The following is a 72,089-nucleotide window of genomic DNA, read 5'->3' on the forward strand; positions in this document are numbered from 1 at the left end:
TTTGTGATAAAAGTCATATTTATCGAACAAAAATAAGATTTGTTGTGTAACTGGGAGTCTCGTGAGTGGAAACGTCTGAAGATTATCAAAGGTAACCGATTCATTTTATTGCTTTTTCTTACTTTCGTGACCAAGCTAACCAAGCTAATATAAGGCTAAGCTGTTGTAGCATTGAAAGCTACACTCACAAAAAGCTTGGATTTCTTTCGCTGTAAAATATATTTTCAAAATCTGACACGATAGGTGGATTAACAACAGACTATGCTGCGTTTTGGTATATTTGACTTGTGATGCATGATTCTAAATATTTTTAGTAATATTTATGCATTTGGTGCCCTGCAATTTAGCGGTTGTTTAGGAAAGTGATCCTGTACTCCGGATGCGTACGCAGAGAAGTTAAATTACGATACATAAATGGCTGGTTATTTTTTCCTAACACCGTGAGGTTTATGTACTTTGACGTAAAGCGGTCAAATTAGCTCTATATTCGTGTTTGACCTTTAATCCCAGAAAATGGCCATAACTCAAAAGCATTGAGGCCTCGATGCCATCTTGTTCGGGGTCAACTGCACATACACGCCAAACCTATGCTCACCAAGTTTTCGTCTTCGAAATCTTTTCCGTTCAGGAGAAAAGGCCACATCGTGATTGGTGATGTTTCGTACATTGCAATATGATTCCATTCACCCTCTGGTGGGATATATCGGGACAGCGAAAAAACGACCAACATTTTTAAATGTAATCAAACAGAAACCTAATGTCGAGAGACTTCATTAGATGACTTCCTGAAAGATCTGCCCCCGTGCCCGCACACCGCCCCGACGAATTTTACAAAGCGGACGTCTAGTAAGAGACCGTACATTTGCAATATGGTGTTTTCTCACTAACCATACGGCAAATGTCAAAATGTTCCCTTCATGTATGTAAATGTGTTTGTTTTTATTTTTAAATACATTTGCAAAATGTCTAAACCTATTTTTGCTTTGTCATTATGGGGTATTGTGATGTCATTATGGGGTATTGTGATGTCATTATGGGGTATTGTGTGTAGATTGTTGAGGAAAGAAAACAATTGAATCCATTTTAGAACAAGGCTGTAAATGAAAAAGTGGAAAAGTCAAAGGGGTCTGAATACTTTCTGAATGCTCTGTAACTCTCATGTTAACTTACTAGTTGAATGGGTGTCAGTGACGTATTCTGTCACACCTGATCTGTTTCACCTGTCTTTGTGATTGTCTCCACCCCCTCCAGGTGTCGCCCATCTCCCCATTACCCCCATGTACTTATTCCTGTGTCCTCTGTTTGTCTTGTTTGTTTCAAGTCAACCAGTGTTGTGTCTCAGCTCCTGTTTTTTCCCCAGTCTCTTTTTCCTTTCTTCCCGGTTTTGACCCTTGCCTGTCCTGACTCTGAGCCCGCCTGCCTGACCACTCTGGCTGCCCCTGTCCCTGACCCCGCCTGCCTGACCACTCTGGCTGCCCCTGTCCCTGACCCCGCCTGCCTGACAACTCTGGCTGCCCCTGTCCTACCCCACCTGCCGAACTGTACCTTTAACCCACCTCTGGTTTACTGAGCCCCTGCCTGCCTTGTCCTGTCTTTGCCTTCCCCTGTTACAATAAACACTGTTACTTGGACAGTCTGCATCTGGTCTTACCTTGGTTCTGATAGTATTCATCTGAAAGATAAACAACATGAGGTTATATCACTTTAAATAACATCTGGTACAAAAGTACAAAGTGATGATTGACATGTGCTCCTACCTCGTGATACTATTTCTGTCCATACTATCCTCTCATCATCACTGAATAACTCCATCTCAATGTCAATCCCTGTTATTTTCACAATCGCCTTGAAAAAGCTTGGTGTGGTGTCTCTTTGTATGAGATGAATCCTCTGGAGGGAGAGAGAGAGACTGCTTTAGCAATGTGAACATGTTTCCCATGCCAATAAAGCCATTTGAATTGAATTGAGAGAGAGAGAGAGAGAGAGAGAGAGAGAGAGAGAGAGAGAGAACAATAAATAGAACTGTGACTTAAATGTCAGATTCATGTTCTTAGTCAACTAAAACTGTACCGGTGGATTAATGGCAGTAGAACAGGGAATGTTCAGTCTGAAGGAACTATTCAGTTTGAAGGACCGCTCTGGTCTTGTGATGGGAAACCTTTTAGACCCTTGAAACTTTGATTCCTGTTGTTCCACAACCTGTGAAACGAGGCACGAAATACCCAGCCAGTCAATGTATAGTCTGATTCAAACATGATTCAGAAAACTCAAAAAGCGTTGAGGCCTCGATGTCATCTTGTTCGGGGCCAACTGCCCATTATGCAAACCTATGCTCACCAAGTTTCGTCTTGAAATCTTTTCCGTTAAGGAGAAAAGCAACACATTTATCTTCCTTAAAGAGTGTCAACATAACTAACCAGGGTGCAGTTTAAGGTCATCTCTATATAATGGTACCTCACCTGTATCTGGCAGGGGTTACTGGGAACAGGTATAGGCGTGGAATTAGTGTTTCCTTCATCACTGTCAGATAGAGCATCAGCTCACAGTGAACGTCTACGTTCCAAGACAGTAACCTCAGTATAACAGAGATAGCTGAGAACTTGGGATGGAGAATCTTAACATGGAATCTGGTGACCTCATGCACTTCCTCTAAAGACACTCCATGTTCCTCTACATGAAGAGTCTTCATCTCATTCCTCAGGAAGGGTTGGTCCCTGAACAACACAGTACAAAGGAGACAGAAAGACAAATATTGAATTATTCATTATTCTAAAAAACACAAAGAATATGCAGTACCAGATCACAGTAAACTCAAACTCCCAGAATATATTAACTCAGTGAAACTCAGTTACATGGAAATGTCTTTCTGAATACTATTTCTACATGGTTTTACCTAAACAGACAAAGTGTGGCAGATGAACTTCCTCCAGTTCACCTAACTCCATAGTGATGTCCAGCAATGGACCACCTTGTGTGTACTGCATGTCTTTCAGAAGTTGACTGTAGGGTTCCCAGTTCCTGAAGTGATACTTCAGAATGACATCTCTCTCACACAGCCAGCGGAGCCCAGACACTGTGCACTCATAACTCCCTTTGGGTGTCTTGTGTCTGAGAGCAACAACAAGATATGGTGGCAGAGAGGGTCAATGGTCAAATGGGGAGGTTGGATGAGAAGACTATTCCCAAAGGTAATGGGAAATACACTAGCAATTGGATTGAAATGTTAAAAAGTAGTTATTTTACCTGAACATTGTCACTCCCTGGACAGTGGAAGTCAAGGGTTCAATCTGAAGCCAGTGTGTGGAGTCCTGAACAAGGACAAGCATGTCAGTAATACATATGGGGCCTGTTTCCTGGACACAGATTGAGTCTAGTGCTTGGACTAAAAAAAGCATGCTCAAAGGAAGTTTCAATAGAAAGTTCTTTAAGGTCCAGGACTAGACTTAATCTGTGTCTGGGAAACTGGCCCATTACCAAAGTAACTCATCAAATATATTTATTCAATGTTACATGGAATGCTGGTGATATATCAATTAAAAACGGTCTAATGACAAAATATGACAACAGCTAAAGTCCTGCATGCCTACAAGCAGAACACAGGACTGTCTATATCCCAGTGTGAATGGTTGGTCAGTACACACCTGGCTTTGAGACTGTGTTTATATTTATATATTTACAGTGCCTTGCGAAAGTATTCGGCCCCCTTGAACTTTGCGACCTTTTGCCACATTTCAGGCTTCAAACATAAAGATATAAAACTGTATTTTTTTGTGAAGAATCAACAACAAGTGGGACACAATCATGAAGTGGAACGACATTTATTGGATATTTCAAACTTTTTAACAAATCAAAAACTGAAAAATTGGGCGTGCAAAATTATTCAGCCCCCTTAAGTTAATACTTTGTAGCGTCACCTTTTGCTGCGATTACAGCTGTAAGTCGCTTGGGGTATGTCTCTATCAGTTTTACACATCGAGAGACCTAAATATTTTCCCATTCCTCCTTGCAAAACAGCTCGAGCTCAGTGAGGTTGGATGGAGAGCATTTGTGAACAGCAGTTTTCAGTTCTTTCCACAGATTCTCGATTGGATTCAGGTCTGGACTTTGACTTGGCCATTCTAACACCTGGATATGTTTATTTTTGAACCTGTCACGAATATTACCGAAGGTGACTCCCTTCTTGTTCGGGTGGCGCTCGGCGGTCGTTGTCGCCGGTCTACTTGCTATCGCTGATCCGTTGTTCTGTGTTCGTTTAGTTCTGTCTAATTGGTATCACCTGTTTCTTGTTTGGTTGTTAGGATAGGGTTATATATAGTCTGTTCAGCCCGCTTCTGTTTCGTGCGGGCTTGTTCTCCTGTTTCTTTGTTTGAGTGTAATTTTGTTGGCATTTGGGTTTCACGCTGTCCGTTTATATTTCTGTTCATTTGTGTTTCCACTTTTGTTCATGTTATGTTTCCAGGACATTAAAGCGTGTTGTTTTTCCCACATCCTTTGCTCTCTGCGCCTGACTCCACACCTCTTCACTCATTTATATGTAACAGAAGCCCGCACCTACTATGGAGTCAGCAGGAGCAGCGACCACTCCTCTTCCCACTATGGAAGAGCGAGTTCAACATCACACGTCCATCCTCCATCGCCTAAGATCAGCGATGGATCAGATGATGGAGAGGATGGATCGTTGGGAGAGGAATGGTTTCCCTACTACTACCCCACCGACCCTCCTACCAGCAACTCTACCATCTCCCCCATCTGGATCCGGTTCCAGCGCTCTGCACATGACGCCTCCGAGGAATTACGATGGAGCAGCGACGGGGTGCCAGGGATTCCTGCTGCAATTAGACCTCTACCTGGCCACCGTTCGGCCGGCCCCCCTCGGAGGAGGAGAGAGTAGGGGTCCTCATCACCTGCCTGACCAGTAGAGCCCTGGAGTGGGCTAATGCGGTCTGGAACGGGCCCGACTCAGCGAAGGACAACTACCCGGAGTTCATCCGCCGTTTCAGGGCCGTGTTCGATCACCCTCCAGAAGGTCGAGCGGCGGGTGAGAGATTGTTCCATCTTAGACAGGGGACAAAGAGCGCGCAGGACTTCACGCTGGAGTTCCGGACCTTGGCTGCGGGAGCAGGGTGGAACGACAGGGCCCTGATAGACCATTACAGGTGTAGCCTGAGAGAGGACATCCGTAGGGAGCTGGCCTGTCGGGATACTACGCTTAGCCTGGATGGAATGATAGACCTGTCGATCCGGTTGGACCATCTGCTAGCTGCTCGTGGACGTTCTGAAAGGGTCCTGTCAGTTCTACCTCCTGATCATCCTGCCCCTATCCCGATGGAGCTAGGAGGGACTGCGTCAAGGGAGATCGGAGGAGGAAGCTCCTCCTGTACCAGTTGTGGCCGGAGAGGGCACACGTCTGGTCAGTGCTGGAGGAATTCATCTGGGAATCGTGAGGGCAGGCAGAACACTCATCGGTCACCCCAGGTGAGTAAGCACCACACTCTCCCAGAGTTTCCTGTTGGTCACATGTTCCTATTAATTTGTTTCCTTAATTATTCTCCTTCTCTCCAGCATAAGGCACTGGTAGATTCAGGCGCAGCTGGAAACTTTATAGATCGCGGACTCGCTCAGAGGTTGAGGATTCCGTTAGTAAAAGTAGACCCCCCTTTTCCCGTGCACTCTTTAGATAGTCGACCATTAGGGTCAGGGCTGGTAAAGAAAGCCACAATTTCGTTGGAGATGATTACGCAGGGGAATCACAAGGAGCGAATGAGTTTGTTCCTTATCGATTCACCTGCGTTTCCAGTTGTTCTGGGGATTCCCTGGCTAGCTATTCATAATCCTACGATTTCGTGGAAACAGGGAACTCTACAGGGTGGTCTGATGAGTGTTCAGGCAGGTGTGTAGGGGTTTCCATCGGTGCGACAACGGTGGAGAGTCCAGACCAGGTTTCCACCGTGCGCATTCCAGCTGAGTATGACGATTTGGCTATCGTTTTCAGTAAAAAGAAAGCGACCCAATTACCACCCCATAGGCAGGGGGATTGCGTGATAAATCTCCAGGCTAACGCTGCACTCCCCAGGAGTCATGTGTATCCTTTGTCCCAGGAGGAGAAGGTGGCTATGAAACTTATATCACCGAGGCTCTGGGACAGGGGTTTCAGCCCTCCATGTCACCTGTCTCTTCGAGTTTCTTTTTTGTGAAGAAAAAGATGGTGGTTTACGTCTGTGTATTGATTATAGAGGTCTAAATTCCATCACAGTGGGGTTTTAGTTACCCACTACCTCTCATTGCTACGGCAGTGGAATCATTTCACGGAGCGCAGTTCTTCACTAAACTGGATCTCAGGTAATTTGGTGCGTATTCGGGAGGGAGATGAGTGAAAACTGCATTTAGCACTACGTCGGGCCATTATGAGTACCTCATCATGCCATACGGTTTAAAGAATGCTCAGCTATATTTCAATCCTTTGTGGATGAAATTCTCGAGACCTGCACGGACGGGGTGTAGTGGTGTATATTGACGATATTTTGATCTACTCCGCTACACGCACTGCGCATGTATCTCTTGTGCGCAAGGTTGTTAGACGACTGCTGGAGCATGACCTGTATGTGAAGGCGGAGAAATGTGAGTTTTCCAAACAATCAGTTTCCTTCCTGGGTTATCGCATTTCCAGCTCTGGTTTGGTAATGGAGGGTGACCGCATAAAGGCTGTGCGTAATGGCCGACTCCGACCACGGTAAAGGAGGTGCAGCGGTTCTTGTGATTTGCCAATTACTACCGGAGGTTTATCCGGGTTTTGGTCAGGTAGCTGCCCTATTACCTCACTGCTGAAGGGGGCCGGCGCGTTTGCAGTGGTCAGCAGAGGCGAACGGAGCTTTTCATAAGTTGAAGGCGATGTTTACTGAGGCGCCGGTGTTGGCACATCCGGACCCTTCTTTGGCGTTTATAGTAGAGGTGGACGCATCCGAGGCTGGGGTTGGAGCGGTGCTCTCACAGCGTTCGGGTGTGCCTCCGAAACTCCGCCCCTGTGCCTTTTTTTCAAAGAAACTCGGGCCAGCGGAGCGGAATTATGATGTGGGGGATAGGGAGTTGTTGGCTATGGTTAAGGCCCTGAAGGTGTGGAGACACTGGCTTGAGGAGGCTAAGCACCCTTTCCTTATCTGGACTGACCATCGTAACCTGGTGTATATCCGATCAGCTAGGAGAATGAATCCTCGTCAGGCAAGGTGGGCCATGTTTTTCACCAGATTTCATTTCACTATCTCGTATAGACCAGGTTCCCTCAACACTAAGGCTGACGCGCTGTCAAGACTCTATGACACTGAGGACAGGTCCATCGATCCTACTCCCATCATTCCGGCAGCTAAGCTGGTGGCACCAGTAGTATGGGATGTGGACGCAGACATCGAGCGGGCGCTAAGGGGGGAACCTGCGTTGGAGCGAGCGGTCGCATCTGCACTCGGTCCGCAGGTAGTATTACATTTCATTACATTTCATTATAGTACAACGGTTTGATTTGTCTAATCTTAGCAATTTTTCTTCTTAGCTAGCTACATAGCCGTCTTTGTATCATAGATAATTGCGTAATTATCGTATTTCGTCGTCCTAACGCAGTCTACACCGCCCTGCAGCTAGCTAGCTAGCTAACGTCTACCGTTAGCTAGTCCACCGTCTACCGATTAGCAGCACAACTTACACTCAACTGAACGACTTGATTAGTGTAGTGTTAGCTAGCTACATAGTTGTCTTTGCTGTCTTCGTATCCAAGATAATTGTGTAGTTTAGAGCGTGTAGTTTTAGAGTGACTATCTTAATTTACCGAGGTTAGCTAGCCAGCTATTCGTCATCCTTAACGTAACAGAACTTCCGCACTCAACAATCCGGTCGCATTTCGCTTCGCTCCACAGGTAGTATCACATTTTTCATTTCATTACAGTACAACGGCTTGATTTGTTTGATCGTAGCTAGCTACATAGCTAGCTACATAGCCGTCTTTGTATCAAAGATAATTGTGTAGTCTGGAGCGATTTCCTAGGTTAGCTAGCCAGCTATTGTCGTTCTTTTAACGCAACGTAACGTAAATCAACACTGCTAGCTAGCCAGCTAGCCCCGAATAGCAGCACAGTAGCACAGTAGAAACCATTACACTCAACGGAACGACTTGATTAGTGTAGTGTCAACAACGCAGACACTGCCAGCTAGCCTACATAGTCAACAACGCAGCCTCTGCCAGCTAGCCTACTTCAGCAGTACTGTATCATTTTAATCATTTTAGTCAATAAGATTCTTGCTACGTAAGCTTAACTTTCTGAACACTCGAGACGTGTAGTCCACTTGTCATTCCAATCTCCTTTGCATTAGCGTAGCCTCTTGTGTAGCCTGTCAACTATGTGTCTGTCTATCCCTGTTCTCTCCTCTCTGCACAGACCATACAAACGCTCCACACCGCGTGGCCGCGGCCACCCTAATCTGGTGGTCCCAGCGCGCACGACCCACGTGGAGTTCCAGGTCTCCGGTAGCCTCTGGAACTGCCGATCTGCGGCCAACAAGGCAGAGTTCATCTCAGCCTATGCCTCCCTCCAGTCCCTCGACTTCTTGGCACTGACGGAAACATGGATCACCACAGACAACACTGCTACTCCTACTGCTCTCTCTTCGTCTGCCCACGTGTTCTCGCACACCCCGAGAGCTTCTGGTCAGCGGGGTGGTGGCACCGGGATCCTCATCTCTCCCAAGTGGTCATTCTCTCTTTCTCCCCTTACCCATCTGTCTATCGCCTCCTTTGAATTCCATGCTGTCACAGTTACCAGCCCTTTCAAGCTTAACATCCTTATCATTTATCGCCCTCCAGGTTCCTCGGAGAGTTCATCAATGAGCTTGATGCCTTGATAAGCTCCTTTCCTGAGGACGGCTCACCTCTCACAGTTCTGGGCGACTTTAACCTCCCCACGTCTACCTTTGACTCATTCCTCTCTGCCTCCTTCTTTCCACTCCTCTCCTCTTTGACCTCACCCTCTCACCTTCCCCCTACTCACAAGGCAGGAAATACGCTCGACCTCATCTTTACTAGATGCTGTTCTTCCACTAACCTCATTGCAACTCCCCTCCAAGTCTCCGACCACTACCTTGTATCCTTCTCCCTCTCGCTCTCATCCAACACTTCCCACACTGCCCCTACTGGATGGTATCGCGCCGTCCCAACCTTCGCTCTCTCTCCCCCGCTACTCTCTCCTCTTCCATCCTATCATCTCTTCCCTCTGCTCAAACCTTCTCCAACCTATCTCCTGATTCTGCCTCCTCAACCCTCCTCTCCTCCCTTTCTGCATCCTTTGACTCTCTATGTCCCCTATCCTCCAGGCCGGCTCGGTCCTCCTCCCGCTCCGTGGCTCAACGACTCATTGCGAGCTCACAGAACAGGGCTCCGGGCAGCCGAAGGGAAATGGAGGAAAACTCACCTCCCTGCGGACCTGACATCCTTTCACTCCCTCCTCTCTACATTTTCCTCTTCTCTCTCTGCTGCTAAAGCCTCTTTCTACCACTCTAAATTCCAAGCATCTACCTCTAACCCTAGGAAGCTCTTTGCAACCTTCTCCTCCTCCTGAATCCCTCCTCCCCCTCCCCCTCTGCAGATGACTTCGTCAACCATTTTGAAAAGAAGGTCGACGACATCCGATCCTCGTTTGCTAAGTCAAACGACACCGCTGGTTCTGCTCTACACTGCCCTACCCTGTGCTCTGACCTCTTTCTCCCCCTCTCTCCAGATGAAATCTCGCGTCTTGTGACGGCCGGCCGCCCAACAACCTGCCCGCTGACCCTATCCCTCCTCTCTTCTCCAGACCATTTCCGGAGACCTTCTCCCTTACCTCACCTCGCTCATCAACTCATCCCTGACCGCTGGCTACGCCCCTTCCGTCTTCAAGAGAGCGAGAGTTGCACCCCTTCTGAAAAAACCTACACTCGATCCCTCCGATGTCAACAACTACAGACCAGTATCCCTTCTTTCTTTTCTCTCCAAAACTCTTGAACGTGCTGTCCTTGGCCAGCTCTCCCGCTATCTCTCTCAGAATGACCTTCTTGATCCAAATCAGTCAGGTTTCAAGACTAGTCATTCAACTGAGACTGCTCTTCTCTGTATCACGGAGGCGCTCCGCACTGCTAAAGCTAACTCTCTCTCCTCTGCTCTCATCCTTCTAGACCTATCGGCTGCCTTCGATACTGTGAACCATCAGATCCTCCTCTCCACCCTCTCCGAGTTGGGCATCTCCGGCGCGGCCCACGCTTGGATTGCGTCCTACCTGACAGGTCGCTCCTGCCAGGTGGCGTGGCGAGAATCCGTCTCCACACCACGTGCTCACCACTGGTGTCCCCAGGGCTCTGTTCTAGGCCCTCTCCTATTCTCGCTATACACCAAGTCACTTGGCTCTGTCATAACCTCACATGGTCTCTCCTATCATTGCTATGCAGACTTGACACACAATTAATCTTCTCCTTTCCCTTCTGATGATCAGGTGGCGAATCGCATCTCTGCATGTCTGGCAGACATATCAGTGTGATGACGGATCACCACCTCAAGCTGAACCTCGGCAAGACGGAGCTGCTCTTCCTCCCGGGAAGGACTGCCCTTCCATGATCTCGCCATCACGGTTGACAACTCCATTGTGTCCTCCCAGAGCGCTAAGAACCTTGGCGTGATCCTGACAACACCCTGTCGTTCTCAACTAACATCAAGGCTGCGTTCCTGTAGGTTCTTGCTCTACAACATCCGCAGAGTACGACCCTGCCTCACACAGGAAAGCGGCGCAGGTCCTAATCCAGGCACTCGTCATCTCCCGTCTGGATTACTGCAACTCGCTGTTGGCTGGGCTCCCTGCCTGTGCCATTAAACCCCTACAACTCATCCAGAACGCCGCAGCCCGTCTGGTGTTCAACCTTCCCAAGTTCTCTCACGTCACCCCGCTCCTCCGCTCTCTCCACTGGCTTCCAGTTGAAGCTCGCATCCGCTACAAGACCATGGTGCTTGCCTGCGGAGCTGTGAGGGGAACGGCACCTCAGTACCTCCAGGCTCTGATCAGGCCCTACACCCAAACAAGGGCACTGCGTTCATCCACCTCTGGCCTGCTCGCCTCCCTACCACTGAGGAAGTACAGTTCCCGCTCAGCCCAGTCAAAACTGTTCGCTGCTCTGGCCCCCCAATGGTGGAACAAACTCCCTCACGATGCCAGGACAGCGGAGTCAATCACCACCTTCCGGAGACACCTGAAACCCCACCTCTTTAAGGAATACCTAGGATAGGATAAAGTAATCCCTCTCACCCCCCTTAAAAGATTTAGATGCACTACTGTTCCACTGGATGTCATAAGGTGAACGCACCAATTTGTAAGTCGCTCTGGATAAGAGCGTCTGCTAAATGACTTAAATGTAATGTAAATGTAATCTGCTACAATCCTGGTCGTTGTGGATCGGTTCTCTAAGTCCTGCCGTCTTATCCCATTGCCCGGTCTCCCTACGGCCCTACAGACTGCGGAAGCTCTTTTCACCCATGTCTTCCGGCACTACGGGGTGCCCGAGGATATAGTTTCTGATCGGGGCCCCCAATTTATCTCCCGTGTTTGGAGGGCATTTATGGAACGTCTGGGGGTCTCGGTCAGCCTGACCTCAGGGTATCACCCGGAGAGTAATGGTCAGGTGGAGAGAGTTAACCAGGAGGTGGGTAGGTTTCTGCGGTCGTATTGCCATGACCGGCCAGGGGAGTGGGCGAGATATATTCCCTGGGCAGAAATAGCCCAGAACTCACTAAGCCACTCCTCTACCAACATGTCACCATTTGAGTGCTTGTTGGGGTACCAGCCAGTCCTGGCAGCGTGGCATCAGAGCCAGACTGAGGCTCCCTGCGGTGGAGGAGTGGGTACAGCGCTCTAAGGAGACCTGGAGGGTGGTCCAAGAGTCATTACGCCAAGCAAGTATAAGGCAGAAGAAGAGCGCTGACCGTCACCGCAGTGAGGCCCCCCGTGTTTGCACCTGGGGACAGGGTCTGGCTCTCGACCCGAAACCTGCCTCTCCGCTTGCCCTGCCGGAAGCTGGGTCCGCAGTGTATAGGGCCATTTAAAGTCCTGAGGAGAATAAATGAGGTTTGTTATCGATTATTACTTCCTTCGTATTATCGTATTAACCCCTCATTTCATGTGTCTCTTCTCAGGCCGGTGGTAGCTGGTCCTATGCAGGAAGATGAGGTTCCGGAAGTTCCTCCACCCTCTGGACATCGAGGGGTCCCCGGCGTACAAGATACGAGCTATTCTGGACTCGAGACGCCGGGTGAGAGGCTTGCAGTACCTCGTTGACTGGGAGGGGTACGGTCCGGAGGAGAGGTGCTGGGTCCCGGTGAGGGATATTCTAGACCCATCTATGTTGAGTGAATTCCATCGCCTCCGTCCGGATGCCAGCGCCTCGGCCCCGGGTCGTCCCGAGGCCGGCGTCGGCGCGCTGCGGGAGCTGCGCGTCAGAGGGGGTACTGTCACGAATATTACCGAAGGTGACTCCCTTCTTGTTCGGGTGGCGCTCGGCGGTCGTTGTCGCCGGTCTACTAGCTATCGCTGATCCGTTGTTCTGTGTTCGTTTAGTTCTGTCTAATTGGTATCACCTGTTTCTTGTTTGGTTGTTAGGATAGGGTTATATATAGTCTGTTCAGCCCGCTTCTCTGTTTCGTGCGGGCTTGTTCTCCTGTTTCTTTGTTTGAGTGTAATTTTGTTGGCATTTGGGTTTCACGCTGTCCGTTTATATTTCTGTTCATTTATGTTTCCACTTTTGTTCATGTTATGTTTCCAGGACATTAAAGTGTGTTGTTTTTCCCACATCCTTTGCTCTCTGCGCCCGACTCCACACCTCTTCACTCATTTACACGTAACAGAACCGTTCCATTGTAGATTTTGCTTTATGTTTTGGATCATGACAAATCTCCGTCCCAGTCTCAGGTCTTTGCAGACTCCATCAGGTTTTTTCTTCCAGAATGGTCCTGTATTTGGCTCCATCCATCTTCCCATCAATTTTAACCATCTTCCCTGTCCCTGCTGAAGAAAAGCAGGCCCAAAACCATGATGCTGCCACCACCATGTTTGACAGTGGGGGGATGGTGTGTTCAGGTTGATGAGCTGTGTTGCTTTTACGCCAAACATAACGTTTTGCATTGTTGCCAAAAAGTTCAATTTTGGTTTCATCTGACCAGAGCACCTTCTTCCACATGTTTGGTGTGTCTCCCAGGTGGCTTGTGGCAAACTTTAAACGACACTTTTATGGATATCTTTAACAAATGCTTTCTTCTTGCCACTCTTCCATAAAGGCCAGATTTGTGCAATATACGACTGATTGTTGTCCTATGGACAGAGTCTCCCACCTCAGCTGTAGATCTCTGCAGTTCATCCAGAGTGATCATGGGCCTCTTGGCTGCATCTCTGATCAGTCTTCTCCTTTATATGAGCTGAAAGTTTAGAGGGACGGCCAGGTATTGGTAGATTTGCAGTGGTCTGATACTCCTTCCATTTCAATATTATCGCTTGCACAGTGCTCCTTGGGATGTTTAAAGCTTGGGAAATCTTTTTTGTATCCAAATTCCGCTTTAAACTTCTTCACAACAGTATCTCGACCTGCCTGGTGTGTTCCTTTGTTCTTCGTGATGCTCTCTGCGCATTTAACGGACCTCTGAGACTATCACAGTGCAGGTGCATTTATACGGAGACTTGATTACACACAGGTGGATTGTATTTATCATCATTAGTCATTTAGGTCAACATTGGATCATTCAGAGATCCTCACTGAACTTCTGAGAGTTTGCTGCACTGAAAGTAAAGGGGCTGAATAATTTTGCACGCCCAATTTTTCAGTTTTTGATTTGTTAAAAAAGTTTGAAATATCCAATAAATGTCGTTCCACTTCATGATTGTGTCCCACTTGTTTGTTGATTCTTCACAAAAAATTTATACAGTTTTATTATCTTTATGTTTGGTTGGTCAAGCCTGAAACTGTGTTTATATTACTAAAGCAAACACAGGTGTCTATATCCCAGCAATGGTTGGTCACTACTGGCTTTGAGACTGTGTTTAAGGGGACTGCCGAATACTTTCAGTACACACCTGGCTTTGAAGGCACTGTATATCCCATAATGGTTGGTCATATATTTATGTTGTCTATATCCCAGCATAATGGTTGGTCACTAACACCTGGCTTTGAGAACACAGGACTGTCTATATCCCAATGGTTGGTCAGTACAATAATTCGGCTTTGAACTGTGTTTATATTACTAAAGGAACACAGGACTGTCACCCACATGAATGGTTAGTCACACACCTGGCTTTGAGACTGTGTTTATATTACTAAACAGAAACAGGACTGTCCTATATCCCAGTATGAATGGTTGGTCAGTACACACCTGGCTTTGAGACTGTCTTTATATCCAGAACACAGACTGTCTATATCCCAGTATGAATGGTTGGTCAGTACACACCTGGCTTTGAGACTGTGTTTATATTACTAAAGCAGAACACAGGACTGTCTATATCCCAGTATGAATGGTTGGTCACATCTTTGAGACTGTGTTTATATTACTAAAGCAGAACAACTGTCTATATCCCAGTATGAATGGTTGGTCACTACACACCTGGCTTTGAGACTGTGTTTATATTATAAGCAGAACACAGGACTGTCTATATCCCAGTATGAATGGTTGGTCAGTACACACCTGGCTTTGAGACTGTGTTTATATTACTAAAGCAGAACACAGGACTGTCTATATCCCAGTATGAATGGTTGGTCATATTACTAAAGTACACACACACCTGGCTTTGAGACTGTGTTTATATTACTAAAGCAGAACACAGGACTGTCTATATCCCAGTATGAATGGTTGGTCAGTACACACCTGGCTTTGAGACTGTGTTTATATTACTAAAGCAGAAACACAGGACTGTCTATATCCCAGTATGAATGGTTGGTCAGTACACACCTGGCTTTGAGACTGTGTTTATATTACTAAAGCAGAACACAGGACTGTCTATATCCCAGTATGAATGGTTGGTCAGTACACACCTGGCTTTGAGACTGTGTTTATATTACTAAAGCAGAACACAGGACTGTCTATATCCCAGTATGAATGGTTGGTCACTACCACCTGCAGACTGTATATTACTAAAGCAGAACACAGGACTGTCTATATCCCAGTATGAATGGTTGGTCACTACACACCTGGCTTTGAGACTGTGTTTATCCCAGATTACTAAAGCAGAACACAGGACTGGTATGAATGGTTGGTCACACACCTGGCTTTGAGACTGTGTTTATATTACAAAGCAGAACACAGGACTGTCTATATCCCAGTATGATTGGTTGGTCAGTACACACCTGGCTTTGAGACTGTGTTTATATTACTAAAGCAGAACACAGGACTGTCTATATCCCAGTATGAATGGTTGGTCAGTACACACCTGGCTTTGAGACTGTGTCTGACAATCCCAGTATGAATGGTTGGTCATGGCTTTGAGGTTTATATTACTAAAGTAAGAATTGACATTATAGTCCCAGTCAACATGGTCACAAGTCTTACAGCTCTGATATTACTAAAGCAGCAAACAGTAGTTATTTCCCAGTATGGGACAATCTCATGTAATAATGAATTACTAATTATTAAATAGAATTGTAATAAAAATGAATATAAGTGAGCAACAGTCTCAGAATGTACACTCATTAGCATAACATAATCTGACATTAGTGTTATATTAATTAATGTTTGTAGAAGCAGGAAACAACATCGTTCTGGTCCATGTTTTGTAGATGTTGGGGGCCTGATTTCTGGTAGATTCTAGGATGAGAGCTTAAAGGTAGAGTCAGCTAAATGGTGATGTATGAGCAGCACCACAGATATTATGATGAGCAAGATGCCTGACTTCTCTCTCACACGGTCACACACAGTATCTGCCCATGTGCAAGGGTTCTCTTCACTCTCTTAAAGAGTCACAGGACCAAAACAGCAGAGAAGTTTAGCCTTGCTCTCCAACACTCTTAGTTGTTGTAGAAATTGACCCACTCTGCTGTTTACGTTGTGCATCTACGTCATATCGCTGACTCTACCTTTAAGTTTGTTTTGACCAAAAAGATTGTGATTGTGTTCCTTGCCTTGAAATCAACTACAATGAATGCTTTGAAACTATTTTGATTTAAAAACAATTAAATCAAATAACATTCACATTTCTCAGGTCCAGGCTTTATCCAACACTCTCCACCATGGTCTCTGGTGTCCTCAGGTCCAGGCTTGATACAACACTCTACACCATGGTCTCTGGTGTCCTCAGGTCCAGGCTTGATACAACTCTCTCCACCATGGTCTCTGGTGTCCTCAGGTCCAGGCTTGATACAACTCTCTCCACCATGGTCTCTGGTGTCCTCAGGTCCAGGCTTGATACAACTCTCTCCACCATGGTCTCTGCTGTTGGTAAAGCAGAAGGATAGACTGTGATTAAACTAAATACAACTTATAAAGGCTTTATATAGCATACATACAGTCTTCATAAGCAGTACAAAGGGTGTTTAAAGGTTGACAGGACAGCTCCCTATGCAGGCTGCATTGCCTAAATGTGACATTGCCACTATTTCACCTTTCCATAAAGTCAATACTGATGGTGATATTTAACTAGGCACAGTCTAACTGTCTGTAGATCCAACAGAAACACATTAAAACACACTACTACTTACTAATCTAATGGTCTGTAGGTCAACAGAACACATTAAAACACACTACTACTAATCTAACTGTCTGCAGGTCCAACAGAACACATTAAAACACACACTACTACTAATCTAACTGTCTGTAAATCCAACAGAACACATTAAAACACACCACTACTACTAATCTAATTGTCTGTAGGTCCAACAGAACACATTAAAACACACCACCAGCTACTAATCTAACTGTCTGTAGTCCAACAGAACACATTAAAACACACCTACTACTAAATCTAACTGTCTGTGGGTCCAACAGAACACATTAAAACACACCACTACCTACTAATCTAACTGTCTGTAGGTCCAACAGAACACATTAAAACACACCACTACTACTAATCTAACTGTCTGTAGGTCAAACAGAACACAAACACACACTACTACTAATCTAACTGTCTGTAGGTCAAACAGAACAGAACACACTACTACTGTCTGTACCGGCACCACACACCACTACTACTAATCTAACTGTCTGTAGGTCGAACAGAACACATCTAATCTAACTGTCTGTAGGTCCAACAGAACACATTAAAACACACCACTCTACTAATCTTAACTGTCTGGTAGGTCCAACAGAACACATTAAAACACACCACTACTACTAATCTAACTGTCTGTAGGTCCAACAGAACACATTAAAAACACACCACTACTACTAATCTAACTGTCTGCAGGTCCACAGAACACAACACACCTACTGTCTGTAGGTCCAACAGAACACATTAAAACACACCACTACTACTAATCTAACTGTCTGTAGGTCCAACAGAACACATTAAAACACACCACTACTACTAATCTAACTGTCTGTAGGTCCAACAGAACACATTAAAACACACCACTACTACTAATCTAACTGTCTGTAGGTCCAACAGAACACATTAAAACACACCACTACTACTAATCTAATTGTAGAAATGATTCAAGAGGAAAACAAATGATGAAACATCGCTATGACTCACCTCTGAATGTGTTGGTCATCGATCTGACACAGGGTCAATGAGGTGTAGTCGGAGGAGTACATTATAAACCCAGGATAGAGGGGGTTCAGTGAATGTGGTGTGTTCTGTGTGAAGGTGTGTCAGTGTACCAGAGGAGGACACACTATAGAAGGACAAAGTACCAGCTGGCCAGTCCAGATACACTCCAACTCTGTCAGAATCAGGACAAGTATCTGGTTCACTGTATCTGATGACTCCATTATGGTAAAAGTTATAAGCACTATCATAGCAGACTAAACACCAGGACTCATTATTGTGTCTAATCCTACGGGTCATCCTCCCGTCCCTTCCTCTTCATTCCTTTGTACGCCACACCAATGAAAGCCCCGTCACCATCCCTCTCCACCTCCCAGTAATAACGACCTCCAGATAAGCCTTCTCTGCAGAGAACTTGGGATGATCCAATCTGTCTGATGGTCTTCATAATGCTGGTTCTCCACCACCCGTGTCACCTTTCCCTGTTCCCTCAGACAGTATCAGGTTTGGGTTTGCTGTATTTGGGTCCAGTGAGATGACAGGCATCTGTAGACAAAAAGGAGAGTTTAATCAAACCACATCTTCATATAAAATGTTGTTTTGTAGGTACAGAAACAAGTATTGATTAGTTACTATGTTACTATAGTTCTGAATATACAGTTAATTAGGATTGAAGAGACTTACATTTCCTCAGCCCTGATTTCAGCCTGCACTCTCCACCATGATCCACACTGTAGGAGAAACAGGTTATTGACTGACAAAGACCTAATAAAGCAGTCAACATTTAAACCATATTGTTGTGTTCTGGTGCACTACTAAGTTCATTACTGAGCTACTATTCTACCTACTGCATACAGAACAGAGTACAATTCATTACTAGAGACATACAGGTATTATATCCTACCTACTGCATACAGAACAGAGTACAATTAATTACTAGAGACATACAGGTATTCTATCCTACCTACTGCATACAGAACAGAGTACAATTCATTACTAGAGACATACAGGTATTATATCCTACCTACTGCATACAGAACAGAGTACAATTCATTACTAGAGACATACAGGTATTATATCCTACCTACTGCATACAGAACAGAGTACAATTCATTACTAGAGACATACAGGTATTCTATCCTACCTACTGCATACAGAACAGAGTACAATTCATTACTAGAGACATACAGGTATTCTATCCTGCCTACTGCATACAGAACAGAGTACAATTCATTACTAGAGACATACAGGTATTCTATCCTGCCTACTGCATACAAAACAGAGTACAATTCATTACTAGAGACTGTTGGGGAATAATCAGAATTGGTTGGTAACATAGGTAAGATGTTTTATATTCATCATATGTTTGTAAGTTACTTCTCATCAGAATGTTATTTTTGTATAATACTGTGGCGGGGTTGCAGTATCTGTTCTATGTCAAGACTAAGTTGCTTGGGCCGGAGAGAGGGGAGAGGTCAAGCGTGTATCTCTTGGCTCCACAATGTCTGTGTGCCAGTCAGTGTGTCTCTGTGATCTTGTCAAGATAGGATGGATTTGATATATGCCTGTTGATATGGAGGATTGGTTTATGGTTCTGAGTTTGAGAAAATAACATGTTTTAGGAGACAAAGCTGAACGATGAATTATGCCTGTGCTGTGTTATCCTGTGTGTGTCTTTGCTATAAAGGATCTCAGTTGAAATGTGGAAGGGACTCTCAGAGAATTCATTGATAGACACTGAATTGATCTGAGAGTCACAGGGTTGTGATAGAGCTCATATAATTAAAGATGGACTTTGTGATAACTAATTCTGACTTGTGTGTGGTTTGCTCTAATGATTTGGTAAATAGAGGAAATTTCCACGACATTTGGCGACGAGGATGGGATGTGAATCTTCACTCGGTGACCGTTCCTGACGATCTAGGTAAATAAATCGTGCACGAGGGATCCCCTAAACTTGGGATCTCAGGGAAACCACACTTCGGGAACGAAGCAGATGGACCAACCTTTGATCTAAGAGGAAGCGAGCCGAGTGGATACCACATCTCAAACTGAGTTTTTTTTAAAGAAAAAGGTGAGCGAACCACACACAGATTTGAAGTCAAGTTTTTTAATTATGCCTGTTACGTATACTCTGAGCGTGAATTCCTTTGTAAGGAAGGCACCTTGGTGCCGTAAGCAGGGCCGAGTCAGAGGAGAGTAATCTGGGAGTTTTGTGGACTCAAAAGATACTCTGCACTGTCCGGTTGCGAGTGACCAAGAGCCCCCCTGACACTGAATTGATCACAGTGGGGATTTGGTGAGGTCTGTTGGGGTGAGGGGCCAGGGGACTGTGTGTTCTAGGTGAAACACGGCACTTGGTGAAGCCCTATTGGAAGAAGGACCTCAATTCTGTGCGTCTGTGTGATTGTCTAAGTGACCCTCAGATGTGGTGAATTCCAATTATTTTAAATGTGCTAGCCAGGTATGCCCTGGGTTACTCTGTGTGAGTATTTTGTTATGGGATCACTAGGTAATAGTTGTCGGACCGTTCTGTGTGAGCGGGGTAGGGTTGACTCTGTGTGGGCAAACCTTTTTATGTTCTGATGTTCTGTGTGGACGTCTGACCAGTTCTGTGTGAACATCTGACCAATCCTGTGTGGGTGATCCTTAAAGTTCTGTGTGAGTACCTAAGATTTCTTAAGTTTTATATGGATTCTGTGAATTATTTGAAATTATGATAAATTGTATGTGTGTATAATCAATTACTAGAGACAATTTAAACCACCCATTCGTAGACGTACATAGGTTTTGAGTTGGTATCTTAAATGGATAATTTGATAAAGATGAAGTTTTTAAGCACTATTAAAATAATCTACCAAATCTGGGAAATTGAGCTCTAGAAACTGATTAGAGTGTGTCCACTTTTGGTTATCTTACCCTAACGATGTAACTATAAAACGCATATTGGATTATCTCCGTCTGGGTGAAACATTTGAAATTAAACTGCCCTTAAGGTCTGAACATGTTATATTTTTTCTTCCCAGTATGAGAGAAGTTGCGGGATTTATTGAATAAACTGAATAAAGTTAGAGAGAATTAAGAGGGAATCTCGATGTAATTTATAATGTCGTACAAAGCCTAAGGTTTTCCATCAAACTAATTATCATTGCGTGATTAATGTGGTGTATTAAAGTAATTGAAATACGTTGCATAAGTAAACATAATCTACTTTTAGTAAAAGGCGCAATATCTGTTTCCTAGTCATTAACTGTCGATTTTATTCTTTGATTGCTAATATATTCATTTGGAATTTGAGAATCATAGCTGGAGTAATGTTTTTACTATTAAAATTGGGCTATTATTCTTCTGGGAATTGCCGATAGTGACGTATTGTGATTTTATTTGTAAATTGGGTTTATTTGCGGAGAATCTTCGTTTTTCGCATAGCATTAGTGGTTAAGTGGTAGAATTCTCGCCTGCCACGCGGGAGGCCCGGGTTCGTTTCCCAGTCATTGCGCTGACTGAATTTGGAGTTTTTGATTGTGAAATAATCTATTTGTATGTTTTGCCTGGAAAGTTATGGTCGCTAGTGTCAGGACCCGGTTACGAACCCGGGTCTCCGGAGTGAGAAACAGTCACTTAACCAACTGAGCCACGAATAGTCGGCAGAACCCAGAAGATGAGGCAGACACAGCAGTACTTGAGACGGTGTATTTAATGTAGTAAAAAGTGAAGTCCTTCAGGAACACATGTAACTCCACAACCTCAAAAGGAATTCCACAAGAACAAAGGTAATCCTCCAAGACAAAAAAGGTAAATCCACAAGGTGGTAGGTATAGCACAAAAAGCCTCAAAAGATACTCAAAAATAAATAAACAAGAACAAAAAACAGAATTCCACAAGAGCGTCCACCGGGATCAACAAGAGTTAACAGAATACTAGGGCTGGGTGCTAACATACAAATACAGAGCAAAGGACTGAGGAAAACAAAGGGTTTAAATACAATCAGGGAAACGAGGCACAGGTGCAAATAATAATGGGGATCAAGGGAAAACAAAAGGTCAAAAGGCACAATGGGGGCATCTAGTGACCAAAAACCGGAACAACCCTGGCCAAATCCTGACAGCTAGTGTTTGTATAAGATATAACATACAGGTATTCTATCCTGCCTACTGCATACAGAACAGAGTACAATTCATTACTAGAGACATACAGGTATTCTATCCTGCCTACAATTCATTACTAGAGACATACAGGTATTCAGAACAGAGTACAATTCCAACAGGATATCAGAGATGCAGAAGAAGAGTATTCATGTGGTGATGATGTATGCTGTGTTGGAGTGCTCAGCCTGCTGGGTAAACTTCCCCTTAATTCTACCATCATGTCCTCATGTTACTGACCCTACTAAGTCGCTCTGGATAAGAGCGTCTGCTAAATGACTTAAATGTAAATGATATGACACAACCGCTGCTCACACTATTAGGACATCTATTCTGACTTACTTCAGCTTCATCAGTTTATATGTGGGATCCACCAGACCAGCTGAAAGCAGTCCCCCTGCAGAGTCTCCTGGGTGACTGTAGCTCAGGTCCAGCTCTTTCAGGTGGGAGGGGTTTGACCTCAGAGCTGAAGACAGAGCAGCACAGCCCTCCTCTGTGACCAGACAGCCAGACAGCCTACAGAGAGACACAACAGCTGTCTAGGTTGATGTACCTCTTTTGAAGAACATATCAAGACCATTTCGAGGACAGCTTTTTTCCATCTACGTAACATTGCAAAAATCTGAAACTTTCTGTCCAAAAATGATGCAGAAAAATTAATCCATGCTTTTGTCACTTCTAGGTTAGAATACTGCAATGCTCTACTTTCCGGCTACCCGGATAAAGCACTAAATAAACTTCAGTTAGTGCTAAATACGGCTGCTAGAATCCTGACTAGAACCAAAAGATTTGATCATATTTCTCCAGTGCTAGCCTCTCTACACTGGCTTCCTGTCAAAGCAAGGGCTGATTTCAAGGTTTTACTACTAACCTACAAAGCATTACATGGGCTTGCTCCTACCTATCTCTCTGATTTGGTCCTGCCGTACATACCTACACGTACGCTACGGTCACAAGACGCAGGCCTCCGAATTGTCCCTAGAATTTCTAAGCAAACAGCTGGAGGCAGGGCTTTCTCCGATAGAGCTCCATTTTTATGGAACGGTCTGCCTACCCATGTCAGAGACGCAAACTCGGTCTCAACCTTTAAGTCTTTACTGAAGACTCATCTCTTCAGTGGGTCATATGATTGAGTGTAGTCTGGCCAGGGAGTGGGAAGGTGAACGGAAAGGCTCTGGAGCAACGAACCGCCCTTGCTGTCTCTGCCTGGCCGGTTCCCCTCTTTCCACTGGGATTCTCTGCCTCTAACCCTATTACAGGGGCTGAGTCACTGGCTTTACTGGGGCTCTCTCATGCCGTCCCTGGAGGGGGTGCGTCACCTGAGTGGGTTGATTCACTGTTGTGGTCATCCTGTCTGGGTTGGCGCCCCCCCCCCTTGGGTTGTGCCGTGGCGGAGATCTTTGTGGGCTATACTCAGCCTTGTCTCAGGATGGTAAGTTGGTGGTTGAAGATATCCCTCTAGTGGTGTGGGGGCTGTGCTTTGGCAAAGTGGGTGGGGTTATATCCTTCCTGTTTGGCCCTGTCCGGGGGTGTCCTCGGATGGGGCCACAGTGTCTCCTGACCCCTCCTGTCTCAGCCTCCAGTATTTATGCTGCAGTAGTTTATGTGTCGGGGGGCTGGGGTCAGTTTGTTATATCTGGAGTACTTCTCCTGTCCTATTCGGTGTCCTGTGTGAATCTAAGTGTGCGTTCTCTAATTCTCTCCTTCTCTCTTTCTTTCTCTCTCTCGGAGGACCTGAGCCCTAGGACCATGCCCCAGGACTACCTGACATGATGACTCCTTGCTGTCCCCAGTCCACCTGGCCATGCTGCTGTTCCAGTTTCAACTGACCTGAGCCCTAGGACCATGCCCCAGGACTACCTGATATGATGACTCCTTGCTGTCCCCAGTCCACCTGGCCATGCTGCTGCTCCAGTTTCAACTTCCACCTGACTGTGCCTCTGCTCCAGTTTCAACTGTTCTTCCTTATTATTATTCGACCATGCTGGTCATTTATGAACATTTGAACATCTTGGCCATGTTCTGTTATAATCTCCACCCGGCACAGCCAGAAGAGGACTGGCCACCCCACATAGCCTGGTTCCTCTAGGTTTCTTCCTAGGTTTTGGCCTTTCTAGGGAGTTTTTCCTAGCTACCGTGCTTCTACACCTGCATTGCTAGCTGTTTGGGGTTTTAGGCTGGGTTTCTGTACAGCACTTTGAGATATCAGCTGATGTACGAAGGGCTATATAAATACATTTGATTTGATTTGATTTACTGGTGTCAATCATCTTGTAGGACACCCATCCATTTGTCCATGACACAAACATTGTGATGAAATATTAGATTATTTGTTTAACTCAGCTCAGTCCCGACCTGACTGAAACAGCTGTACTTACCCCAGTGTGTGTAGTTTACAGTCTGGATCCACCAGTCCAGCAGACAGCAGTGTAACTCACCTCATTACCGACCTGACTGAAACAGCTGTACTTACCCCAGTGTGTGTAGTTTACAGTCTGGATCCTCCAGTCCAGCAGACAGCAGTGTAACTCCTGAGTCCTGCAGGTCATTGTCTCTCAGCTCCAGTTGTTTCAGTTGTGAGTTGGGTGAACTCAGGACTGAGGCCAGATCTGAACAGCAACCCTCTGTCAGACCACACTGACCTAGACTAGAGGGGAGTAGAGGACATGATTAACACATGTTGAAAACATCCACATAATAACTCATACTGAAGATATTTAACTCACACTAGTGTCTGTATGTTGCAGAGTGGACTGGTTAGTCCATCACAGAGCAGCTTCACTCCTCTGTCTCCCAGGTCATTGTAGCTGAGGTCCAGTTCTCTCAGGGGGGAGTTTGGTGTCTGCAGAGCTGAGGCCAGAGTCTCACAGGATTCATATGTGATTTTGCAGTCAACCAGTCTGGAGAGAGGAGATATGTTGATACACTGTTAAATATGCAAAGATTTAAGAATAATGTTATTCATTAAGACAATAACAGAAGGAAATTATTAAACAATGTTAAAAACATACTTACTATATACAAAATATATAAACACACAGTGGATACTGAAGATTACGGACATATTCAATCAATCCTTATCCCAGTCTGTTGTTCCCACATGCTTCAAGAGGGCCACCATTCTCCCTGTTCCCAAGAAAGCTAAGGTAACTGAGCTAAACGACTACCGCCCCGTAGCACTCACTTCTGTCATCATGAAGTGCTTTGAGAGACTAGTCAAGGATCATATCACCTCCACCCTACTTGACACCCTAGACCCACTCCAATTTGCTTACCGCCCAAATAGGTCCACAGACGACGCAATCGCAACCACACTGCACACTGCCCTAACCCATCTGGACAAGAGGAATACCTATGTGAGAATGCTGTTCATCGACTACAGCTCAGCATTTAACACCATAGTACCCTCCAATCTCGTAATCAAGCTCGAGACCCTGGGTCTCGACCCCGCCCTGTGCAACTCTGTACTGGACTTCCTGACGGGCCGATCCCAGGTGGTGAGGGTAGGCAACAACAGTTCCCCAATAACCTCACACTCAACGTCAACAAAACAAAGGAGATGATTGTGGACTTCAGGAAACAGCAGAGGCAGCACCCCCCTATCCACATCGATGGGACAGTATTGGAGAGGGTAGTAAGTTAAGTTCCTTGGCGTACACATCATGGACAAACTGAATTGGTCCACTCACACAGACAGCGTCGTGAAGAAGGCGTAGCAGCGCCTCTTCAACCTCAGGAGGCTGAAGAAATTCGGCTTGTCACCAAAAGCACTCACAAAGTTCTACAGATGCACAATCGAGAGCATCCTGTCGGGCGGGCTGTATCACCGCCTGGTACGGCAACTGCTCCGCCCACAACCGTAAGGCTCTCCAGAGGGTAGTGAGGTCTGCACAACGCATCACCGGGGGAAAACTACCTGCCCTCCAGGACACCTACACAACCCGATGTCACAGGAAGGCCATTCAGATCATCAAGGACAACAACCACCCGAGCCACTGCCTGTTCACCCCGCTATCATCCAGAAGGCGAGGTCTGTACAGGTGCATCAAAGCAGGGACCGAGAGACTGAAAAACAGCTTCTATCTCAAGGCCATCAGACTGTTAAACAGCCACCACTAGCATTGAGTGGCTGCTGCCAACACACTGACTCAACTCCAGCCACTTTAATAATGGGAATTTATGGAAATTGATGGAAAATATATATCACTAGCCACTTTAAACAATGCTACTTAATATAATGCTTACATACCCTGCATTTCTCATCGCATATGTATAAACTGTACTCGATACCATCTACTGCATCTTTATGTAATACATGTATCACTAGCCCCTTTAAACTATGCCACTTTGTTTACATACCCTACATTACTCATCTCATATGTATATACTGTACTCGATACCATCTACTGCATCTTGCCTATGCCGTTCTGTACCATCACTCATTCATATATCTTTATGTACATATTCTTTATCCCTTTACACTTGTGTGTATAAGGTAGTAGTTCTGGAATTGTTAGGTTAGATTACTCATTGGTTGTTACTGCATTGTCGGAACTAGAAGCACAAGCATTTCGCTACACTCGCATTAACATCTGCTAACCATGTGTTTGTGACAAATGCATTTGATTTGATTTGAGATATTGAACTCACACTAGTGTCTGTATGTTGCAGAGTGGACTGGTTAGTCCAACACAGAGCAGCTCCACTCCTCTGTCTCCCAGGTCATTGTAGCTGAGGTCCAGTTCTCTCAAGGGGGAGTTTGGTGTCTGCAGAGCTGAGGTCAGAGTCTCACAGGATTCATGTGTGATTTTACAGTCAACCAGTCTGGAGAGAGGAGATATGTCGATTAGAGGTCGGCCGATTAATTAGGGCCGATTTCAAGTTTTCATAATCGGTAATCAGCATTTTTGGATGCCGATTATGGCCGATTAAATTGCAATCCATGAGGAGACTGCGTGGCAGGCTGACCACCTGTTACGCAAGTGCAGCATCTAAAGGACCTTGTTGCTGCAAGGAGCCAAGGTAAGTTGCTAGCTAGCATTAAACTTACCTTATAAAAAACAATCTATCTTCACATGATCACTAGTTAACTACACATGGTTGATGATATTACTAGGTTAGGCGTTGCATATAATCAATGCAGTGCCTTATAATTTATCATCGAATCACAGCCTACTTTGCCAAACGGCTGATGATTTAACAAAAGCGCATTGCCGAAAAAAGCACAATCGTTGCACAAATGTACCTAACCATAAACATCAATGCCATTCTTAATCAATACACAGAAGTATATATTTTTTTAAACCTGCATATTTAATTGAAAGAAATTCATGTTAGAAGGCAATATTAACTAGGGAAATTGAGTCATTTCTCTTGTGTCAGGGTATATGCAGCAGTTTGGGCCACCTGGCTCGTTGCGAACTGTGTGAAGACCATTTCTTCCTAAAAAGACCGGAATGAATTTGCCCAAGTTTTACATAATCATGACATAACATTGAAGGTTGTGTAACAGCAATATTTAGACTTAGGGATGTCACCCGTTCGATAAACTGTAGAACGGTTCCGGATATCACTGAAAGAATAAACGTTTTGTTTTTCAGAAATGATAGTTTCCGGATTTGACCATAATTATCCTGTTAACCTGTTGCTTCTACCCTCTACTTTTTTGAACATTCTGTTAAAAATCGCGCAACATTTCAGCGCCCTGCTACTCATGCCAGGAATATAGTATATGCATTTGTTTAGTCTGTGTGGATAGAAAACACTCAGACGTTTATAAAACTGGTTAAATCATTGCTGTGGCTTTACCAGAACGGCATTTACATCGAAAAGCACAGGAAAAACTGATCACTGAAAATGGGAAAATATATCCATGCGCTACTTGAACCCATTGATAAAGGTGAACCACAATTAATTGACTGAGGTTGCAGTACCTACAGCTTCCACACGGTGTCTAGAGTCTTGTCATTTCCCTTCGAGTTTTTTCTTGGTCAAACACATGCAGGGCACCGTATTTCTTCAGGTCTAGGACCGGATATTTTCGTTGAGTTTCTAGCCGGACATTTTTCCAGACGGACAGCTAATGATCTTTACATCGCCTCCTGATGAATTTTATCGCTTATTAACGTTTACTAATACCTAAAGTTGCATTACAAACGTATTTCGAAGTGTTTTGTGAAAGTTTATCGTCGACTTTTGAATTTTAAAAAATGACGTTACGTTTTGAAAACGCTGTTTTTTTCGTTTATCACACAGTCTACATATAACGATATCTTGGCTTTATATGGACCGATTTAATCGAAATAAAGACCCAATAGTGTTTATGGGACATCTAGGAGTGCCAACAAAGAAGATGGTGAAAGGTAATGACTGTTTTCTATTTTATTGTGCGGTTTGTGTAACGCCGAAATGCTAATTATTTTGTTTACGTCCCCTGCGTGGCTTTTGTGTTGTAGTGGATTGGTGCATGCTATCAGATAATAGCTTCTCATGCTTTCGCCGAAAAGCATTTTAAAAATCTGACTTGTTGCCTGGATTCACAACGAGTGTAGCTTTAATTCGATACCCTGCATGTGTATTTTAATGAACGTTTGAGTTTTAACTAATACTATTAGCATTTAGCGTAGCGCATTTGCATTTCCAGAGCTCTAGTTGGGACGCAAGCATCTCAGGTAGAAGCAAGAGGTTAAAGATAGGGCTGACTACTGCCCCCTTTGGAGGAATTGCGTGCCCATAGTAAACAGAAAAAAAATCTGTCCAAAATTGCTAATATATGCATATAATAATAATTATTGAATAGAAAACACTCTAAAGCTTCTAAAACCGTTCAAATTATGTCTGTATGTAAAGCAGAACTCTCAGGGCAGCCATTCTCCCAAACTCTCTCTTGTCATCTGAAAAGTTGGCCCAACTTTGACGTCATCGCCCCCACCCTTCCCAAGCAGCTACCGATCCGGGAACAGTTTCTATGTCTTCAGCGCGATGTTTGCTTTCAATGGGGCTCTCATTGTGAGAATTGCGCGCCCACACAAGTTTTGGCGGGCTGAAACCTTCGGGTCACGCGAAAATACATGCGCGCGCTGGCTCCAGAGCTCTCTTTCTTCCAGGATTGACCAAACGATGTCGGTGTTTCTGTTCAAGCTAAGGATTGTTTTGGACGTTTATAACATGTTTAAGCTTGATTCTGCACTTAGTTTGACCAGTTTAGTCGACATATAATATGTAATTTTGAAGTTTTGGTGCGCATCCACTAGAATTTTGGCTGCATTTCAACCGGAATTTGTCGCGTTTGATAACCTAAAGACACAGACTTCAAAACCAAACGCTGTTTTTGGTAAGTATGAGTCCTTCCACGTCTTCTGATCGAAGAACATCAAAGGTAAGGGAATATTTATGTGGTAAATTTGGCTTTCTGTGGACTCCAAGATAGAGGAGACATAATGCTAATTTCTGAGCGCCGTCTCATATTATAGCCTAGTGAACGAATTCTGTAACGTTAAAAATAAATGTAACACAGCGGTTGCATTGAGAAGAAGTGTATCTTTTCTATCTATATGTAGAACATGTATATTTAGTCAAAGTTTATGATGTGTATTTCTTGTTATCTGACGGAGCTATCATCATTTCTCCGGACATTTGAGTAGCATTTTTTTAAATGTCGTCATTGTAAACAGAGATTTATGGATATAAATGGCATATTATTGAAAAAAAACATAAATGTACCATTTAACATGTCCTATTACTGTCATCTGATGAAGATTTTCAAAAGGTTAGTGAATTATTTTTCTTTTAATCCTGCGTTTGTTGATTGCATATTTTGTTCAACTTGGCTATTCAAATTAGCTGTGTCTTTGGTGGTGGTTTGACATAAATATGTGCTATGTTTTCGCCGTAAAACATTTTAGAAATCTGACTTGCTGGGTAGATGAACAAGGTGTTTATCTTTCATTTGAGCTTTTGGACTTGTTAATGTGTGGAGGTTAAATATTTCTAAGAATATTTTTGCGTTCCATGCGCCACGTTCCAGCTGAACGTGGGAGGGTTCGTTCCCAAATGGGAACCCTAACCCGTCAACAGGTTTTAAATTACCAAAGGCTCGTATTTCTGTGTTTATTATATTATAATTAAGTCTATGATTTGATATTTGATAGAGCAGTCTGACTGAGCGTTGGTAGGCAGCAGCAGGCTCATAAGCATTCATTCAAACAGCCCTTTACTCTGTTTCCCAGCAGCTCTTAGCAATGCTTGACGCTGTTTATGACTTCAAGACTATCAACTCCTGAGATCAGGCTGGCGATACTAAAGTGCCTATAAGAACATCCAATAGTCAGAGGTATATGAAATACAAATGGTATAGAGAGAAATAGTCGACGCGTCATAATTCCTTTGCGGCTGAACTCGAAAGGGGTTCCTTCATTATTTTACCGTTCATGTCTTCCATAGAGAATGTCTTGATCTACTTCAAATGCGGTCTGTGTTTTGTGCAGGCTTAAAACGCCTCTGAGTTTTGATAGTCGTGTAAATCTCGCTAGGATAAGGTAACGTTTGTCAACATATTTTCAGAAATCCACTCTACAATTTTTTTTTAAATCTTCGCTAATATTTAGCCAATATTGATCAGAGTTACCTTGTCCTATGGATATCTACACAGTTATTAAATTGGCAAGGTGGTGTAAACCTACACAAACCACACAGACCTGATTTGAAGTGAATCTAAAAATATCCTATGGAATATATGAATGAAAGAACCAATTTCAGATTTTGCTGGAAGGTGTCATGGGATTTATGACTCACACTTTGGTAGTCAATACATACCATGTCCATTATTAACCTGTTAGTCCTATAGGGGCAGTATTTCATTTTTGGATAAAAAGACGTGCCCGTTTTAAGCGCAATATTTTGTCACGAAAAGATGCTCGAATATGCTTGGAATTGATAGCTTTGGAAAGAAGACAGTCTTACGTTTCCAGAAATGCAAAGATTTTCACTGTGAGTCCCTTAGAACAAATGTTTCGGGCAAAACCAAGATGTATGACCGACCAGGAAATGCACAGGATTTCTGAGGCTACGTTTTCCATGATCGCCTTATATGGCTGTGAATGCGACAGGAATGAACGGACTCTTTCTCTTGTTTCCCCAAGGTCTCTGCAGCATTGTGACGTATTTGTAGGCATATCATTGGAAGATTGACCATAAGAGACTACATTTACCAGGTGTCCCGCTAGGTGTCTGCGTGGCAATTGGTGCGCAAAAGTCAGGTCCCGGTATTTTTCCATTCAAATCTCAGAACAAACCAGGCTACAAGGACGGTGCTTTCAATGGAGAGAAATATGACAAACCACCTTCAGGATTGATTCAAACAACGTTTTCCATGTTTCAGTCGATATTATGGAGTTAATTCGGAAAAAAGTTCGACATGTAGGTGACTGAATTTTCGGTTAGTTTCGGTAGCCATATGCATAGTAACAAAAGGGAATGATGTGTCCTACACAAGAATCTTTCAGGAAAAACTGGACATCTGCTATGTAACTGAGAGTCTCCTCATTGAAACATCTGAAGTTCTTCAAAGGTAAATTATTTTATTTGATTCCTTGGCTGGTTTTTGTGAATATGTTGCGTGCTAAATGCTAATGCTAACGCTAAGCTAGCTATCACCACTCTTACACAAATTAGTGATTTTCTCTGGTTCTAAAGCATATTTTGAAAATCTGAGACGACAGGATTGTTAAGAAAAGGATAAGCTTGAGAACAGGCATATTTATTTCGTTTCATTTGCGATTTTTAAAAATCGCTAACGTTGCGTTATGCTAATGAGCTTGAGGCTGTAGTAACGATACCGCATGCGGGATGGGGCGGACTAAGAGGTTAAAATAGGATTTCCTGCATATTGAAATTACAGTTGTTTTCAACATTCATCACAGGTAACTTCAACTCTAGTTTTATTATTCAAACAGTTGAGAGTATTTGTGTCTCCTAAGCAGACTCTTCAGTATCCCTGTCACTTCAGAGAGATGTGTGTGTGTGTGCGTGCGTGTGTGTTTGTACGATTATATTAATTTTACAGACAGCAAAAGCAGAGCACCAGTGTGGGACAATGACATTGAATTGGCAACAGGGAAAGCAAGGTGTCTAATTTGTGATAATTGTCATTATTACAAATATATTAAAAAAAATACAAAATCGTCCAATTAATCGGTTTCAGCATTTTTTGGTCCTCCAATATTCGGTATCGGCGTAAAAATCATAATCGGTTGACCACTAATGTCGATACACTGTTAAATATGCAACGCTTTAAGAATAATGAGATACATTAAGACAATAACAAAAGGACACATGATTCACCAATGCTAAAAACATACTATCTCACTCAAGATATTCAACCTTAGTTTGATATATTTATCACATTGTATGTATGTTTCTGCATATTTACCAAGATATTCAAATAATGTTAAACATACACATACTAAATACAAACTATATAAACACACAGTAGATACGGAAGATATTTAACTCACACTAGTGTCTGTATGTTGCATAGTGGACTGGTTAGTCCAACACAGAGCAGCTCCACTCCTCTGTCTCCCAGGTCATTGTCGCTGAGGTCCAGTTCTCTCAGGGGGGAGTTTGGTGTCTGCAGAGCTGAGGCCAGAGTCTCACAGGATTTATATGTGAGTTTACAGCCATCCAGTCTGGAGAGAGGAGATAATCAGTTAGATATACAAATCCTTCATTATAATGATACTGTATACATCAACTCAATAACAGAACTTACAGTGCTCTCTTGCAGGTTTTCACTACGGGCAGCAACCTCTGATAACCTTTCTCTGATGTGTTGTATGTCTTCAGGTCAAACTCCTCCAGCACCTCCTCTGACATCAGTAACAGGTAGGCCAGGGCTGAACATTGGTCAGGTTTTAGTCTTGTTTCTGAAAGAGTTCCTGAATGCAGGGAGGTCTGCATGTCTTCAACTAGAGAGTTGGCACCAAGTTCATTCAGACAGTGGAACAAGTTGATGATCCTTTCTGGTGAGGATTCCTCCTTGATCTTGTCTGAAAGGTACCTGACTGTTCTCTCAACTGTTTCCTCATTGGTCTGTGTTGTACTTCCTGTCTGTGTCAGAAGGCCTCGTAACAGATTCTGATTGGACTCCAGTGAGAGACCCAGAAGGAAGCGGAGGAACAGGTCCAGGTGTCCATTCTCACTCTTCAAGGCCTGGTCCACTGCTCTCCTGTGGAAGTCAGACAACTGGATTGACTCCTTCTCTTCATCATCACTAGTGGGGAGAAAACATTTTCCTTCTTGTTCAGACATGATTCTAAAGCATGCACTGCTGCTAGAAACTCCTGAATGCTCAGATGCACAAAGCTGTAGACCTTGTCTTGGTACAGCCCAGATTCCTCTTTAAAGATCTCTGTACACAATGCTGAGTACTCTGATGCCTCTGTGACATCAAGGCCACACTCTCTCAGTTCCTCCTCATAGAAGATCAGGTTGCCCTTCTGCAGCTGTTGGAAAGCAAGTTTTGCCAGTTTCAGGATCATCTCTTTGTCTGACTGAGACAGTTCCTTTGCGTTTGTCTCTGTGGCTTTGTGGTACTTCTTGTTCTTCGCAATGATTTGGATGAGAATGAAGTGTGAGTACATCTGGGTCAGAGTTTTGGGGACTTCATCCTTCTCTGCCTCTTTCAGCATCATCTCAAGGACAGTGGCTGATATCCAACAGAACACTGGCATGTGGCACATGATGTGGAGGCTCCTTGATGTCTTCATGTGTTTGATGATTTCATTGGCCAGTTTCTGATCTGTGATTTTCTTCCTGAAGTACTCCTTCTTCTGTGGATCATTGAACCCTTGTACCTCTGTCATCTGGTCAACACACTCAGGAGGGATCTGATTGGCTGCTGCAGGTCGTGAAGTTATCCAGAGTAGAGCAGAGGGAAGCAAATTCCCCTTGATGAGGTTTGTCAGCAGCACGTCCACTGAGGTTGGCTTCGTGACATCACAGCACTTCTCATTGTTTTTGAAGTCTAGAGGAAGTCGACACTCATCCAGACCATCAAAAATGAAAACAGTTTTGGTTTCACCATCTTCAATGCTGTCAATCTCTTTCATCTCTGAGAAGTTGTGGGAAAGAAGTTGCATCAGACTGTATTGGTCCTTTTTCAGGTTTAGATCACGGAAAGGAAGAGGAAGCATGAAATGAACGTCCTGATTTGCTTTTCCCTCTGCCCAGTCAAGGATGACCTTCTGAACAGAGACTGTTTTTCCAATGCCAGCGATTCCTTTGGTCAGCACAGTTCTGATTGGTTTGTCTTGTCCAGGTAAAGGCTTGAAGATGTCGTTGCATTTGATTGGTGTCTCTTGTGTGGTTCGTTTCTTGGATGCCATCTCTATCTGTCTAACCTCATGTTCATTACTGACCCCTCCACTTCCACCCTCTGTGATGTAGAGGTCTGTGTAGATGTCCTTGAACAAACTTTGATTTCCATGGTGTCCAATTCCTTCAGATATGTGTTGATACTTGTGTTTTAGTTTAGCCTTAATGTCTTGTTGGACTATCAGCAGAGTTTGACCTGTAGGAAAACAATGAGAGTTGGGACTCATAAGTTTGTGTGTGTTTTATAAGGGCCTTTGTACCGTTCTTTGTGATATTGTATGAAACACAGTCTTACTTCTTCTGTCCAGAAGGTTGTGTGTGATCTTTAATACATCCTCACTGTCCAAACTCTCCACTTCATTATTGTCATCTGGTAATGGTTCCTGGCTGAAAGCAGGTGGCTGATCACTCTTCATTGATAGCAGGCTGGTTGTAGGTGACTCTGCTCTGGGCTTCTGGACACTGAACAAAACAGGGAGACAGAACACCTCATCAATATCACATCAAATCCTCATCTACTTCATTTTAACAACTGTATAGTGGAACATCTAGAAGTCCTGATGTTTCTTATAAAGCTACAGTCTGCAATTGGTAAATCCATTTTTGGCCTTTTAAATGAATGATGTACAGTCATGGCCAAAAGTTTTGAGAATTAATATTAATTTTCACAAAGTCTGCTTCCTCAGTTTGTATGTTGGCAATTTGCATATACTCCAGAATGTTATGAAGAGTGATCAGATGATTTTCAAAGCCCCTCCTTGCCATGCAAATGAACTGAATCCCCCAAAAACATTTCCACTGCATTTCAGCCCTGCCGCAAAAGGACCAGGTGCGAGTGTTGATGAGGATAAGGCTGTAGATCACTCTGTCATGCTGATTGAGTTCGAATAACAGACTGGAAGCTTCAAAAGGAGGGTTGTGCTTGGAATCATTATTCTTCCTCTGTCAACCATGGTTACCTGCAAGGAAACACGTGCTGTCATCATTGCTTTGCACAAAAAAAGGGATCACGGGCAAGGATATTGCTGCCAGTAAGATCGCACCTAAATCAACCATTTATCGGATCATCAAGAGCTTCAAGCAAAGTGGTTCAATTGTTGTGAATGAAGGCTTCAGGGCTCCCAAAGTCCAGCAAGGGCCAGGGGACCGTCTCCTAAAGTTGATTCAGCTGCAGAATCGGGGCACCACCAGTACAGAGTTTGCTCAGGAATGGCAGCAGGCAGGTGTGAGTGCATCTGCACGCACAGTGAGGTGAAGACTTTTGGAGGATGGCCTGGTGTCAAGAAGGGCAGCAAAGAAGCCACTTCTCTCCAGGACAAAAAGTCAGGGACAGACTGATATTCTGCAAAAGGTACAGGGATTGGACTGCTGAGGGCTGGGGTAAAGTCATTTTCTCTGATGAATCCCCTTTCCGATTGTTTGGGCATCCAGAAAAAAGCTTGTCCGGAGAAGACAAGGTGAGCGCTACCATCAGTTCTGTGTCATGCCAACAGTAAAGCATCCTGGGACCATTCATGTGTGGGGTTGCTTCTCAGCCAAGGCAGTGGGCTCATTCACAATTTTGCCTAAGAACACAGCCATGAATAAAGAATGGTACCAACATATTCTCTGAGAGCAACTTCTCCCAACCATCCAGAAACAGTTTGGTGATGAACCATGCCTTTTCCAGCATGATGGAGCACCTTACCATAAGGCAAAAGTGATAACTAAGTGGCTCGGGAAGAAAAAGAAAGATCAACATTTTGGGTCCATGGCCAGGAAACTCCCCAGACCTTAATCCCATTGAGAACTTCTGGTCAATCCTCAACAGGTGGGTGGACAAACAAAAACCCACTAATTCTGACAAACTCCAAGCATTGATTATGCAAGAATAGGCTGCCATCAGTCAGGATGTGGTCCAGAAGTTAATTGACAACATGCCAGGGCGGAATGCAGAGGTCTTGAAAAAGAAGGGTCAACACTGCCAATATTGACTCTTTGCATCAACTTCATGTAAATGTCAATAAAAGCCTTTGACACTTATGAAATGCTAGTAATTATACTTCAGTATTCCATTGTAACATCTGACAAAAATATCTAAAGACACTGAGGCAGCAGACTTTGTGAAAACTAATTTGTGTCATTCTCAAAACTTTTGGCCACGACTGTAGACCTACATTTGATATAATTTGGGAACACTTTTCCCTTTAGTTTTATATCTTTAAGAGAACTGTATATTTTACATTTAATCTCTTACCGCTTTGAACTGGTGTCTTGAGTCATTTTAGAGTCAGTGGTCCCGTCCTCTCTCTCCCAAAGAGACTCATTTTAGAGGCAGTGGTCTCCTCCCCTCTCTCCCCAGAGAGACTCATTTTAGAGGCAGTAGTCCCCTCCTTTCTCTCCCCAGAGAGACTCATTTTAGAGGCAGTGGTCTCCTCCTCCCTCTCCCCAGAGAGACTCATATTAGATGGAAGTCAAAACTCACTCAGCTACAATAAGAAGAAACAGAACAGTCAATATTCTGAACATTGTTGAAGAACCATTAACAATGACAACACATTTACTATCTGTGGTCAAAGAGTTCAATCAGCCACTTCATATTGTATCCCACATACACAGTCCACTATGTTATTAAAGATACACAGTCCACTATGTTATTAAAGATACACAGTCCACTATGTTACATACACAGTCCACTATGTTATTAAAGATACACAGTCCACTATGTAATTAAAGATACACAGTCCACTATGTTATTAAACATACACAGTCCACTATGTTATTAAAGATACACAGTCCACTATGTTATTAAAGATACACAGTCCACTATGTTATTAAAGATACACAGTCCACTATGTTATTATAGATACACAGTCCACTATGTTATTAAAGATACACAGTCCACTATGTTATTAAAGATACACAGTCCACTATGTTACATACACAGTCCACTATGTTATTAAACATACACAGTCCACTATGTTATTAAAGATACACAGTCCACTATGTTATTAAAGATACACAGTCCACTATGTTATTAAAGATACACAGTCCACTATGTTATTAAACATACCCAGTCCACTATGTTATTAAAGATACACAGTCCACTATGTTATTAAAGATACACAGTCCACTATGTTATCAAACATACACAGTCCACTATGTTATCAAACATACACAGTCCACTATGTTATTAAAGATACACAGTCCACTATGTTATTAAAGATACACAGTCCACTATGTTATTAAAGATACACAGTCCACTATGTTATTAAAGATACACAGTCCACTATGTTATTAAAGATACACAGTCCACTATGTTACATACACAGTCCACTATGTTATTAAACATACACAGTCCACTATGTTATCAAACATACACAGTCCACTATGTTATCAAACATACACAGTCCACTATGTTATCAAACATACACAGTCCACTATGTTACATACACAGTCCACTATGTTATTAAAGATACACAGTCCACTATGTTATTATAGATACACAGTCCACTATGTTATTAAAGATACACAGTCCACTATGTTATTAAACATACAGTCCACTATGTTATTAAAGATACACAGTCCACTATGTTATCAAACATACACAGTCCACTATGTTATTAAACATACACAGTCCACTATGTTATTAAAGATACACAGTCCACTATGTTATTAAACATACACAGTCCACTATGTTACATACCCAGTCCACTATGTTATTAAAGATACACAGTCCACTATGTTATCAAACATACACAGTCCACTATGTTATCAAACATACACAGTCCACTATGTTATTAAACATACACAGTCCACTATGTTACATACACAGTCCACTATTTTACATACACAGTCCACTATGTTATTAAAGATACACAGTCCACTATGTTATTAAACATACACAGTCCACTATGTTATTAAAGATACACAGTCCACTATGTTATTAAAGATACACAGTCCACTATGTTATTAAACATACACAGTCCACTATGTTATCAAACATACACAGTCCACTATGTTATTAAACATACACAGTCCACTATGTTATTAAAGGATACACAGTCCACTATGTTATTAAACATACACAGTCCACTATGTTATTATAGATACACAGTCCACTATGTTATTAAACATACACAGTCCACTATGTTATTAAAGATACACAGTCCACTATGTTACATACCCAGTCCACTATGTTATTAAAGATACACAGTCCACTATGTTATTAAAGATACACAGTCCACTATGTTATTAAACATACACAGTCCACTATGTTATCAAACATACACAGTCCACTATGTTATCAAACATACACAGTCCACTATGTTACATACACAGTCCACTATGTTATTATATATACACAGTCCACTATGTTATTAAACATACACAGTCCACTATGTTACATACACAGTCCACTATGTTATTAAAGATACACAGTCCACTATGTTATTAAAGATACACAGTCCACTATGTTATTAAACATACACAGTCCACTATGTTACATACACAGTCCACTATGTTATTAAACATACACAGTCCACTATGTTATTAAAGATACACAGTCCACTATGTTATTAAAGATACACAGTCCACTATGTTATTAAACATACACAGTCCACTATGTTACATACACAGTCCACTATGTTATTAAAGATACACAGTCCACTATGTAATTAAAGATACACAGTCCACTATGTTATTAAAGATACACAGTCCACTATGTTATTAAAGATACACAGTCCACTATGTTACATACACAGTCCACTATGTTATTAAAGATACACAGTCCACTATGTAATTAAACATACACAGTCCACTATGTTATTAAAGATACACAGTCCACTATGTTATTAAAGATACACAGTCCACTATGTTATTAAAGATACACAGTCCACTATGTTATTAAAGATACACAGTCCACTATGTTATTAAAGATACACAGTCCACTATGTTATTAAAGATACACAGTCCACTATGTAATTAAACATACACAGTCCACTATGTTATTAAAGATACACAGTCCACTATGTTATTAAAGATACACAGTCCACTATGTTACATACACAGTCCACTATGTTATTAAACATACACAGTCCACTATGTTTTTAAAGATACACAGTCCACTATGTTATTAAAGATACACAGTCCACTATGTTATTAAAGATACACAGTCCACTATGTTACATACCCAGTCCACTATGTTATTAAAGATACACAGTCCACTATGTTATCAAACATACACAGTCCACTATGTTATCAAACATACACAGTCCACTATGTTATCAAACATACACAGTCCACTATGTTACATACACAGTCCACTATGTTATTAAAGATACACAGTCCACTATGTTATTATAGATACACAGTCCACTATGTTATTAAAGATACACAGTCCACTATGTTATTAAACATACAGTCCACTATGTTATTAAAGATACACAGTCCACTATGTTATCAAACATACACAGTCCACTATGTTATTAAACATACACAGTCCACTATGTTATTAAAGATACACAGTCCACTATGTTATTAAACATACACAGTCCACTATGTTACATACCCAGTCCACTATGTTATTAAAGATACACAGTCCACTATGTTATCAAACATACACAGTCCACTATGTTATCAAACATACACAGTCCACTATGTTATTAAACATACACAGTCCACTATGTTACATACACAGTCCACTATTTTACATACACAGTCCACTATGTTATTAAAGATACACAGTCCACTATGTTATTAAACATACACAGTCCACTATGTTATTAAAGATACACAGTCCACTATGTTATTAAAGATACACAGTCCACTATGTTATTAAACATACACAGTCCACTATGTTATCAAACATACACAGTCCACTATGTTATTAAACATACACAGTCCACTATGTTATTAAAGGATACACAGTCCACTATGTTATTAAACATACACAGTCCACTATGTTATTATAGATACACAGTCCACTATGTTATTAAACATACACAGTCCACTATGTTATTAAAGATACACAGTCCACTATGTTACATACCCAGTCCACTATGTTATTAAAGATACACAGTCCACTATGTTATTAAAGATACACAGTCCACTATGTTATTAAACATACACAGTCCACTATGTTATCAAACATACACAGTCCACTATGTTATCAAACATACACAGTCCACTATGTTACATACACAGTCCACTATGTTATTATATATACACAGTCCACTATGTTATTAAACATACACAGTCCACTATGTTACATACACAGTCCACTATGTTATTAAAGATACACAGTCCACTATGTTATTAAAGATACACAGTCCACTATGTTATTAAACATACACAGTCCACTATGTTACATACACAGTCCACTATGTTATTAAACATACACAGTCCACTATGTTATTAAAGATACACAGTCCACTATGTTATTAAAGATACACAGTCCACTATGTTATTAAACATACACAGTCCACTATGTTACATACACAGTCCACTATGTTATTAAAGATACACAGTCCACTATGTAATTAAAGATACACAGTCCACTATGTTATTAAAGATACACAGTCCACTATGTTATTAAAGATACACAGTCCACTATGTTACATACACAGTCCACTATGTTATTAAAGATACACAGTCCACTATGTAATTAAACATACACAGTCCACTATGTTATTAAAGATACACAGTCCACTATGTTATTAAAGATACACAGTCCACTATGTTATTAAAGATACACAGTCCACTATGTTACATACACAGTCCACTATGTTATTAAACATACACAGTCCACTATGTTTTTAAAGATACACAGTCCACTATGTTATTAAAGATACACAGTCCACTATGTTATTAAAGATACACAGTCCACTATGTTACATACCCAGTCCACTATGTTATTAAAGATACACAGTCCACTATGTTATTAAAGATACACAGTCCACTATGTTATTAAAGATACACAGTCCACTATGTTATTATAGATACACAGTCCACTATGTTATTAAAGATACACAGTCCACTATGTTATTAAAGATAGACAGTCCACTATGTTATTAAAGATACACAGTCCACTATGTTATTAAACATACACAGTCCACTATGTTATTAAACATACACAGTCCACTATGTTATTAAAGATACACAGTCCACTATGTTACATACACAGTCCACTATGTTATTAAACATACACAGTCCACTATGTTACATACACAGTCCACTATGTTATTAAAGATACACAGTCCACTATGTTATTACAGATACAAAGTCCACTATGTTATTAAAGATACACAGTCCACTATGTTATTATAGATACACAGTCCACTATGTTATCAAACATACACAGTCCACTATGTTATTAAACATACACAGTCCACTATGTTATTAAAGATACACAGTCCACTATGTTATTAAACATACACAGTCCACTATGTTATTAAAGATACACAGTCCACTATGTTATTATAGATACACAGTCCACTATGTTATCAAACATACACAGTCCACTATGTTATTAAAGATACACAGTCCACTATGTTATTAAAGATACACAGTCCACTATGTTATTATAGATACACAGTCCACTATGTTATCAAACATACACAGTCCACTATGTTATCAAACATACACAGTCCACTATGTTACATACACAGTCCACTATGTTATTAAAGATACACAGTCCACTATGTTATTAAAGATACACAGTCCACTATGTTATCAAACATACACAGTCCACTATGTTATCAAACATACACAGTCCACTATGTTACATACACAGTCCACTATGTTATTAAAGATACACAGTCCACTATGTTATTAAAGATACACAGTCCACTATGTTATTAAAGATACACAGTCCACTATGTTACATACACAGTCCACTATGTTATTAAAGATACACAGTCCACTATGTTATTAAAGATACACAGTCAACTATGTTATTAAAGATACACAGTCCACTATGTTATTAAACATACACAGTCCACTATGTTATTAAACATACACAGTCCCAGATCATTTCATATTCATTTGATTTGACTTGGATCCCCATTAGCTGATTCCACAACAAGATCCCCTGACTCCATGACAACAGCTAGTCGACCTGGTTGGATCCCCATTAGCTGACTCCATAACAACAGCTAGTCGACCTGGTTGGATCCCCTGACTCCATAACAACAGCTAGTCTACCTGGTTGGATCCCCTGACTCCATAACAACAGCTAGTCTACCTGGTTGGATCCCCTGACTCCATAACAACAGCTAGTCTACCTGGTTGGATCCCCATTAGCTGACTCCATAACAACAGCTAGTCGACCTGGTTGGATCCCCTGACTCCATAACAACAGCTAGTCTACCTGGTTGGATCCCCTGACTCCATAACAACAGCTAGTCTACCTGGTTGGATCCTCTGACTCCATAACAACAGGTAGTCTACCTGGTTGGATCCCCTGACTCCATAACAACAGCTATTCTACCTGGTTGGATCCTCTGACTCCATAACAACAGCTAGTCTACCTGCTTGGATCCCCTGTCTCCATAACAACAGCTAGTCTACCTGGTTGGATCCCCTGTCTCCATAACAACAGCTAGTCTACCTGGTTGGTTCCCCTGACCCCATAACAACAGCTAGTCTACCTGGTTGGATCCCCATTAGCTGACCCCATAACAACAGCTAGTCTACCTGGTTGGATCCCCATTAGCTGACTCCATAACAACAGCTAGTCTACCTGGTTGGATCCCCATTAGCTGACCCCATAACAACAGCTAGTCTACCTGGTTGGATCCCCATTAGCTGACTACATAACAACAGCTAGTCTCCCTGCTTGGATCCCCTGACTCCATAACAACAGCTAGTCTACCTGGTTGGATCCCCTGACCCCATAACAACAGCTAGTCTACCTGGTTGGATTCCCTGACTTCATAACAGCAGCTAGTCTACCTGGTTGGATCCCCTGACTCCATAACAACAGCTAGTCCACCTGGTTGGATCCCCTGACTCCATAACAACAGCTAGTCCACCTGGTTGGATCCCCTGGTTCCATAACAACAGCTAGTATACCTGGTTGGATTCCCTGACTTCATAACAACAGCTAGTCTACCTGGTTGGATCCCCTGACTCCATAACAACAGCTAGTCCACCTGGTTGGATCCCCTGACTCCATAACAACAGCTAGTCCACCTGGTTGGATCCCCTGACTCCATAACAACAGCTAGTCCACCTGGTTGGATCCCCTGACTCCATAACAACAGCTTTTCTACCTGGTTGGATCCTCTGACTCCATAACCACAGCTAGTCTACCTGGTTGGATCCCCTGTCTCCATAACAACAGCTAGTCTACCTGGTTGGATCCCCTGACTCCATAACAATAGCTAGTCTACCTGGTTGGATCACCTGTCTCCATAACAACAGCTAGTCTACCTGGTTGGATCCCCTGACTCCATAACAACAGCTAGTCTACCTGGTTGGATCCCCATTAGCTGACTCCATAACAACAGCTAATCTACCTAGTTGGATCCCCTGTCTCCATAACAACAGCTAGTCTCCCTGGTTGGATCCCCTGACCCCATAACAACAGCTAGTCTACCTGGTTGGATCCCCTGACCCCATAACAACAGCTAGTCTACCTGGTTGGATCCCCTGATTCCATAACAACAGCTTGTCTACCTGGTTGGATTCCCTGATTCCATAACAACAGCTAGTCTACCTGGTTGGATTCCCTGACTCCATAACAACAGCTAGTCCACCTGGTTGGATCCCCTGACTCCATAACAACAGCTAGTCCACCTGGTTGGATCCCCTGGTTCCATAACAACAGCTAGTCTACCTGGTTGGATCCCCTGACTCCATAACAACAGTTAGTCTACCTGGTTGGATCCCCATTAGCTGACTCCATAACAACAGCTAGTCGACCTGGTTGGATCCCCTGACTCCATAACAACAGCTAGTCTACCTGGTTGGATCCCCTGACTCCATAACAACAGCTAGTCTACCTGGTTGGATCCCCTGACTCCATAACAACAGCTAGTCTACCTGGTTGGATCCCCATTAGCTGACTCCATAACAACAGCTAATCTACCTAGTTGGATCCCCTGTCTCCATAACAACAGCTAGTCTCCCTGGTTGGATCCCCTGACCCCATAACAACAGCTAGTCTACCTGGTTGGATCCCCTGACCCCATAACAACAGCTAGTCTACCTGGTTGGATCCCCTGATTCCATAACAACAGCTTGTCTACCTGGTTGGATTCCCTGATTCCATAACAACAGCTAGTCTACCTGGTTGGATTCCCTGACTCCATAACAACAGCTAGTCCACCTGGTTGGATCCCCTGACTCCATAACAACAGCTAGTCCACCTGGTTGGATCCCCTGGTTCCATAACAACAGCTAGTCTCCTGGTTGGATCCCCTGACCCCATAACAACAGCTAGTCTACCTGGTTGGATCCCTGACCCCATAACAACAGCTAGTCTACCTGGTTGGATCCCCTGATTCCATAACAACAGCTTGTCTACCTGGTTGGATTCCCTGATTCCATAACAACAGCTAGTCTACCTGGTTGGATTCCCTGACTCCATAACAACAGCTAGTCCACCTGGTTGGATCCCCTGACTCCATAACAACAGCTAGTCCACCTGGTTGGATCCCCTGGTTCCATAACAACAGCTAGTCTACCTGGTTGGATCCCCTGACTCCATAACAACAGTTAGTCTACCTGGTTGGATCCCCATTAGCTGACTCCATAACAACAGCTAGTCGACCTGGTTGGATCCCTGACTCCATAACAACAGCTAGTCTACCTGGTTGGATCCCCTGACTCCATAACAACAGCTAGTCTACCTGGTTGGATCCCCTGACTCCATAACAACAGCTAGTCTACCTGGTTGGATCCCCATTAGCTGACTCCATAACAACAGCTAATCTACCTGGTTGGAGCCCCTGTCTCCATAACAACAGCTAGTCTACCTGGTTGGATTCCCTGATTCCATAACAACAGCTAGTCTACCTGGTTGGATCCCCTGACTCCATAACAACAGCTAGTCCACCTGGTTGGATCCCCTGACTCCATAACAACAGCTAGTCCACCTGGTTGGATCCCCTGACTCCATAACAACAGCTAGTCTACCTGGTTGGATCCCCTGACTCCATAACAACAGCTAGTCTACCTGGTTGGATTCCCTGACTTCATAACAACAGCTAGTCTACCTGGTTGGATCCCTGATTCCATAACAGACCATTTTTAGGGGAAATCCATTACAGCAAATTACTTCATTAATTGTTAACCAGAAATGATTTGATATTGATATAGACATGCCTGGATTGGGTCTTTAAAGCTAGAATCCTTAGTTGCTACATCCATTTTTGAACTTATGAATTAATGATATACTGTGACGACCCTCCCACTCTGTCTGCCGTATTCTCTCTTTGTTCTCGTTTCCTTATTAGGATGCCGGTGGGCGGAGTTTGGAGGGTCGTCAGCTACATGGGAACACCTGGGTCCAGTGTGTCCCAGGACAAATACACCACTTCCCCATTCTTGGAGGAGACTCTCTCCATGCAGACACACCTGGGTCCAGTGTCTCCCAGGACAAATACACCACTTCCCCATTCTTGGAGGAGACTCTCTCCATGCAGACACACCTGGGCCCAGTGTCTCCCAGGATAAATACACCACTTCCCCATTCTTGGAGGACACTCTCTCCATGCAGACACACCTGGGTCCAGTGTGTCCAAGGACAAATACACCACTTCCCCATTCTTGGAGGAGACTCTCTCCATGCAGACACCTTTTGGATTTTGTTGTGTATCTTGGTGGTTTTTGGTTGTTTGCTTTTGCACCTTTCAACACCCTGCATTATCACATTCATGCAACACACGGACTTACATGACTGATTACACCATTACCATTGTATCTTGTACTTCGTTTACTTTATTTAATAAATATATGTTTTGTTCCTCCTTATCTCCACGTTGTCTCCCTTTTGTTACGGGCTTTGAGCCGGTTCGTGACAATACTGATTCAATCTTGAAGAATAGAACTTATAAATGCCTCATGAGTTCAGTTCAACTGTCGTACTGCATCAGAACCCAAAATATAAGCTTGTTTTACCCCCAATGTTTGTAAACAAACACCGTAGCCTTAAAATATGGTTAAAACTGTAATTTAATGTTGATATCATGTCTGGTCAGTCCTTGCATCCATAGCTTCGTCTATGAATCCGTCGATATTCGCCCTTCCGCATCTGCGGTTGAAGATGGCAGAGCTTCAACGGTGTTTGTCAGACCACGAGACATCCCGAAAATTGTTTTTCTCACAAAATCTTATGTAGCGTCTGAACGGTTTGTCCTACAAACTATTATGACCTATAAACTATTATGACCTACAAACTATTATGACCATATTATATTGTATTTATAATAACAATAACATATAACATGTATATTCGATAGGCAATGAGTTGAAAAACTACAAACCTCAGATTTCCAACTTGGAATCTGGTTGGATTTCTCTCAGGTTTTCGCCTGCCATATGAGTTCTGTTATACTCACAGACATCATTCAAACAGTTTTAGAAACTTCAGAGTGTTGTCTATCCAATACTACTAATAATATGCATATATTCCCTTCTGGGCCTGAGTAGCAGGATGTTTACTCTGGGCACGCTTTTCATCCAAACATGAAAATGCTGCCCCCTATCCCAAACAGGTTTTAAACCTAACCTTAACCACACTGCTATCCTTGTGCCTAACCATTACCTCAGATTAAGGATAATTAACGTGGTAGGTTAGGATAATTAACGTGGTAGGTTAGGATAATTAACATGGCAGGTTAGGATAATTAACGTGGTAGGTTAGGATAATTAACATGGCAGGTTAGGATAATTAACGTGGTAGGTTAGGATAATTAACGTGGCAGGTTAGGATAATTAACGTGGTAGGTTAGGATAATTAACATGGTAGGTTAGGATAATTAACGTGGTAGGTTAGGATAATTAACGTGGTAGGTTAGGATAATTAAAATGGTAGGTTAGGATAATTAACGTGGTAGGAGAGCAAAATGTTTCAACAACGAGAGTTTCTATTGGACAAATTCAGGTGGTTCCCTCTCCTTATCATTTAGTGCAGGGATGGAGAACATTGATAAGGTGGGGGCCACAAAAAAACGTCAGTCATCATGAGGGGCCTCAGTGTCTCGTGGGTCTGCATACCCACATCCATACACCCCCATGGTTAGGAGAAAACATTTTCAGATTTACAGATGATTCTACTCATGTTGCCATGGGGACATGTTGCCATAGAGTGGAGGCAAATGTTAACAGTTTTTAATATGATAACTGATGATCAATGGGACCCACCCCGGTTGGTAATTCAACCACGCTTACTACAAGTTTAGCCGCTAGACTAATTTACCAATCTAAAAACATGTAGCTAACATGGGCTAATAGACTGACTGCTGATGCTCAACCACATTTACAAACGGCACCGTGTGTTTTCTATTATTCTAACGGTCAACAGGATGTTGAGATCCAGACTGAGTTCCAAAACAAAGTTTTGTATTATTGGTTGCGGGCCGCCAGCTGCCCATCCCTGGTTTAGTGAAGAGACTCATGTTCTGATTGAGTTCATTTGAGTTGCGATCCGTTTATCTCGTCCGGCGCACCGGGGTTTTCATTCTGAGAAAAGTTGTGCTGACGATTCAACAACGCGCATAGATGAGCCGGTGACGTTATATCGAGCGCATATGCAGTTCGCCAAACGGACCACCGCCTTCCTGATCTGTCGTCGGAAAGCTTTAAACTTAATATTTGATTTAGCCCTACATTTAAATAGTTTATATGCACATTGTTGAACGTCACATTTACTTGACATTTGATTTAATGACAGCTATACATAATTCCGATGCACGTCTTCTTTCAGGAAGTGAAAGTGAGCCAGTTTCCTCATAATAATGACCTTAATAATGTGCTGTCATTCACCGATAACAATAATACCATACCTCATAGCCCTGTAGCCTTTCTCACATCACATTGGATCTTAATGATGAGGCTAATCACTATGAATCAATACCAATGTAAATAAGCCTAAAATCATCATTCTTGAACGTTTAAATCAATATTGTATTAACTTGGCGGATGTCTTAACCCCTAAAGCATCTCTCTCTTTATGATGAACTAACTTCTCAAAAATACTTTTCTACATTACATTGTAAAAGAAAGCTACAAACCTCTGAAACATGTTTCTTCGACGATAACGTCCGTTACTTCCTCTACTTCCTTATACAAATATTTCCTGTTTCAACTAGTGATGGGTCGTTCGATAACGACAGGTTGTTTTTGAACGGATCTTTTTGGTGAACGTCGGTAACCGAATTGCATCGGTGAAAAAGCCGTTCATTTCGCTCCCTGGTTTACATACAGCTACGATGTGCTTTTTGAGCTCAAAACAACGATTAAATGCAGATAAGTTACACAATAATTTTCTGAAGAGGGTGAATCCTTACTGCAGAAACAATAAATAGTGGGCCAGCGCCTCATTCTTGTCAAGGCTTTGTAGTGCAAACAGTTGATCTAATAATTTAAATACTAGTTATCGAAAAAAAGAAAAAAAGCCCACTTAATTTTTGGGCCAAAACTTTTGTATTTTCCTGATGTTGTGAATTTTAGTGACGTTGCCAGTTCTTGTTCCTGAATGCATTTCGTTATTTGGTCCTCAAAACTTGAACTCGAGATTTACCATTTGGAGATTGCAGCGTTTCCCGCAACCATATGATTGGTCGGGTAAGCTAATGCGTCATCACACTCCCTCATCTGATTGGTCGGGTAGGCGGGCCTTCTGACTTTGTGGATGTGGTAACTAGCGAGCAAAGCAGATCACCACCTTTCTGAGTTTATCAACTTAATATCGCATTCAAAACCACAGGGATCTCGGTAAAAAAAACTAAATCTGACTGGGAAAAATAGATTTGAACCTTCCTCTTTCTCGAAGAAGCTGACATCGTATTTTTCAGAGATCCCAGTTGTTGTGATCGCGGCATAAACTTTTCACATAAGCCCTTCTTTTAGTTTCAATACCCGTTGCCGCACGTCACTTTTACTTGCCCGAATTGACGAGAATTACTTTTATTTTTCAAAGAAACTAGTTTACGTGATACACGTCTTTCTCCGGGAAGTGAAAGAGCGCAAAGATAATAATCACGTTCATGTGCAGTCAATCGCCCATACCCTACCTACCTCATAGCCCTGTAGACTATAATATAACATTGATTCATATTGACTAGGCTGATCAATATGAATCAGCATCAATGAAAGGAAGCCTAAAATAATCATTATTGAAAGTTGAAATCAGAATTGTAATAATTTAACAACTTTGTGGACGTCTTACCTCTCTGTGCGATGGCCTAACTTCTCCGAACCCCTTGTCTCCATAAAATTGTAAAAGAACGGTACAGTACAAACCTTAGAAACATTTTTCTTCTACCGATATTGTCCATTTCTTCCTTCACTCCCTTATAAATGTACTTCCTATTTCAACACAGTGGGCTGGTTCAACATGTATACGTTTATATTATATATTCACATTTATGTCATGTAACGTTTTCATACACTTAATGCCAGTATTCAGCCCATAAATTCATATTCTATCTGGTAAAAGTGCGTTTTGTATTATTTTATATCAGGATTTGATTGAGTGATGTTTTGCAGTGCTACCAGCAGAGGGCAGTGTGACAACAACCAGGTTCGGCAGAAGTACGCAAGACGGTCATATCTGTGTTGTTATGGTAATACGATAGGATGGGTAACCAACGACAGACAATGATTCTGCAAACCCCCAAATATTGATTATAATGTATAGCATATGAAGTTAAAAATAGACTATTTCTAATGTGAAGTTACATTGAACTAATCACACTAATCAAAGACACATTCACACAGAGACCAACACACATTCAGAGATAGACATGCAAATACATTCCATTCCTTTTCCTGTCATTTATTGAAAATGTATTTGACAGAGATACTTCACATCAATCATCATTTCTGTAAATGTGACAGATTTAGCCAGCTAGCTAGTTTAACTGTAGTCCCTGGGCAGGTAGATCAACGTAGGTTGGACAGCTCCTTATATGTCCTTCAGACACTCTCAAGTCATTGGTAAAGGAGTGACAGGTTAACAGCTCCTTATATGTCCTTCAGACACTCTCAGGTCATTGGTAAAGGAGTGACAGGTTAACAGCTCCTTATATGTCCTTCAGACACTCTCAGGTCATTGGTAAAGGAGTGACAGGTTAACAGCTCCTTATATGTCCTTCAGACACTCTCAGGTCATTGGTAAAGGAGTGACAGGTTAACAGCTCCTTATATGTCCTTCAGACACTCTCAAGTCATTGGTAAAGGAGTGACAGGTTACACAGCTCCTTATATGTCCTTCAGACACTCTCAGGTCATTGGTAAAGGAGTGACAGGTTAACAGCTCCTTATATGTCCTTCAGACACTCTCAGGTCATTGGTAAAGGAGTGACAGGTTAACAGCTCCTTATATGTCCTTCAGACACTCTCAGGTCATTGGTAAAGGAGTGACAGGTTAACAGCTCCTTATATGTCCTTCAGACACTCTCAGGTCATTGGTAAAGGAGTGACAGGTTGAACAGCTCCTTATATGTCCAGACACTCTCAAGTCATTGGTAAAGGGGTGGCAGGTTACACAGCTCCTTATATGTCCTTCAGACACTCTCAAGTCATTGGTAAAGGGGTGGCAGGTTACACAGCTCCTTATATGTCCTTCAGACACTCTCAAGTCATTGGTAAAGGGGTGGCAGGTTACACAGCTCCTTATATGTCCTTCAGACACTCTCAGGTCATTGGTAAAGGAGTGACAGGTTAACAGCTCCTTATATGTCCAGACACTCTCAAGTCATTGGTAAAGGGGTGGCAGGTTACACAGCTCCTTATGTCTGTCAATGGTCAATGTGTTCCAGACTTGAGGCTCTCACTGAGAAAACTGCTGATAGACTGAGATGGTTGTGTTGATATTCAGCCTCTCTCATGAACCTCTAACAGGCCAACGCTGTACAATATATTCATCAAATACATTTCTGTGGTTTTAAGTTGAATGCCAAATTCTCAGAGCCAGTTTCCCAGACACATTCACAGTGAGTATGCAAATACAGTAAGTACATTCCAATAACATCACAATACATGTTTACAATCTCCTCCAATAGGGTGTCATTTCCACCTTCCGGAGACACCTGAAACCCCACCTCTTTAAGGAATACCTAGGATAGGATAAAGTAATCCTTCTCACCCCCCCCCCCCTTAAAAGATTTAGATGCACTATTGTAAAGTGGCTGTTCCACTGGATGTCATAAGGTGAACGCACCAATTTGTAAGTCGCTCTGGATAAGAGCGTCTGCTAAATGACTTAAATGTAATGTAAATGTATTTCAGATGGTAGTCCTCGACCCCCTCATCTCCTCCAATAGGGTGTCATTTCAGATGGTAATCCTAGCAGCCCCTCATCTCCTCCAATAGGGTGTCATTTCAGATGGTATTCCTAGACTCTCCTCATCTCCTCCAATATGGTGTCATTTCAGATGGTAATCCTAGACTCTCCTCATCTCCTCCAATATGGTGTCATTTCAGATGGTAATCCTACACTCCCCTCATCTCCTCCAATAGGGTGTAATTTCAGATGGTAATCTTAGTCTCCCCTCATCTCCTCCAATAGTGTGTCATTTCAGATGCGTTTTCTAATACTCATACTAACCGTACTATTTGTGACGCGTATGAGTATATAGTATGCGTATTGGTCCTAGTATGATATAGTTTAGTTTGCCAAAAGTTCCCGGATCTCGTACCTATTCGCCAAAATATGAAGTTTACAAGCAGAGCACACTATTTCCGTACTTTGGGCCCATAATGCAATTCTTCATGAAATGGGCGGGGCTTCACAAAGTCCAACGACAGCGGATACAAATTCATTGCTTTAACAAATTTTGACAAATGTTAAGAAAATGTTGAGCAATGTAAGAAAGTAATTACTTTTCAAATAAGTTACCTTACACGTTATGTTGGTTGACAATTTGCTAGCTACGCTGTCCTTACGAACCACATAGCATATCATTACAGCTGTATGTACCGGTATGTTAGCTACCTACCTAACGCTACTGTAGTCGGCTACTTATACATCAAACGTGTCAGTATATTAACTACAGGCTAACTAACTACTCAACGTTTATTGACTTGATTATTCCCGTCATTCTTAGCTTAGCTAAATGGTATAGTCCTTGTGTTTTCGTAAATTCTCTCTGTCTCTCTACTCTGATTTCAGAGCATCTCGCCTGAGAGACCAGAGCGCAGAATAATGAATTTACGAGCCGCTCAAACACCCGTTGAATATGACCAGTGTCAGTAAACATCGGGGGGGGGAAAGCATAATTAAATTGTTTCCAGCAGCACCAGAAAGCTCAAATCAACCCTACTCCTCGGCCAGAGCGTCAGATTTAATTTAATAACACACCCAAAGTCTAACAATGTGTACCTAGTAATTTGTTACGCTAACTAGCTAGCAAGAGGTTGCATAGCAACAGCATCAACTTCCTGTAGAGAAGGCAACGAGCTGGTCGGTTACAGTATACTAAAATGAACTAATAGTATGTAGTATATACTCATTAAGTATGTAGTATACAGTATACTAAAATGAACTAATAGTATGTAGTATATACTCATTAAGTATGTAGTATACAGTATACTAAAATGAACTAATAGTATGTAGTATATACTCATTAAGTATGTAGTATACAGTATACTAAAATGAACTAATAGAATGTAGTATATACTCATTAAGTATACAGTATACTAAAATGAACTAATAGTATGTAGTATATACTCATTAAGTATGTAGTATACAGTATACTAAAATGAACTAATAGTATGTAGTATATACTCATTAAGTATGTAGTATACAGTATACTAAAATGAACTAATAGTATGTAGTATATACTCATTAAGTATGTAATATACAGTATACTAAAATGAACTTATAGTATGTAGTATACAGTATACTAAAATGAACTTATAGTATGTAGTATATCCTCATTAAGTATGTAGTATACAGTATACTAAAATGAACTAATAGTATGTAGTATATACTCATTAAGTATGTAATATACAGTATGTTAGTATGGGTATTTGAACACAGCTCTAGACTCCCCTACCCCCTCATCTTGGCACACAAGACTGTCACCTCTAAACCAGAGACTATCACAAAATCTCTGACTGTTGTCTATGGTCACACCCTCAAATAGCACCCTCCTCCTTATATAATGTACTGCTTCGCCCTATTCCCTATGGAGTGCACTAATATGACCAGGGCCCATAGGGCTCTCTATAGGGAATATGATGCCATTTGGGACAGCTTTGGCTGATCAGTAAAGGTCGAGGGTCATGCTCAGGGGGTTACCATGGAGATAGAGGAATATGTAGAATTAAAACGGGAAGGCCAAACCTACTCCTGGAGAGATACTACTGGCCGTGCAGGCTTTTACTCCGACCCTGCTCTAACACACCTGATTCTACTAATCAGTCTAATCAGAACCTTGACTGGCAGAATGAGGTGTGTTAGAGCAGGGCGGAAGCAAAAGCCTGCAGATCCAGTAGCTCTCTGGGAGGAGGGTTGATATCACCAAGACCACTTTAGGTTCATACGGCATCAACTGGCTTTCTGATTGGTTTACCGGCCATCAACTAGCTTTCTGATTGGTTACCTCACATATAAAGCTAATTTAATGCCATAAGCAGATTTCCGTTGTGTGTAGTTGTGTTTTCAACTGTAATCTCAATCCATGATTGGATCTTGGTCACCCCTTTTATATTCTTTGTCTCGTATTTCTGAACAGGTGTGTTATGATCCAAGTAGACGTGTGTATGAATGATCACATAACAGGTGTGTATGAATGATCATGTAACAGGTGTGAATGCAACAGGTATCTTTGTAACAGGTGTGTATGTAACAGGTGTGTATGAATGATCACGGAACAGGTGTGTATGTGACAGGTGTGTATGAATGATCATGCAACAGGTGTGAATGCAACAGGTATCTCTGTAACAGGTGTGTATGTAACAGGTGTATATGTAACAGGTATCTTTGTAACAGGTGTGTATGTAACAGGTGTGTATGTGACAGTTGTGTATGTAACAGGCGTGTATGAATGATCACATAACAGGTGTATATGTAACAGGTGTGTATGAATGATGTAACAGGTGTGTATGTAACAGGTATCTTTGTAACAGGTGTGTATGTAACAGGTGTGTATGTAACAGGTGTGTATGTAGTAAACTACCCAGAAACAGAATACTTTCTCTTTATCATGTTAAAACTCGAACAAGAGCACGACAGAACCATGTTAGGAACCAACAACTATATTTAATTGGTCTAGGATCAGGATCAACACTGTTACTATCCATTCTACCATTAGGTTGGTACCCCAACACTGTTACTATCCATTCTACCATTAGGTTGGTACCCCAACACTGTTACTATCCATTCTACCATTAGGTTGGTACCCCAACACTGTTACTATCCATTCTACCATTAGGTTGATACCCCAGCACTGTTACTATCCATTCTACGATTAGGTTGGTACCCCAACACTGTTACTATCCATTCTACCATTAGGTTGGTACCCCAACACTGTTACTATACATTCTACCATTAGGTTGATACCCCAGCACTGTTACTATCCATTCTACGATTAGGTTGGTACCCCAACACTGTTACTATCCATTCTACCATTAGGTTGGTACCCCAACACTGTTACTATACATTCTACCATTAGGTTGGTACTCCCAACACTGTTACTATCCATTCTACCATGAGGTTGGTACCCCAACACTGTTACTACCCATTCTACCATGAGGTTGGTACCCCAACACTGTTACTACCCATTCTACCATGAGGTTGGTACCCCAACAATGTTACTACCCATTCTACCATTAGGTTGGTACCCCAACACTGTTACTATCCATTCTACCATTAGGTTGTTCCCCAACAATGTTACTACCCATTCTACCATTAGGTTGGTACCCCAACACTGTTACTATCCATTCTACCATTAGGTTGTTCCCCAAATAAGGTTGATCATCCTGTAACTTGACTCAGTTCCTTTTCTCAACACCATGTCGGTGATGTCACGTGCCTTCTCTGCCTTCTCAGCTACCCCCCTTTCATGAGCCCATTTCCTCATTTCCTTCAGACAGAGTGAGTTGTAATCCCATAAAGAATCTAAGGAAGGTCTTTGGTCAAGATGTCAACGTGGTGGTGTGTATCTTTGACTAGCCTCACACAGTGACACTCAAAGTCAATCTTAAATGAATCATTATTTATTGTCAGTGAGCTGGAGAGGTTCCAACCAACTAAATGCACCATAGTACACATGTCAATCAGGGGCTATGCCTGGGGCAGCCCCAGCAGTTTTCTAATATATAGCTATACACAGACAAGTTACATTTGCATGATTTAGCATAATTAATTAATCATTACCGTTTTGTTCCATTCATGTGACCGACCAATACTGGTTCATAGCATTTGACAGACCAACACCTCACGAGACTTCTTCTCTCTAAGATGAGACCTTGAAACTGAGATATCTCCTTCTCAAACCAACGTCTGGCCTTACTGCCAAATTACAGCTACTGATAGTGAGGATTTGTACAGTCAGCCACTTGATGAACACACACATTAGTTTACAGAACAGCACATGAATAAAACACAGACATTTGTTAAAAGAATAGCACAAACAAACATTTCCCTTAAAATCACTTAAGTGTCTTTGTCCACAGACTAGAAGACAGGCCTCAGCATCTTCAGATTAGGTGGAGAAGTGTCTTTGTCCACAGACTAGAAGACAGGCCTCAGCATCTTCAGATTAGGTGGAGAAGTGTCTTAGTCCACAGACTAGGAGACAGGCCTCAACATCTAGCCTCAACAGACTAGGAGACAGGCCTCAACATCTAGCCTCAACAGACTAGGAGACAGGCCTCAGCATCTTCAGATTAGGTGGAGAAGTGTCTTTGTCCACAGACTAGAAGACAGGCCTCAGCATCTTCAGATTAGGTGGAGAAGTGTCTTTGTCCACAGACTAGAAGACAGGCCTCAGCATCATCAGATTAGGTGAAGAAGTGTCTTCGTCCACAGACTAGAAGACAGGCCTCAGCATCTTCAGATTAGGTGAAGAAGTGTCTTCGTCCACAGACTAGAAGACAGGCCTCAGCATCTTCAGATTAGGTGAAGAAGTGTCTTTGTCCACAGACTAGGAGACAGGCCTCAGCATCTTCAGATTAGGTGAAGAAGTGTCTTCGTACACAGACTAGGAGACAGGCCTCAGCATCTTCAGATTAGGTGAAGAAGTGTCTTCGTCCACAGACTAGGAGACAGGCCTCAGCATCTTCAGATTAGGTGAAGAAGTGTCTTCGTCCACAGACTAGAAGACAGGCCTCAGCATCTTCAGATTAGGTGAAGAAGTGTCTTCGTCCACAGACTAGAAGACAGGCCTCAGCATCTTCAGATTAGGTGAAGAAGTGTCTTTGTCCACAGACTAGGAGACAGGCCTCAGCATTTTCAGATTAGGTGAAGAAGTGTCTTTGTCCACAGACTAGAAGACAGGCCTCAGCATTTTCAGATTAGGTGAAGAAGTGTCTTTGTCCACAGACTAGAAGACAGGCCTCAGCATCATCAGATTAGGTGAAGTGTCTTTGTCCACAGACTAGAAGACAGGCCTCAACATCTTCAGATTAGGTGAAGAAGTGTCTTTGTCCACAGACTAGAAGACAGGCCTCAGCATCTTCAGATTAGGTGAAGTGTCTTCGTCCACAGACTAGGAGACAGGTCTCAGCATCTTCAGATTAGGTGCTACAAGACAGAGGATGGAGGAGAAGGGAAGAGAGATATCAGAAAGTATGGAGAAGAAGGAGGAGTGAGATACACCTGAGATAATGATGTGATGATGGTCCTGATACACCTGAGATAATGATGTGATGATGGTCCTGATATACACCTGAGGTAATGATGTGATGATGGTCCTATGATACACCTGAGATAATGATGTGATGATGGTCCTATGATACACCTGAGATAATGATGTGATGATGGTCCTGATATACACCTGAGGTAATGATTTGATGATGGTCCTATGATAGAACTATAAAAATATAAATATATTACAGGCAGCAACACAAAAACATGGTTCCATTCTGAAAAAGACTCTCTTTGATCTGGGTAGCTATGTTTTTATTTGACCTATATTTAATCATTCCACATATTCAAGGGAGGGAGAAAAGAAACCGGTCTTACCTAGATTCACTCAAGTACTTAACAAGATGGTGTTCATGTTCACTGAGAGCTTTGAGACAAGCTCCCATCACTTCTGGTCCTTTAGGGAGGACTGCATTCAGTAGTTCTCTCATTCGCTCCTGTTCAGTTGTTTCAGCTTTTATTCTGGAGTACTCTTCATCACCAATCATGCTCTTTGACAACAGATCATCTGCTATTGGCATTGGGTTTTTGACTCCCTGAATGAGTTCAGACCTGTGTTTCTTCAGAAACTCCTCAGCAGGAATCCCAGAGAGTGTTAATGCTGAAGGGGGGTGAAATAAATGAATATGTCTTGAAGGGTGAACAGCAGCTGTTTCTACATCTAACAGTCTCCCCAGTTCCTCTGATAGTCATGTCTTGTTTTGAGCTGACTCCAGGGTTGTCGTCAATTCATATTCAAGTCAGTCAAAATTAAACCAGTTTCTACAACCATTACGGATACTTTTTGGAATTTGTCGAACGGAATACGGCTTTGATTTTCTGAGCATAATGCGCAACCCAAATGGTGTTTTTATGTGATAAAAGTCATATTTATCGAACAAAAAGAAGATTTGTTGTGTAACTGGGAGTCTCGTGAGTGGAAACGTCTGAAGATTATCAAAGGTAACCGATTCATTTTATTGCTTTTTCTTACTTTCGTGACCAAGCTAACCAAGCTAATATAAGGCTAAGCTGTTGTAGCATTGAAAGCTACACTCACAAAAGCTTGGATTTCTTTCGCTGTAAAATATATTTTCAAAATCTGACACGATAGGTGGATTAACAACAAGCTAAGCTGTGTTTTGGTATATTTGACTTGTGATTGCATGATTCTAAATATTTTTAGTAATATTTATGCATTTGGTGCCCTGCAATTTAGCGGTTGTTTAGGAAAGTGATCCTGTACTCCGGATGCGTAGCGCAGAGAAGTTAAATTACGATACATAAATGGCTGGTTATTTTTTCCTAACACCGTAGGTTTATGTACTTTGACGTAAAGCGGTCAAATTAGCGCTCTATATTCGTGTTTGACCTTTAATCCCAGAAAAATGGCCATAACTCAAAAAGCATTGAGGCCTCGATGCCATCTTGTTCGGGGTCAACTGCACATTACGCCAAACCTATGCTCACCAAGTTTCGTCTTCGAAATGCCTGCCTGACCACTCTGGCTGCCCCTGTCCCTGACCCCGCCTGCCTGACCACTCTGGCTGCCCCTGTCCCTGACCCCGCCTGCCTGACCACTTTGGCTGCCCCTGTCCCTGACCCCGCCTGCCTGACCACTCTGGCTGCCCCTGACCCCGCCTGCCTGACCACTCTGGCTGCCCCTGTCCCTGACCCCGCCTTCCTGACCACTCTGGCTGCTCCTGCCCCTGACCCCGCCTGCCTGACCACTCTGGCTGCTCCTGTCCCTGACCCCGCCTGCCTGACCACTCTGGCTTCCCCTGTCCCTGACCCCGCCTGCCTGACCACTCTGGCTGCTCCTGTCCCTGACCCCGCCTGCCGACCTGTACCTTTAACCCACCTCTGGTTTACTGACCCCTGCCTTGACCTGTCTTTGCCTGCCCCTGTTACAATAAACACTGTTACTTGGACTGTCTGCATCTGGGTCTTACCTTGGTTCTGATAGTATTCATCTGAAAGATAAACAACATGAGGTTATATCACTCTAAATAACATCTGGTACAAAAGTACAAAGTGATGATTGACATGTGCTCCTACCTCGTGATACTATTTCTGTCCATACTATCCTCTCATCATCACTGAATAACTCCATCTCAATGTCAATCCCTGTTATTTTCACAATCGCCTTGAAAAAGCTTGGTGTGGTGTCTCTTTGTATGAGATGAATCCTCTGGAGGGAGAGAGAGAGACTGCTTTAGCAATGTGAACATGTTTCCCATGCCAATAAAGTCATTTGAATTGAATTGAGAGAGAGAGAGAGAGAGAGAGAGAGAGAGAGAGAGAGAGAGAGAGAGAGAGAGAGAGAGAGAGAGAGGGAGAGAGAGATGGTGAAAGAGAGAGAGAGAGATCAATGCATAGAACTGTGACTTAAATGTCAGATTCATGTTCTTAGTCAACTAAAACTGTACCGGTGGATTGATGGCAGTAGAACAGGGAATGTTCAGTCTGAAGTAACTATTCAGTTTGAAGGACCGCTCTGGTCTTGTGATGGGAAACCTTTTAGACCCTTGAAACTTTGATTCCTGTTGTTCCACAGCCTGTGAAACGAGGCACGAAATACCCAGCCAGTCAATGTATAGTCTGATTCAAACATGATTCAGAAAACTCAAAAAGCTTTGAGGCCTCGACACCATCTTGTTCGGGGCCAACTGCCCATTATGCCAAACCTATGCTCACCAAGTTTCGTCTTCGAAATCTTTTCCGTTAAGGAGAAAAGCAACACATTTATCTTCATTTAATGAGTGTCAACATAACTAACCAGGGGTGCAGTTTAAGGTCATCTCTATAATAATGATACCTCACCTGTATTTGGCCGGGGTTACTGGGAAACAGGTATAGGCGTGGAATTAGTGTTTCCTTCATCACTGTCAGATAGAGCATCAGCTCACAGTGAACATCTACGTTCCAAGACAGTAACCTCAGTATAACAGAGATAGCTGAGAACTTGGGATGGAGAATCTTAACATGGAATCTGGTGACCTCATGCACTTCCTCAAAAGACACTCCATGTTCCTCTACATGAAGAATCTTCATCTCATTCCTCAGGGAAGGGTTGGGCCCTGAACAACACAATACAAAGGAGACAGAACGACAAATATTGTATCATCCAACTCAAACACAAAGAATATGCAGTACCAGATCACAGTAAACTCAAACTCCCAGAATAATGAATTCATTAATTCAGGAAGTGAAACTCAGTTACATGGAAATGTCTTTCTGAATATTATTTCTATATGGTTTTACCTAAACAGACAAAGTGTGGCAGATGAACTTCCTCCAGTTCACCTAACTCCATAGTGATGTCCAGCAATGGACCACCTTGTGTGTACTGCATGTCTTTCAGAAGTTGACTGTAGGGTTCCCAGTTCCTGAAGTGATACTTCAGAATGACATCTCTCTCACACAGCCAGCGGAGACCAGACACTGTGCACTCATAACTCCCTTTGGGTGTCCTGTGCCTGAAGGCAACAACAAGATATGGTAGAGAAGGTCAATGGTCAAATAGGGAGGTTGGATTAGAAGACTATTCCCAAAGGTAATGGGGAAATACACTAGCAAGGGGAATGAAATGTTAAAAGTAGTTATTTTACCTGAACATTGTCACTCCCTGGACAGTGGAAGTCAAGGGTTCAATCTGAAGCCAGTGTGTGGAGTCCTGAACAAGGACAAGCATGTCAGTAATACATATGGGGCCTGTTTCCTGGACACAGATTGAGTCTAGTGCTGGACTAAAAAGCATGCTCAATGGAAGTTTCAATAGAAAGTTCTTTAAGGTCCAGGACTAGACTTAATGTGTCCGGGAAACTGGCCCATTAACCAAAGTAACTAATCTAATGTATTTATTCAATGTTACATGGAATGCTGGTGATTTATCAATTAAACTGTCTAAAGACAAAATATGACAACAGCTAAAGTCCTGCATGCCTACAAGCAGAACACAGGACTGTCTATATCCCAGTATGAATGGTTGGTCAGTACACACCTGGCTTTGAGACTGTGTCTGACTCCTGCAGGTATGTAAAAGTAAGAATTGACATTATGACTTACCTCAACATGGTCACAAGTCTTACAGCTCTGAGGAATCCCTGAAGTCAAAAGTAGTTATTTAAAATGGACAATCTCATGTAATAATGAATTAATAATCATTAAATAGAATTGTAATAAAAATGAATATAAGTGAGCAACAGTCTCAAAATGTACACTCATTAGCATACCATAATCTGACATTAGCGTTATATTAATTAATGTTTGTGGAAGCAGGAAACAACATCGTTCTGGTCCATGTTTTCTAGATGTTGCCTGATTTCTGGTAGATCCTAGGATGAGAGCTTAAAGGTAGAGTCAGATAAATGATGATATACGAGCAGCACCACAGATATTGTGATGAGCAAGATGCTTGACTTCTCTCTCTCACAGTCACACACAGTATCTGCCCATGTGCGTGGGTTCTCTTCACTCTCTTACAGAGTGTTAGTCACGGGACCAAAACAGCAGAGAAGTTTAGCCTTGCTCTCCAACACTCTTAGTTGTTGTAGAAATTGACCCACTCTGCTGTTTACGTTGTGCATCTACGTCATATCGCTGACTCTACCTTTAAGTTTGTTTTGACCAAATAGATTGTGATTGTGTTCCTTGCCTTGAAATCAACTACAATGAATGCTTTAAAACTATTTTGATTTAAAAACAATTAAATCAAATAACACTCACATTTCTCAGGTCCAGGCTTTATCCAACACTCTCCACCATGGTCTCTGGTGTCCTCAGGTCCAGGCTTTATCCAACTCTCTCCACCATGGTCTCTGGTGTCCTCAGGTCCAGGCTTTATCCAACACTCTCCACCATGGTCTCTGGTGTCCTCAGGTCCAGGCTTGATCCAACTCTCTCCACCATGGTCTCTGGTGTCCTCAGGTCCAGGCTTGATACAACACTCTCCACCATGGTCTCTGGTGTCCTCAGGTCCAGGCTTGATCCAACTCTCTCCACCATGGTCTCTGGTGTCCTCAGGTCCAGGCTTGATCCAACACTCTCCACCATGGTCTCTGGTGTCCTCAGGTCCAGGCTTTATCCAACACTCTCCACCATGGTCTCTGGTGTCCTCAGGTCCAAACTCGATCCAACACTCTCCACCATGGTCTCTGGTGTCCTCAGGTCCAGGCTTGATCCAACACTCTCCACCATGGTCTCTGGTGTCCTCAGGTCCAGGCTTGATACAACACTCTACACCATGGTCTCTGGTGTCCTCAGGTCCAGGCTTGATCCAACACTCTCCACCATGGTCTCTGGTGTCCTCAGGTCCAGGCTTGATCCAACTCTCTCCACCATGGTCTCTGGTGTCCTCAGGTCCAGGCTTTATCCAACTCTCTCCACCATGGTCTCTGGTGTCCTCAGGTCCAGGCTTTATCCAACACTCTCCACCATGGTCTCTGGTGTCCTCAGGTCCAGGCTTGATCCAACACTCTCCACCATGGTCTCTGGTGTCCTCAGGTCCAGGCTTGATACAACTCTCTCCACCATGGTCTCTGGATTTGGTAAAGCAGAAGGATAGACTGTGATTAAACTAAATACAACGTATAAAGGCTTTATATAGCATACATACAGTCTTCATAAGCAGTACAAAGGATGTATAAAGGGTGACAGGACAGCTCCCTATGTAGGCTGCATTGCCTAAATGTGACATAACCCACTATGTCACCTTCCATAAAGTCAATACTGATGGTGACATTTAACTAAGCAAGTCAGTTCAGAACACATTGTTATTTACAATGACGGCCTACACCAGCCAAACCCTCCCCTAACCCGGATGACGCTGGACCAATTGTGCGCCTAACACATTAAAACACACCACTACTACTATTTATTTATTTTTATTTATTTTTATTTTTATATATAGCCCTTCGTACATCAGCTGATATCTCAAAGTGCTGTACAGAAACCCAGCCTAAAACCCCAAACAGCAAGCAATGCAGGTGTAGAAGCACGGTGGCTAGGAAAAACTCCCTAGAAAGGCCAAAACCTAGGAAGAAACCTAGAGAGGAACCAGGCTATGTGGGGTGGCCAGTCCTCTTCTGGCTGTGTCGGGTGGAGATTATAACAGAACATGGCCAAGATGTTCAAATGTTCATAAATTACCAGCATGGTTGAATAATAATAAGGCAGAACAGTTGAAACTGGAGCAGCAGCACAGTCAGGTGGATTGGGGACAGCAAGGAGTCATCATGTCAGGTACTACTACTGGTCTAACTGTCTGTAGGTCCAACAGAACACATTAAAACACACCACTACTACTACTAGTCTAACTGTCTGTAGGTCCAACAGAACACATTAAAACACACCACTACTACTACTAGTCTAACTGTCTGTAGGTCCAACAGAACACATTACAACACACCACTACTACTAATCTAACTGTCTGTAGGTCCAACAGAACACATTAAAACACACCACTACTACTACTAATCTAACTGTCTGTAGGTCCAACAGAACACATTAAAACACACCACTACTACTAATCTAACTGTCTGTAGGTCCAACAGAACACATTAAAACACACCACTACTACTAATCTAATTGTAGAAATGATTCAAGAGGAAAACAAATGATGAAACATCGCTATGACTCACCTCTGAATGTGTTGGTCATCGATCTGACACAGGGTCAATGAGGTGTAGTCGGAGGAGTACATTATAAACCCAGGATAGAGGGGTTCAGTGAATGTGGTGTGTTCTGTGTAGAAGTGTGTCACTGTACCAGAGGAGGACACACTATAGAAGGACAACGTACCAGCTGGCCAGTCCAGATACACTCCAACTCTCTTAGAAACAGCAAAAGTATCTGGTCGACTGTATCTGATGACTCCATTATGGTAAAAGTTATAACCACTATCATAGTAGACTAAACACCAAGACTCCTTATTGTGTCCAATCCTACGGTCATCCTCCCCTCCCTTCCTCTTCATTCCTTTGTACGCCACACCAATGAAAGCCCCGTCACCATCCCTCTCCACCTCCCAGTAATAACGACCTCCAGATAAGCCTTCTCTGCAGAGAACTTGGGGATGATCCAATCTGTCTGGATGGTCTTCATAATGCTGCTTCTCTTCCACCAATGTCACCTTCCTGTTCCCCTCAGACAGTATCAGGTATGGGTTTGCTGTATTTGGGTCCAGGGTGAGATGACAGGCATCTGTAGACAAAAGGAGAGTTTAATCAAACCACATCTTCATATAAAATGTTGTTTTGTAGGTACAGAACAGGTATAGATTAGTTACTATGTTACTATAGTTCTGAATATACAGTTAAATAGGATTGAAGAGACTTACATTTCCGCGGCCCTGATTTCAGCCTGCACTCTCCACCATGATCCACACTGTAGGAGAAACAGGTTATTGACTGACAAAGACCTAATAAAGCAGTCAACATTTAAACCATATTGTTGTGTTCTGGTGCACTATCCAAGTCCATTACTAGAAACATACAGGTATTCTATCCTACCTACTGCATACAGAATGGAGTACAATGCATTACTAGAGACATACAGGTATTCTATCCTACCTACTGCATACAGAATGGAGTACAGTTCATTACTAGAGACATACAGGTATACTATCCTACCTACTGCATACAGAACAGAGTACAATTCATTACTAGAGACATACAGGTATTCTATCCTACCTACTGCATATAGAACAGAGTACAATTCATTACTAGAGACATACAGGTATTCTATCCTACCTACTGCATACAGAACAGAGTACAATTCATTACTAGAGACATACAGGTATTCTATCCTACCTACTGCATACAGAACAGAGTACAATTCATTACTAGAGACATACAGGTATTCTATCCTACCTACTGCATACAGAACAGAGTACAATTCATTACTAGAGACATACAGGTATTCTATCCTACCTACTGCATACAGAATAGAGTACAGTTCATTACTAGAGACATACAGGTATTCTATCCTACCTACTGCATACAGAACAGAGTACAATTCATTACTAGAGACATACAGGTATTCTATCCTAACTACTGCATACAGAACAGAGTACAATTCCAACAGGATATCAGAGGTGCAGAAGAAGAGTATTCATGTGGTGATGATGTATGCTGTGTTGGAGTGCTCAGCCTGCTGGGTAAACTTCCCCTTAATTCTACCATCATGTCCTCATGTTACTGACCCTACTACACTACATATGACACAACCGCTGCTCACACTATCAGGACATCTATTCTGACTTACTTCAGCTTCATCAGCTTATATGTGGGATCCACCAGAGCAGCTGAAAGCAGTCCCCCTGCAGAGTCTCCTGGGTGATTGTAGCTCAGGTCCAGCTCTTTCAGGTGGGAGGGGTTTGACCTCAGAGCTGAAGACAGAGCAGCACAGCCCTCCTCTGTGACCAGACAGCCAGACAGCCTACAGAGAGACACAACAGCTGTCTAGGTTGATGTACTGGTGTCAATCATCTTGTAGGACACGAATACATTTGTCCATGACACAAACATTGTGATGAAACATCAGATTTATACCGTATTTGTTTTACTAAGCTCAGTACAGACCTGACTGAAACAGCTGTACTTACCCCAGTGTGTGTAGTTTACAGTCTGGATCCTCCAGTCCAGCAGACAGCAGTGTAACTCCTGAGTCCTGCAGGTCATTGTCTCTCAGCTCCAGTTGTTTCAGTTGTGAGTTGGGTGAACTCAGGACTGATGCCAGATCTGAACAGCAACCCTCTGTCAGACCACACTGACCTAGACTAGAGGGCAGAAGATCATATGATTAACACATGTTTAAAACATTCACATAATAACTCATACTGAAGATATTTAACTCACACTAGTGTCTGTATGTTGCAGAGTGGACTGGTTAGTCCAACACAGAGCAGCTCCACTCCTCTGTCTCCCAGGTCATTGTAGCTGAGGTCCAGTTCTCTCAGGGGGGAGTTTGGTGTCTGCAGAGCTGAGGCCAGAGTCTCACAGGATTCATATGTGATTGTACAGTCAACCAGTCTGGAGAGAGGAGATATGTTGATACACTGTTAAATCTGCAAAGCTTTACGAAATTGAGATGCATTAAGACAATAACAGAAGGACATGATCAACCAATGTTAAAAACATACAAACTCAGTCAAGATATTTAACTCACACTAGTGTCTGTATGTTGCAGAGTGGACTGGTTAGTCCAACACAGAGCAGCTCCACTCCTCTGTCTTCCAGTTCATTGTAGCTGAGGTCCAGTTCTCTCAGGGGAGTTTGGTGTCTGCAGAGATGAGGTCAGAATCTCACAGGATTTATATGTGAGGTAACAGTCAGCCAGTCTGGAGAGAGGAGATATGTCGATACACTGTTAAATATGCAAAGCTTTAAGAAATTGAGATGCATTAAGACAATAATAGAAGGACTTGATTAACCAATGTTAAAAACATACAAACTCAGTCAAGATATTTAACTCACACTAGTGTCTGTATGTTGCAGAGTGGACTGGTTAGTCCAACACAGAGCAGCTCCACTCCTCTGTCTCCCAGGTCATTGTAGCTGAGGTCCAGTTCTCTCAGGGGGGAGTTTGGTGTCTGCAGAGCTGAGGCCAGAGTCTCACAGGATTCATATGTGAGTTCACAGTGATCCAGTCTGGAGAGAGGAGATAATCAGTTAGATATACAAATCCTTCATTATAATGATACTGTAAACATCAACTCAATAACAGAACTCACAGTGCTCTCTTGCAGGTTTTCACTACAGGCAGCAACCTCTGATAACCTTCCTCTGATGTGTTGTATGTCTTCAGGTCAAACTCCTCCAGCACCTCCTCTGACATCAATAACAGGTAGGCCAGGGCTGAACATTGATGAGGTTTTAGTCTTGTTTCTAAAAGAGTTCCTGAACGCAGCGAGGTCTGCATGTCTTCAACAAGAGAGTTGGCACCAAGTTCATTCAGACAGTGGAACAAGTTGATGATCCTTTCTGGTGAGGATTCCTCCTTGATGTTGTCTGAAAGGTACCTGACTGTTATTTTAACTGCTTCCTTATTGGTCTGTGCTGTACTTCCTGTCTGTGTCAGAAGGCCTTGTAACAGATTCTGATTGGACTCAGTGAGAGACCCAGAAGGAAGCGGAGGAACAGGTCCAGGTGTCCATTCTCACTCTTCAAGGCCTGGTCCACTGCTCTCCTGTGTAAGTCAGACAACTGGATTGACTCCTTCTCTTCATCATCACTAGTGGGGGAGAAAACATTTTCCTTCTTGTCCAGACATGATTCTAAAGCATGCACTGCTGCTAGAAACTCCTGAATGCTCAGATGCACAAAGCTGTAGACCTTGTCTTGGTACAGCCCAGATTCCTCTTTAAAGATCTCTGTACACAATGCTGAGTACTCTGATGCCTCTGTGACATCAAGGCCACAATCTCTCAGGTCCTCCTCATAGAAGATCAGGTTGCCCTTCTGCAACTGTTGGAAAGCAAGTTTTGCCAGTTTCAGGATCATCTCTTTGTCTGACTGAGACAGTTCCTTTGCGTTTGTCTTTGTGGCTTTGTTGTACTTCTTGTTTTTCGCAATGATTTGGATGAGTATGAAGTGTGAGTACATCTGGGTCAGAGTTTTGGGGACTTCATCCTTCTCTGCCTCTTTCAGCATCATCTCAAGGACAGTGGCTGATATCCAACAGAAGACTGGCATGTGGCACATGATGTGGAGGCTCCTTGATGTCTTCATGTGTTTGATGATTTCATTGGCCAGAATCTGATCTGTTATTTTCTTCCTGAAGTACTCCTTCTTCTGTGGATCATTGAACCCTCGTACCTCAGTCACCTGGTCAACACACTCAGGAGGGATCTGATTGGCTGCTGCAGGTCGTGTGGTTATCCAGAGGAGAGCAGAGGGAAGAAGATTCCCCTTGATGAGATTTGTCAGCAGCACGTCCACTGAGGTTGGCTTTGTGACATCACAGCACTTCTCATTGTTTTTGAAGTCTAGAGGAAGTCGACACTCATCCAGACCATCAAAAATGAAAACAATTTTGGTTTCACCATCTTCAATGCTGTCAATCTCTTTCAGCTCTGACAAGTAGTGGGAAAGAAGTTGCATCAGACTGTATTGGTCCTTTTTCAGGTTCAGATCACGGAAAGGAAGAGGAAGCATGCAATGAACGTCCTGATTTGCTTTTCCCTCTGCCCAGTCAAGGATGACCTTCTGAACAGAGACTGTTTTTCCAACACCAGCGATTCCTTTTGTCAGCACAGTTCTGATTGGTTTGTCTTGTCCAGGTAAAGGCTTGAAGATGTCGTTGCATTTGATTGGTGTCTCTTGTGTGGTTCGTTTCTTGGATGCCATCTCTATCTGTCTAACCTCATGTTCATTATTGAGCCCTCCACTTCCACCCTCTGTGATGTAGAGCTCTGTGTAGATGTCCTTGAACAGACTTTGGTTTCCATGGTCTCCAATTCCTTCAGATATGTGTTGATACTTGTGTTTCAGTTTAGCCTTAATGTCTTGTTGCACTGTCAGCAGAGTTTGACCTGTAGGAAAACAATGAGAGTTGGGACTCATAAGTTTGTGTGTTTTATAAGGGCCTTTGTACCATTCTTTGTAATATTATATGAAACACAGTCTTACTTCTTCTGTCCAGAAGGTTGTGTGTGATCTTTAATGCATCCTCACTGTCCAAACTCTGCACTTCATTATTGTCATCTGGTAATGGTTCCTGGCTGAAAGCAGGTGGCTGATCACTCTTCATTGATAGCAGGCTGGTTGTAGGGGACTCTGCTCTGGGCTTCTGGACACTGAACAAAACAGGGAGACAGATCATCTCATCAATATCACATTAATACCTCATCTACTTCATTTTAACAACTGTATAATGGAACTTCTAGAAGTTTCTTTTAAAGCTACAGTCTGCAATTGGTAAATCCCTGTTTGGCCTTTTAAATTAATTATGTAGATCTACATTCCATGTAATTTGGGATCACTTTAGTTTGATTTTTTTAATAGCAATGTATATTTTGCAATTCATCTCTTACCTCTTTGAACTGGTGTCTTGAGTCATTTTAGAGGCAGTGGTCCTCTCCTCTGTCTCCCCAGAGAGACTCATTTTAGAGGCAGTAGTCCCCTCCTCTGTCTCCCCAGAGAGACTCATTTTAGAGGGAGTGGTCCCCTCCTCTGTCTCCCCAGAGAGACTCATTTTAGAGGCAGTGGTCCCCTCCTCTGTCTCCCCAGAGAGACTCATTTTAGAGGCAGTGGTCCCCTCCTCTGTCTCCCCAGAGAGACTCATTTTAGAGGCAGTGGTCCACTCCTCTCTCTCCCCAGAGAGACTCATTTTAGAGGCAGTAGTCCCCTCCTTTCTCTCTCCAGAGAGACTTGTTTTAGATGTAAGTCACAGCTCACTCAGCTACAATAAGAAATAACAGAACAGTATGTCTGAACATTGAAGAACCATTAACAATGACAACACTTTTATTGTCGGAGGTCAGAGTTCAGATACGTCTTGTTGCATTTAAACATACACAGTCCAATATTATTAATTTGATTTGGATCCCCACTAGCTGACTCCATAACAACAGCTAGTCTACCTGGTTGGATCCCCTGACTCCATAACAACAGCTAGTCTGCCTGGTTAGATCCCCTGATTCCATAACAACAGCTAGTCTACCTGGTTGGATCCCCTGACTCCATAACAACAGCTAGTCTGCCTGGTTGGATCCCCTGACTCCATAACAACAGCTAGTCTACCTGGTTGGATCCCTGACTCCATAACAACAGCTAGTCTACCTGGTTAGATCCCCACCCGCTGACTCCAGAACAACAGCTAGTCTACCTGGTTGGATCCCTGACTCCATAACAACAGCTAGTCTGCCTGGTTGGATCCCCTGACTCCATAACAACAGCTAGTCTACCTGGTTGGATCCCCTGACTCCATAGTCTTCCTGGTTGGAGCCCCTGATTCCATAACAACAGCTAGTCATGACAGATTGGTGATGTTCAAAGATAGGTGGGTTTTTTTCAACGGTTACAGATCCAGTTGCAGGGTGTTCATACAAATCTTTTTAAAGTGTGCTGTGGAGCTCTGCGAGATTTCTGTGATTTTCTATGATTTTCTGAAATAACACACACTCACTAAACCCTCCGTAAATAACTCAGTTCTTAACGTAAAGACTTAAAACTCAGGATTCTGTAAAGGCATACCCCAATCAGGATATGAGTTTATTTATAGCTTCCTGTGCCAACCGGAAGTGCCTTAAATGGTGTCATAGTGGCAGTTTCCAAGGGTTAAAAGGTCAGATCTTTTCAAAACTTCATATGTGTGATTTAGGCAACCCCCATGAACTTTAAGTCAGTCATTTCTCCCAACAGATGTCAAAGAAAAGCTTTCTCTCACACACACACACAGAGACACACACACACAGCAAGGATGGAGTGACAAAGTGAGGTGCTTAAAGACACACAGAGCCTGCAATGGCATTTCCGTATTCTCTAGGCCGTGCCGAGTTCAACAAGATGCCCCGCTTGACCGTAGCTCGCTCGGTCTAAGCGCAGCGACCATTGAAAAGTAGGCCCAAAATAAAGCCTAGCCCTAAATGTCATTTGTTTTGGGTGACAGTGAGAGAACTGTTAGGGTGAGAAGCACAATTCGACCTCAGGTACGTTCCTAAGGTCCTCCTGATCCGTGCAAGCCTAACCTTGACCGTGTGGCATTAACTCTTACCAGTTAAAAGAAGGTGTTTACATCAAACAATTTGCATTGACTTCTCTCCCCATAGGAATACATTGCCTGCACCTCTAAATTCAACCTGAAGCCTATGTGGGTTATGAATGCCTTATGAACCTGTCTTCTATGACAGTCCATCAGACCACTATGAGGTCTACCTGTGTCGATTCTAAGCTTCCTGGAGCAACCGGAAGTGGTTAAATTGACCCAAAGGTGTTTTGATGTACATAACCTTCAAAGGTGAAAATGACTACATTCAACCCTGTGTAGATCAGTCAATTCTTAACTTAAAGACTTAAAACTCAGTATTCTGTAAAAGCATACCCCAATGAGGATATGTGTTGACTTATAGCTTCCTGTGCCAATCGCAAGTGCCATAATTGGTGTCTCAGGAGCTGTTTCAAAGGGTTAAAAAAATCAGATCTTTCCAAAACTTCATAAATGTGATTAGGCAACCCCCATGAACTGTAAATCAGTCATTTTTCCCATACAATTTCAAAGGAAAACTAAATCACACACACACACAGCTTGGAAGTAGGGACCCATTGGGGTGCGTTAGAGACATACACTGCCAGCATTAGTTAACCTTGTTGGAACTTTTAAAGAACCGCCAGACCTAGAGTTCCGAAACTTTAGAATCCTGTTCTGGACCTCAGGTCGATAGTGCGTGGTGAGTTACGTGGCTCTAGAAGGTTCTCGGACCGAGAAACAGCCTCGTACATTTGCAATGACTTCAATTCATTTTTGCATCACGAAAATGACGACATTTAGAAATGTCCCAGAGTCGTAAGACTAGGTGCATTGCGACCGTCTCGGCCCATAGAGACAGAACCCAACGTTTCTGTCCGATAGCTCATTCAAGGACCCCGTAGCAAGTCATGGAAAAAGTGGATTTTCAGCATCAATTAGGGTTTTGCTCGGACACCAAATGACCGATCGAGCCGAAAACTTGGGATTCGGGGTCGCCTCAGCTAGGCCTACACATAACATAAGAAATGGACCCGCAGCTAGAACGTAACTACGTGTTTTATGTTTTTTTATGGTTTGAACCGGCGTTGTGAATTTTGGGCCAGCTCTGAAGTATGTGATAGTTGGCTACTAAACGAGTTGGAAAAA

The 72,089-nt window shown here is 42.8% G+C and overlaps 2 protein-coding genes across 2 annotated transcripts; both read right to left on the reverse strand.

Moving 5' to 3' along the window:
* Nucleotides 1-23,469: 23,469 nt before the first annotated feature.
* On the reverse strand, nt 23,470-48,905 carry LOC135561697 (NACHT, LRR and PYD domains-containing protein 3-like). The gene is given in 10 exon segments (XM_065003433.1): nt 23,470-24,527; nt 24,607-24,780; nt 26,531-26,704; nt 32,395-32,568; nt 32,652-33,162; nt 33,165-34,451; nt 34,551-34,717; nt 36,492-36,546; nt 36,549-36,723; nt 48,472-48,905. Coding segments are annotated over 9 exon segments (2,868 nt in total). The 5' UTR covers nt 36,697-36,723; nt 48,472-48,905; the 3' UTR covers nt 23,470-24,349.
* A 6,703-nt stretch (nt 48,906-55,608) lies between these two features.
* On the reverse strand, nt 55,609-69,685 carry LOC135561708 (NACHT, LRR and PYD domains-containing protein 5-like). Its single transcript, XM_065003447.1, is given in 22 exon segments — nt 55,609-57,152; nt 57,594-57,876; nt 59,207-59,227; nt 59,313-59,445; nt 59,684-59,812; nt 60,078-60,334; nt 60,519-60,733; nt 60,866-60,930; nt 61,323-61,360; nt 61,983-62,794; nt 63,896-64,457; nt 64,594-64,640; nt 65,520-65,693; nt 65,860-66,033; nt 66,113-66,286; nt 66,423-66,527; nt 66,529-66,594; nt 66,731-66,904; nt 66,988-67,366; nt 67,369-68,787; nt 68,885-69,051; nt 69,289-69,685. Coding segments are annotated over 22 exon segments (5,697 nt in total). The 5' UTR covers nt 69,585-69,685; the 3' UTR covers nt 55,609-57,145.
* Between the last annotated feature and the right edge of the window lie 2,404 nt (nt 69,686-72,089).

Source organism: Oncorhynchus nerka, linkage group LG18 (genome assembly GCF_034236695.1).
Source record: "Oncorhynchus nerka isolate Pitt River linkage group LG18, Oner_Uvic_2.0, whole genome shotgun sequence".
Lineage (NCBI taxonomy): Eukaryota > Metazoa > Chordata > Actinopteri > Salmoniformes > Salmonidae > Oncorhynchus > Oncorhynchus nerka.